This window comes from Mytilus edulis, chromosome 6 (assembly GCF_963676685.1).
Source record: "Mytilus edulis chromosome 6, xbMytEdul2.2, whole genome shotgun sequence".
NCBI classification, from domain to species: domain Eukaryota; kingdom Metazoa; phylum Mollusca; class Bivalvia; order Mytilida; family Mytilidae; genus Mytilus; species Mytilus edulis.
Genome location: NC_092349.1, coordinates 61,963,940 through 62,036,028, shown reverse-complemented (window position 1 = coordinate 62,036,028; position 72,089 = coordinate 61,963,940). Strand labels below are relative to the sequence as shown.

The 72,089-nt window shown below is 33.0% G+C and overlaps 1 long non-coding RNA gene across 1 annotated transcript; it reads right to left on the bottom strand.

Annotated features, from left to right (window-relative positions):
* Positions 1-36,518: 36,518 nt before the first annotated feature.
* On the bottom strand, positions 36,519-52,759 carry LOC139526167 (uncharacterized). Its single transcript, XR_011665155.1, has 3 exons — positions 52,704-52,759; positions 37,250-37,368; positions 36,519-36,761 (listed from the first exon to the last, which is right to left on the bottom strand). It is a non-coding gene; the product is annotated as an uncharacterized lncRNA (long non-coding RNA).
* Positions 52,760-72,089: the final 19,330 nt, after the last annotated feature.

Here is a 72,089-nt window from a genome sequence, read left to right as displayed (position 1 = left end):
TGACAACACCTCGGCTACGCCCATGTCTGTTGTAAAGTTTTTGATTTTAATGAACGAAATCTATGTATTACTGGTAAATTTTTAAGTCAGGGATTTCGTTACCACAAATCACTTAAAATCTTTACTAAATTCTAGATTTGGTTTTGAAGTTTGGTTCTACGTGTAGAAAACTTATTTCAAACGGGATAGCACATCCTCATTTTTACGGAGATGTTGTTTACCGTGCCATTGGATGCTGGATGTGTAATGATTGATAATTTAGTTTCAGATGCATTACTTTTTATTAGTTATGGCACCCTCAACGGAGTTGGGGTGACATCTTGTTATTGTACGTTTCTTTTTTTTCTTTTTATTATGTCACCCGATCGACAATGTCGGGTGACATATTGCTTTTCCTCTGTTTCTTTTTCCCTATTATTATTATTTTTCTTCCACCTAATTTTGTCCAGCAGTTTTTTTGGAGCCAAAGGAACCAATCTGAATGATGGTTCACTATAACAAGGAACCCTGACTTTCGAGTTGCAGTGCAACTTTGGAACCAAAAAATGGCTGCCGTTACCATGGAAACGGAGCAAATGTGAAAAAATCCACTTTTTGTTTTTGGTAAATTATTCGGAGATGCTTTAACTTAGAATCATTATTTTTTAATACAATGTAGGTGCCCACTATATACTGCTTTGGGATGATTTTGGCAATCATTGGAACTGCTATGTTGCCATGGATACTACACCAAAAATTTCAAAAATATGGAAATGCTCCAAATTTTATAAAACTTCACAGTAACGATGAGCAACATTGGTAGATGTGGAATTGTGCGTTGGAATTTCGAAAATGTCTGCCGTTACCATGGAAACAATGCAAAACAGGTCAAAATGGTCCAAAAACACCTAAAAGTGGCATTTACTTTCTTAAAATGGTAGGTCAAATTGATTGAAACTTTGATGGTATGGTCCCTTTCATGTACCAATGTGGTATATGCAATTAAATTTTGGGAATGGTCTCTGTTTCCATAGGAACCATCACAAATGTAAAAAATTTCAAAAATTTCCAAAATTTCAAAATGCTCCAAAATTGATGAAACTTAATATGATTGTAGACTGGCAATTCAGGATGAGACTTTTGACGATGGAATTTCCAAAATGGCCACTGTTGCCATGGAAACTGCAAAAAAAGTCAAACATTTATAAAATGCTTTGAACTTTATGAAACTTGATATTATTGTTAACTAGCAAGTAAAGATGAGACTTTTCACTTTGAAATTTTCAAAATGGCTGTCGTTGCCATGGAAACAGCAAAAATGTGAAAATTTCTAAAATGCTCTGAATGTACTGAAAATTTACAGAAAAATGTATTGCCATACATATATGTGCATTCACTGTTAAACAATTTTGAAATTTCTGCCGCTTAGTGGCAATAGGGGGAAGGGTGACATCCGCTATTGCTTGCAATAGCAATTCTAGTTATTTTTATTCTTCCACACATTTTGTCCATACTATTTCTCGGAATTGGTCAGACCAATGTTGATGGAACTATACCATAATATGAACCGCCATGTGAAGTTGTGCAAGAGACATTGGAATGGTAAAAAATGGCCGCCGTTACCATGGAAATTGCAAAAATGTAAAAAAAAATCAAAATTCTAAATCTTTCGTTATAAGAGGCAACCTCTTGAAACTTAATGTAAATGTTGGCAGTGGTGCCTTGAGGCACCAGCAGTACTTGGAATTTTCAAAATGGCTGCCATTGCCATGGAAACGTGGGAAATGTTTAACATTGGTCCTATGGGAAAAAACATCAAAGCAGCATTTTCTTAAGGAATGTAAGATCAAACTGAAATAAATTTCACGAATATATAACATAGCATATTAGTCAATGTTGAAACTGCTGTTGGAATTTTCGAAATGAACACCGTTACCATGGAAACAGCACAAATGTTCAAAAATCTCAAAATGCACCAAATTAAACGAAATTCATTATGAATGGTAAACGGTAAGTAAAGATAAGACTTTGGAGTTTGGAATTTCCAAAATGGCCGCCGTTGCCATGGAAACTGCAAAAATGTGAAAAACTAAAAAAATGCTCAAAACTGTCTAAAAAATTTACAAACAATTATGTTGTAATGTATTTATGTGAAAATACTGTTTTAAATTTTCAAAATGGCAGCAGTTTAGTGGCAATGTGGGAAGGGTGCCATCCGCTATTGCTTGCAATGGCAAATCTAGTTGTAATTGGCTTTGAACTAGCTGTCAGTAATTGCGAGTACTCTCAGATCTATACTTAGTGTCTTTTTGTTGATGTGATGTACAAGTACTCGGTCACGTCCACTCTATGTTTTTGTTAGATGTATTTCTATTTGTATCCATCTCATGAGTTAAGCCTTTTTCAACTGATTTGTATAGTTCGTTCTTATGTTGTACTGTTACACCACTGTCCCAGGTTAAGGGGAGGGTTGGGGTCCCGCTAACATGTTTAACCTCGCCACATTCTGTATGTATGTGCCTGTCCAAAGCCAGAAGTCTTTAATTCAGTGGTTGTCGTTTGTTGCTGTGTTACATATTTGTTTTTTGTTATTTTTTTATACATAAATTAGGCCGTTAGTTTTCTCCTTTGAATTATTCTACATTTGTCATTTCAGGACCTTTTATAGCTAACTATGCGGTATGAGCTTTGCTCATTGTTGAAGGTCGTACAGTGACCTATAGTTGTTAATTTGTGTGTCACATGGTCTCTTGTGAAGAGTTGTCTCATTTGCAATCATACCACATCTTTTTTTTTTTTTATATCATATGCTCATATGTATTGATAATTTTCTTGAAATAATTATAGTTTTTTGTTTAATAGATGTATCCATCTGATGAGTTAAGCCTTATTGTTGTCAATGTTTTTATTTATTTTGATGCTTTATATGATTACAGGATATTTTCTAGTGTTTTACCTCTTGTGTTTTACGTGGCGAGGATCTTCAGAGGTCTCCACGTTTCACAGATTGTTCTGATGTGCAACGACTGTTTTGCCAGACAAGCTGGGGCCGAGGGACGGCAGAGCACGTCCCATATCAAAAAGTAGATATTTCGCCGTATAAACTATGTTAACAACGAAATGCGCATCTGGTGCAGAAAAATTGGTACCGTTAATGTTATTACTACCACTGGGTCGATGCCTCTGCTGGTGGACTGTTAGTCCCCGAGGGTATCACCAGCCCAGTAACCAGTACTTCGGTACTGGCATGAAAATACAGATTTTTTTGTGTTATTAAAATTTGCTGTTACAAAATGTTATAAACTATTATAAATTAAGGAATGTATCTCCCTCATGCAAAGCTCTGATTCCTTTCACGGATTTGCCTATACTTTTTGGACCTTTTGGATTATAGCTCTTCATCTTTTATATAAGCTTTGGATTTCAAATATTTTGGCCACGAGCATCACTGAAGAGACACGTATTGTCGAAATGCGCATCTGGTGCAGGAAAATTGGTACCGTTAATGTTATAATTACTAAATAATCAATGTAAATTAAGATATTTTCTTTCTATTACTGGTGTTGTGAGGAAGGAAATTAAAAAAAAAGTAACAAAAATATTGGGATCTATGTAATTCAAGATCACAGAGTCAAATGTTGTGTTATTTCTTTGCAAAACAAGGACTATGCAAATTTTGCCTGCTGTAAAAATATTGCAACAGTTAAGTGTAATGTAGGTACACTAGCAGAAAGCTTTCTTGTGTTAAATTTTGAGTTATTGAACTTGCATGCTAAATATCCACTTTTTGAAATGGACGTGCTATGACGTCCCACAGTCTCAGCTTGTCTGGCAAAATAGCCGTTGGATGTCAGAGCAATCTCGGACAAGAAACATGGTTGAGTCCTTCTGTTCTTTCCAACATAGGTTAACGTGTAGGATGAAGTTTCTTATCAATGAAAGAAGAATGCTATCAAAGTGAAATTTTACAGTCATATGCATCACGGTTTGAACAATTAAAAAAAAGTCTGAAATTAGACCCCTTACACTAACTTTATCGTTTAAGATCACATAAAAAGAGATTGTTATACAAGGCTCTAAGATGGAACACTTCATCTTTTGGACATAAATATTCTTATTTAACACTGGAAGTATGCACTGTTAATTTCCATTAACACAGTTTGTTTTCCCAGTCAAAATTGTTAACGTTGTGATGATGAGGGGGGGGGGGGGGGGGGGGGGGGGGAATGGGCTTGGGAATGAATTTATAATGATTTTTTGGGATATTTCAAAATAGTTTTAGGGATATGGGATATTTGTAAAAAATATTTATTGGGATATTAGGGGTAAACATTATAGGGATACGGGATATTGGGATAAAAACTTAATGGGATATGGGATATTGATACCCCCCTAAACAAGCCTCAGTGGGCAAGAGCGAGCTTGAAGAAAAACGAGAGAAAATCAATTCACGCAATTATACACAGAAAGGTAATTATATTTCAATTATTTGATTTAGAGTAACCTCTTTAAACCGTTTGTGGCATATTTGTCTATAATATTAACGTAGCAAAATCAGGAATATTTAATCTGACACAATATTAAAATAATTTTTCAGGCCGCGTCCCCCGCAGCCATTTTGAAAATTGCCAGCAGATTGGGTAGAAGTTACAAGAACCTGCAAGGCCCTTAAAGATAAGGTTACTTTCTTTGTATTCTGTATTGCAACAATTTGTTTTTTTTTTAAATATCTCAACAATTTTTGAATTTAAATTTCTTTTCTTCGTAAACAACAAGTAGATTGATCACCTGGACACGCACGTGGAACTATTTTCTGTTTTTTGAGGTACTGTTTCGGATTTTCGCTCCTTCTCCGACTTAGTTAGTTGCATTAGTATATATTTGAATAATTATGTCCCTTGACTGGAAAAAACGCGGATTTTGTTAATGATGAAATTTGTAAGTAATTCTAATATATAATTATTGGTTGGAATTATTGTATTTTATGTAATATTTAGAGAATCTTCGACTTCTTATTCTTCCAATAGAGTTGGACTCTTTTTGAGTGTGTATAATTATAATGAAGGTAAAATGAGGTAAAATATTTAAAGAAATAAATTTTAATATTTCATATAAAACTAAGTGAATCTTCTTTGTAATTGTAGAAAATAACTAATTCTTGTATAAATCTTTTTTTATAAAAAGATATAATTAGAAAGACTATAATGTTATGTAACTTTTGATATATAAGTATTAGATGTGAAAATCTTCTTATTTGACACTTAGCGATATAAATAAGGTTTGACAGCTTAAACTCTTAGAAGTATTTCCTTTAGCAAATATATCTAATTCTTCTCTATTGTTCACTTAGAATTCTATCTAACCAAATAATCGGATTTCCCTAATGGCCGTAAAAACAAGGTATTAAGTAATTAAAAATAGTAACCCCAAATTATGTAAAAATGTAAATTAGATAAAAAGAGATCTAACCAATAGAAACTGTCCTTATAAAAATATGTATTCTAAAAGTCATTTTGATTGGGGAATAAAACAAGTCCAACCACGTGTTCTAGGGGTTTAAAACAGGAAACCCTAAGGAATCAAACATAAATTTACTGGTATGGTTGGACTCGAAATAAACATATATAGACATCTTTGTTTTATTCACCAGGTTCGTAAACTAATAATATTTGTTAAATGGAAAATTAAACGTAACCTTAATAATCTTTTAATGTAACAGTTTATAACAGAAATCTTTCTTAATTAAAGTTACCATTAATATCATGATAAACTATTTTAATTAATTAATAAAGTATTTTAATAAATGTTAATTCAAGTACATTTTAAGAACCAAACTCCTTTATTTCATATTGATGTATTTGATAAATTTACTGGTATGGTTGGACTCGAAATAAACATATATAGACATCTTTGTTTTATTCACCAGGAGGCCTCGAAAGAACGCGAACGACAGTCTCCCAAACTGTTGTAGTTAAAATACGGAGAAGAAACATGTAAACCAGCAAACAACACAATCATCCTTCAACGGGAAAGGGGAGGCAACTGCCTTAGTCTGCGCTTTCCCCCTCTTTCCCGCATAACAGAATGACTCTTGCTCGTAAAAGAAAGAGTCTTATTTTACACTGAAATGACAGAATTTGGGTAAGGGAGCTACCATTTGATTTTTATGGGGGGGGGGAGGGGGGGGGGGCTAGGACGAAATTTGGAAAAAAATAGGCAGGACAGGAGTTTTAAGAAAAAAAAAGGCAGCATGAGACACTTGCAAAAAAAAAAGTCAGGATAAACTAAAAAAAAAGGCAGGACCGAACAGAGTGAAAAATAAAAAGGCAGGACAGAGATTACAGCTAAAAAAAATGCAGAACAAAAATTTTCATCCTCCCCCCCCCCCCCCCCAAAAAAAAAAAATCAAATGGTAGCTCCCTAAATCACATTTACTGAATTACAATTAGTGGTGTTGTCCGTACCATTTACTAGCCTATAGATATATTTGGAGAATCCTTACAGTTTTGGAGATATAAATATAGAGTAACTGTCCTGTTTTTTAAGTCTTCCTTGTAGTATTGTATAATTTTGACCATACATGACATGTACAATATACATGTATTGCCAAAATTATATGATAATTTGATGACATGTGCTAATCATACTCTACAGCATTATTTAAATTGTGTAACCATATCCATGTACAATTTTAGTAATTTGAATTAGACATTTGTTCACGCATACATGAGTAGATCTACTTGAATTGAGCAAATACAATCAGTTAACTTTCACTACGAGCACCCATGAGATCTTAAATTGAGCAAATATGATCACTTACAAAAATTTATGAGTAAAATTTGAGCTAGATCTACTCAATTGAGTTAGATATATCAATATTGAGACTAATCTAAATGGTTATTTGAGCACACATGAGGCTATTTATACTAATGAGAGCGATATTGGGATTCTGCATTCTGAGCAAACTTATCAAATCTTTATTGAGACAAACCTATGAGCGCTATGCCGTGCATATGACTGCAAGAGATATTTTAAAAGTTGAACTGCAACATTGCAAAGGGTTAGTGTATTATTTTATTTTATCAAAATGTTAAATGTTTAAAATGTTTAATGTTTTTGTTTATTTATTATTCTGTGGAAATTTAAATCTCAAGAATCTTTCTGTGAGTTTGCATAAATAATTCCATGTTTTAATTTGTACCAGAAGCCCAAGTCACGCATACATTTGTAAGTTAACAGGGATTTAAAATGTCCACGATTAAAACCACATGTACATGTATATTCTAGATAATTCAAGCAAAATGTTCAGCAACATTTAAAGGAACCTATCTATTTTTAATTCCCAAACATAATTGTTATTACTTGACACTTTCTTTACCGGATTAAACTGGATTGAGCGTCTCTATGACATTGTCAAAATTGCACGCGACCGTCACCCGCCCGAATTGATTTCAATAAAAGTGCGTGTTTTTTGTTGTCATTTCGGAAATTTCGTAAACCGACGTGTTGGTGCTTTTCCTGGAGCTGTCGTGCAATTATTGATTAAACATCGATAAAGGAATAATATATTAACTGTTCTGTATTGTTTTTTCCGTGAATACGTGTAGAATAAATATTTAATTTGAGTAAAGCTATGGAAGAATTAAGTCCATTCGTCAAAAACGGAACTTTTTAGAGGAGAAGTCTCTTTAAAAAGAATTATATTCGCGTATTTTCCGCTAAAATACCTTCATAAAAAAAATCGGCGACGACTCATTTTAATTATTCAAACAGTTGTGTAAAGGAAAGTGTATGCCGTATGGCCCACGTCTCACGATGATCATAATATATTTTGTCAGCGTCCAACATTCATCTGCAGCCATTGTTGACCTTGACTCGATTCGGAATCGGCTTTTCCCAGTTATTTATATAAATAGGTCACGTTTCTAGACACAACGATATGAGTAGCGTAGTAGCAGATCTTTTCAATATTTCAGCATCAAAATCATCTGATTTTTTAGGAGGAAATTACAGAGAAACGGTCTCTTGTCAGTCTTGATTATCTAGAAGTCAGAGCATAAAATCTTTACTTAAACTTTCTTATCATTGGAATTTTGATGATCTATTTATAGTTGCATATGTAATGTTTTACACCAGATACTTTTAAAAATTATTATCTTAACTTTCTAAAACACTTGGACTTTAACATTTGGAATTGAAATTTCCTAGGTTTTTCAAATTATATTTCTTGAAAATAAAATTTGGAATTTAACTCTTTTAAAAGGAATACCAATTTTGTCAGAGTACATTAATGTCTCAGATTTTGTTACCCCCCCTTAAAAATCATTGAAATTAAAACACACACACCTGAAAAGAGACAGTGAGATACAATATATTTAGTTTCTACCCATGACTTGTCACTTTGAGCCTTAAATATAGAATCTTATATTCTCCTTATGCATTATGCCAAACTGATTATTTCTTACAACCTCGCTTACAACATTAAAGCTATATCTGACACCAGTGACCTAATATGTATACCAGAGCCTAAATGACATAGAGTTTGGAATATTTTTGTCTAACAATTGTTATGTGTACCCAACATTTACCCTCATGTATATTTTCACAAGATATTATTTACATAGTAATATGTATGACTGGCATTTCACATACCTTCAGCTAGTTTATATCTCATGTGAAAACAGTTAATTTGTTTTCCAAGTAATTGGAAATATAAGAATTTTGTATTATCTGTGGTGTCTCAAATTTGAATTGAAAGTCTTCCTTTATACATTTTATTTGTTTAATTTGTTTCATTATGAAACATCATATCATATAAAATGTCACTTGAAGTATTATTTTCTATGGTTTGAATATGAAAAGACTCAATTTTTCAGTCTCTCAGATCACTCCTCTTCTGTAGTTACTTCCTAGGGTATATTGGGTTGGTGTTTAAGTCAATAAATTTAAAAAAAATGTAATTACTCCCCCCAAAGCCCTCCATAAATAAGACATCAATAAGATAATTCCCTTTAATTTCTGAGGTATTGATTAAAAAAAAATATATATATATATATATAAATGTCTAAGAATATAACTAAAACACACTAATTGATACATTAAAAAGTTCTATTAGATGTTAAATAGAAATACGCAATATTTCGCTAAACAAATTAGCTTCATCAGGCGTGTGCATCTCTCAAGGTGAAATCGGATGCATGACAGAAAAATATTTTTGTAGCTTAATCTATACAAGATTTGAGGGATGGGTGTAACATATTAATTCGGTCATAAAATATGTTTGTAGCTACAACTACATGAAGTTGGAATAAAAGTTTAACACATTTATAGATGTTCGATTAATTGTATGAATTTTTATAAATTAATTTGTATGATTTCAAGATAACTATGGTTTTGATTTGCTTTGAAATCTTTTTTCGTCTCTCTCATTGAGTCCATCAGGTTCAAGAGTTCGTAACTGGTGCATCCAAAATCTCTCTCTTTTTTGTCTTCCTTGTGTATCCCAATTTTGATTTTTCTCAATGATTTGAAATGTGATGTTTTCAAAAACATGTCCTGCTCTTAAAAGGTGTCTTGTAATTGGGCAGTTCCTTTCTTTTGTATAAAATGACCGATGGTTATTTAGTCGGATGTTAAATGGGGTTTCTGTTTCACCAACATATTGTAATTTGCAAGTTCCACACGTTAGAACATAAATGCAATTTTGCGTTTTGCAATTTGATGTTATAAATATGTTGTAATTTTTCTTTGTGACTGTGCTGATGAACTGGGTTTCTATATTGGCGACTTTGCAGCACTTACAATTGCCCCTTCCGCATTGTTTATAACCTCCGATTGTTGATATCTCCCGTTTAGATACTTTGGATGAGCACAGCCGGTCGATTTTACTTGCTCCCAAAACTCCATAAAGAAGGGATTCCGGGAAGACCGATAGTATCTGCAAATGGCCATCCAACCGAAAAAATATCTGAATTCGTGGATTACCATCTCAGACCACATGTTAGAACAATGCCATCTTACATTCAAGATACTACAGATTATTTGAAGAAAATGGATTCATTAAACCCCTTACCAAACAACACAATTTTGGTATCGATGGATGTGTCTTCTTTGTACACAAATATTCCCAAAAATGAAGGAATAGTCGCTTGTGAACAGGTATGGAACAATCGTAAGGATAAACATCCCCCAACAGACTGTCTGGTTCAGTTGCTGAGACTAGTGCTTGAAAACAACAATTTTGTATTCAACGACCAGCACTACTTGCAGGTTGACGGTACCAGTATGGGAACCAAAATGGCACCTTCTTTTGCCAACATTTTCATGGGGAGTCTCGAAGAACGCATCCTTTCGAATGTACCATACAAACCCTTGTCTTGGCTCCGTTATATTGATGACATCGACATCAAATGGAACGAAACTGCAGAACGCCTGCAAGAATTTCTCGATTTCTGTAACAACTTTCATCAATCGATCAAGTTCACATCTGAAGTTTCAAATGAGAAAATTGCGTTTCTCGACACCACCATAACTTTAGAAAACGGAGTCATGACAACAGACCTTCACACAAAAAAAACTGATAAACACCAATTTCTCTCTCCGAAGAGTTGTCACCCGAAACACTGCTCCCGGAGCATTCCGTACAGCCAAGCCATCAGGTTAAAACGGATTTGTTCATCGGAATCAAAGTTAAACCATCGTTTAGGGCAACTCAGACAGCAACTCAAATCAAGAGGTTATAAGAACAAAAGTATTTCAGAAGCTTTCGGAAAAGCAAACGAAAAAGAACGAACAAACCTACTTGAATACAAAGAAAAGACGGACCAGACAAATAAAATCCCGTTTGTTGTTAGCTTTCATCCTCATCTGACAAATATTTCATCAATTGTCCACAAACACTGGCGTCTTATTGAAAATGATCCTTCCTTAAGCGAGATTTTTCCATCACCTCCCGTTATGGCTTACCGCAGACCAAAAAACCTCAAAGATATTCTAGTATCATCCAAAGTATCTAAACGGGAGATATCAACAATCGGAGGTTATAAACAATGCGGAAGGGGCAATTGTAAGTGCTGCAAAGTCGCCAATATAGAAACCCAGTTCATCAGCACAGTCACAAAGAAAAATTACAACATATTTATAACATCAAATTGCAAAACGCAAAATTGCATTTATGTTCTAACGTGTGGAACTTGCAAATTACAATATGTTGGTGAAACAGAAACCCCATTTAACATCCGACTAAATAACCATCGGTCATTTTATACAAAAGAAAGGAACTGCCCAATTACAAGACACCTTTTAAGAGCAGGACATGATTTTGAAAACATCACATTTCAAATCATTGAGAAAAATCAAAATTGGGATACACAAGGAAGACAAAAAAGAGAGAGATTTTGGATGCACCAGTTACGAACTCTTGAACCTGATGGACTCAATGAGAGAGACGAAAAAAGATTTCAAAGCAAATCAAAACCATAGTTATCTTGAAATCATACAAATTAATTTATAAAAATTCATACAATTAATCGAACATCTATAAATGTGTTAAACTTTTATTCCAACTTCATGTAGTTGTAGCTACAAACATATTTTATGACCGAATTAATATGTTACACCCATCCCTCAAATCTTGTATAGATTAAGCTACAAAAATATTTTTCTGTCATGCATCCGATTTCACCTTGAGAGATGCACACGCCTGATGAAGCTAATTTGTTTAGCGAAATATTGCGTATTTCTATTTAACATCTAATAGAACTTTTTAATGTATCAATTAGTGTGTTTTAGTTATATTCTTAGACATTTATATAATTTTAATTCAGTAACTGTATCAGTTTATTTTCACAAACTGATCCACGCTTAATTAGATTGAATGTTGATTGTTGCTATTTTTAGACATTATATATATATATATATATATATATATATATATATATATATATATATATATATATATATATATATATATATATGTCATTAATCTAGAGGTAAACATGTTCTTTTCCATTCACATTAAACATGATTAAAGATCATTAAAATATTGTTCTTCTCTATTGCTACATGTCAACGTTGATGTACTTTGCAATACCAGCTAACTACAATCTTTATAATTTAATCTGTTAAAATATCAACTCTTTTTCCATTATATCTTATTTATATCAAAGTAAAAAGACTGGAAATATACGTGTATTATTAGCTTGTATATTTTGTAATTTATTTTTATCCAGTCTGCTGCAGTGTGACTGGACTTTTAAAAATTGTGCTCTGCATACTTGGGAGTGTAAGTTCAAAGACTTGCATGTTATTAAATGTCTGAAGAGATACAATTAGAAAAAAATAATACCTTGTTCCATTCACAAGAAACTGTTCTCTTAGTCTGGTGTATATTTTGTGTTCATAACTTCGAAAAATGCACATTATTTTTACTGCAAGCACATGACATCTCACATGACATTACGACGTAAGAAACGGAATCCCCGTTTTTATTGGTCAACTGAAGGCCGTTTTTAAAGGTCAATATATTTATAAAATAGAATCGAAAAACAAAACACAAATGGAGACTTGCATGCGGTCTCATTTTTGGACTAAATAAATGTTTGTCGTGGCCATTTACAGGCACAAATGAAGAAATAACAAAGGAACAATAAGGTTAGCGCATCCGAATCTGAAAACGGCAACTTTCAATGAAATATTGTATTAAATGCCCCCAGGAATATCCGCATGGATATGCAAATGATCGCAAATGAGGTCACGGAATAAACATTTCCAATTTTTCACCGGAGAAGGCCTTTTTCAACACGTATAACATGGAAAAAAACAGCCGTTGAACTAATGTTTCTCCACGGAGGACGCCATTAATTTCATCCATTGTGAATGACGTTTCAACTGTATTTTTTCTTATTTTAAACCATACGATTACACTAAACGGAGCATAAAAACAAATTTCAAAATACGCTCAATGACTTCGTCCATTTTCCCGTTCATACGCCCCGTCATTTTGTCATAAAACTGATTTAAAAAATACCGAAAAACTATGACTCAAAGCATCGTTGGGCCAACGTCAGGCGATGCGTTAAAGCAACGTCGGGCCAACGTCAGGCGATGCCTCAAAGCAACGTCGGGGGATGAAAGGGTTAATTAAGCAACCTTGTTTTAAAACAGTTTAGATTTATATCAAATTGGATGAGAATCCAGGAGTTTTAAAGGGGGAGGGGTCTAGCAAGTCAACATTTTGGCTAAAACTATATAAAAAAAAGGACTACGCATTTACCATACATGGAGCTCCTTGAAAAGGGCGTGCCTTCAGCTCCTTCCTCCCCCCAAAAGTCTGCCTCAGCAATTTTAAACCCTCTTACGCTGTATATTTATGTAGCTGTACAGTGGAGCCTATGGGACTACAATCTAAGTAGACATCTGAATCACAGAAAATCAACCTATATTTTCATGTATAATTTGATAATTAAATTTTAACACATTTATACATTTTTTTAAATTTGTTTTTAACAATTTTTTTGTTCGTTTAAAAATATAGGGACAACAGAGTTGGTGTATGTGGGTTCGATTCCCACCCTAGGCATTCATTTATTTTGGCTGGTGCAAAGTGGGCAGTTTAGCTTAGTGGCCCCACACTGACTGACTGTTGTTCATATGTGACTTAAAAAAATCAGGCGGCCTCCTTCAGGTCTTGCCATCTCTATTTTTCTTTTTGTAAATCATACACAACAAAACCATTGAATAATTGTGAAAACAGATAACTATGGTAAAACTTTAATTGTTTTTGGCATAATTAACCTTGGCTGCCATCCAAGATCCATAAAGTTTTTATATTGATGAATTATATATATCAGATTTGGATTCTTTTGGTCACAAAACATTTTGGCTGGTAGGTGGCGGCCAAATCTTTTTTCTTAAAGGCTTAAAGCTTTCGGGTCTGAAAATTGCCCAAAATCATCATATTTTGACAAAATTTGGAACATAAAATGTACTATTATGAAAAGAACTGATTTATTGAGCGTTTAGACTTATGAAATAGACCCATTTAACAATGTTTAAGAAACCAAATAGTGAACTTTTTGGAGCTTTCTGTTAAAGTTTATATTTACGGCCATTTTAGGCAATAAGTTAAACTTGTCCTTTGAATCAGTGGTTTCACAATAACCATACTAAATATTAAGTATCTGTTAGAAGACAGCTCTTTCACAGTACATTGTTAAACTTAAAGATAAATATATACCAACAATGACCAATATTAATGATGGAATGAGATTCTACATGTATATATTATACTGTTTTATATTGTTACATGTACAGTACATACATAAATGAAAATTAACACCAAACTGTTGTCATTATACGACCGCAAAAATTGAAAATTTTTTGGTCGTATATTGGTATCACGTTGGCGTCGTCGTCTGCGTCGTAGTCGTCGTCGTTGTCGTTGTCGTCCGAATACTTTTAGTTTTCGCACTCTAACTTTAGTTAAAGTCAATAGAAATCTATGAAATTTTTACACAAGGTTTATGACCACAAAAGGAAGGTTGGGATTGATTTTGGGAGTTTTGGTCCCAATATTTTAGGAATTAGGGGCCAAAAAGGGCCCAAATAAGCATTGTCTTGGTTTTCGCACTATAACTTTAGTTTAAGTAAATAGAAATCTATGAAATTTTGACACAAGGTTTATGACCACAAAAGGAAGGTTGGGATATCGATTGATATTGGGAGTTTTGGTTCCAACAGTTTAGGAATTAGGGGCCAAAAAAGGGCCCAAATAAGCATTATTCTTGGTTTTCGCACAATAACTTTAGTATAAGTAAATAGAACTCAATGAAATTTAAACACAAGATTTATGACCACAAATGGAAGGTTTGGATTGATTTTGGGAGTTGAGGTCCCAACAGTTTAGGAATTAAGGGCCAAAAAGGGGCCCAAATAAGCATTATTCTTGGTTTTTGCACCATAACTTTAGTATAAGTAAATAGAAATCTATGAAATTTAAACACAAGGTTTATGACCATAAAAGAAAGGTTGGGTTTGATTTTGGGAGTTTTGGTCTTAACAGTTTAGGAATAAGGGGCCCAAAGGGTCCAAAATTGAACTTTGTTTGATTTCATCAAAAATTGAATAATTGGGGTTCTTTGATATGCCAAATCTAACTGTGTATGTAGATTCTTAATTTTTGATCCCGTTTTCAAATTGGTCTACATTAAAGTCCAAAGGGTTCAAAATTAAACTAAGTTTGATTTTAACAAAAAATGAATTCTTGGGCTTTTTTGATATGCTGAATCTAAACATGTACTTAGATTTTTTATTATGGGCCCAGTTTTCAAGTTGGTCAAATCAGGATCCAAAATTACTGTATTAAGTATTGTGCAATAGCAAGAAATTTTCAATTGCACAGTATTGTGCAATAGCAAGAAATTTTCAATTGCACAGTATTGCACAATAGCAAGAAATCTTCAATAAATTATTGCACAGTATTGTGCAATAGCAAATATTTTCAATTGTACAGTATTGCGCAATAGCAAGAAATATCTAATTGCACAATATTGTGCAATAGCAAGAAATTTTCAATTGGAGTTATCTTTCTTTGTCCAGAATAGTAGTTGAATCAACTTAAATCATTGTTTTATACAATATACAATGTATATTCACTTTTACTACCAACTGATAAATTAAAACAATCTTTACCATTCAGTGATAACAAGCACTTTATTTTACATTTTAATATTTTATGATGTATTTAAATGAGTAGTTGTTGTTGCAAACTCCATTAGAAATTTGAATTGAGATCAGTTTTGGAAAAAGGGAAAGGAGGATGTGAAAAAAAAATGGGGGGGGGGGGTTAATTTTTTCTCATTTCAGATTTCATAAATAAAAAGAAAATTTCTTCAAACATTTATTTGAGAGGATTAATATTCAACAGCATAGTGAATTGCTCAAAGGCAAACAAAATATTTTAAGTTCATTAGACCATATTCATTCTGTGTCAGAAACCTATGCTGTGTCAACTATTTAATCACAATCCAAATTTAGAGCTGAATCCAGCTTGAATGTTGTGTCCATACTTGCCCCAACCGTTCAGGGTTCAACCTCTGCGGTAGTATAAAGCTGCGCCCTGCGGAGCATCTGGTTATTCATAAAAAAAAGAAATGAAAAGGGAGGTATGATTGATAATCAGACACCAGCCCTATACAAAATGACGAAAAAGAAATAAAGCTTACCATACAACACTTTTACAATAAAAAAAACTATACATACATCAGTAAGAAATAGCCATGAAATGACAAATGTTAAACAATACATACAAGAAAACTAATGGCCACATCAATGTACAAACGGAAAATCAAGATATACACCAAAAAATTACAAGCCCTGTTTTACATGCTTCTTACTAAGGACCGACACATTCATATGGTAGTTGTGTTCTATATGTATGATGCAAAATTTTCTCATTGCTTAAACCAGTGGTATCCAAAGTATTAAATCCAGAACAAAGCAAAAAAAGACGACAGTTGAAAAACTATCCAGATGTTAACAAAAATACCATCATTAGCGAAAGGCTATCTACATATAATACATTGTAATATTTACAATGAACCATTTAATAATTAGAAAACAGAACAATGTACATGTTTAGCTGCTGATTTTTTTTTTGTTTTTTTTTGTTTTTTTTTTTTTTAAATATAATGGATAAATGATTGACTGTGTTGCAATAAAACCAAGATAACCCAGTGAAACTTTTTATGAACATTTAAAAAGTTTTTGTTGACTGCAACAAAAATCTAGAATAAGGATAGTAATATTGCTGTGTTAACATCTACTTGATTAGTGATTGATCCAAAAGCTAAATGTTTCAGAAAGTAGAAGACCTGGCCATGGATACTACAAGAACAAACATTGTTAATAAATGTCATTTGTAGAGCAGGATCTGCTTACCCATCCAGAGCACCTGAGATCACCCCTAAGTTTTGGTGGGGTTCGTGTTGCTCAGTCTTTAGTTTTCTATGTTGTTTCTAGTGTACTTTTATTTGTCTGCATGTCTTTTTTAGTTTTAGTCATGAAATTGTAAGTTTATTTTCGATTTATGAGTTTGCTGTTCATCTGGTATGTTTAGCTCCAATATTACAATTTATCTGTTTTAATATGATTGTCTTGAACCTCTTTATCATAGTTCAGTGAGCATTGGTGAGTGACTATATAGCTACTAGAAGAATTGTTTGCTATGTTGATTCTCTATTATAAGTTATATGCTAACTATTTTTGTATGTGTGCAACTATATGGTCATAATGCCAATCTATCAGTTCTCATTTGACCACATAATCATTGATAATTCACAAAGTTAAGTTTTCTAGTACAAGTCAGTATCTCAGATATGATATATATATTTATATAGACGTACTTATTTATATATATATATATATATATATATATATATATATATATATATAGCAAATTACATTATTTGTACTGTATTGTAAGGTGAACATATCAGTCCGGCAGGTATAATATAAAGACCTGTCATTTATCAATAATTCAACATAACTTGAGGTCCTCTGATGTTCAGTACTTCAGTACTTTTATTTTAATTTTTAGATAACTTACAGTCCTGCTATATGCTATAGGCTCTGACGGTACAGAGATGGAGGATTGTTTAAGACGAGCTAAAAGTGTAAGCGTAGGAAAAATGCTCTTGTTCATATATCCTACATGTACCTCTGTTTTGAGGAATTTCAAATGACAGTTTAACGCAAACATTCGATTATATTCAATGTTTTATTAATTTTGATAAATATATAAAGTCCCAGGAGGTGCTCAATACAAATGTTTTGTTTGAACTTAAGAAATTAACAACATTCTAACAGGAAACCGATCGAGTATCATTTAAGTACTCAATACTCGGTACTACGGAGTAATACTCGAGTACTCGTTGACATCCCTTGTAATTTTACATATCAAATTTTAAAGTCTGCGTGTTCCTGATGAATGTAAATCAAGCATAGCGCTTCGAACAAAATAAACTCTTACGGTACTGACATGCTTTATAACATACATTTTTAAAATTCCCGGTTGACTTACTTTATTAAGATATTATTTAGAAAAGTAAAGTTTCAACACCCTCAGTACAGGGAACGTTTACGTAGATTGATTTTGCTAATTTTTTTTGTCGCTGTTGTTTGTTCATATATCATATGTCATAGCGTTTCTACGTTTTTCTAAATCTTGGACTTTTAATTGTGAAGGTTTGAGCGTTCCTGATAAAAGTAAGTCACAAATCAAAAGTCTTTATACTGCAACTAGTTGTTTGTGTTTTTTTAAAATATAGTAACATAGCTATATTTTGTGCAATGTTCATTTCATTATGGAACACGTTTTTGACAAACAGGGGTTCACGAAGGGAGATAAATAAGTTATATACACAAGTAATTTGGGTTATACTTTAAATAAATATCAATGTTGCAATAAGTTGCAGTATGAAACAATATTAGGTCAATGTCATAAATATATATATATATATACAAGTCTAAATTGAAAAACTACGTTCAAACCTATGATTGCGTTGGATAAAAACCGCAATTTTTATACGTGTGCATGTAAAACAAATTTCGTTGTAGAAGGGTCTAAATACAGATAGATTGCATAACAATGTAAATTTATCACACTATTTAGTATGTAAATATAAGAATGTTTAAAATATTTACAAAGTGATGAAAATAAACGCAATATATCGCTAGACCAATTAGCTTTATCAAGCGTCCATATATCCAGGGGAAATCGGATCTAGATGATAAGAAACTTTTTACTTAGGTTAAGTAATAGAACGTAGCTGCGTATAACTAGGGAATGGACCTAATCGTTCTTTGGATGCGCTCTTAGCAAAGTGTGTGTCAATCTAATGTCGTCGCTGGCAAATGTGTCGACCGTATTATCTGCCATTTAAGTAGCGTTGAGCTTTTCAGAATGAGGTAGTTTTTAATCCCTCATTTGCTGCATTTATATCAAACTCTGTTGTTCACTAGTAAATTTGTTTATGCAATCAGATATAATTTGATCGTGTTGTAGACCATCTAGATAAATTTTTCCACATTGTAAAGATTCTAATCCCTATCTTTCCTCATTAATAACCAAGTTTACTGTCGATTTCACGCCTTCGCTTTCAAAATTTTATGTTTTATCAGCTATAATTTCGGTGTTGATTTTACGACGTTCCTTGCAAATTTGTCGTTGCAATGATGTAATTATGATAGTGGCTTGAATCATATACAGTTGGGTTTTCCAGATTGTGCAGCTTCAAATACATCTGTGGCTTCATGTTTGCAAATTTGATTGTCGATATCAGGTCGTCGTTTGCAAAATTGTCGATTCCATCAGCTACAGTTCTTTCGGTTGGTTTGACTATATCGTTTAGGTTTCCAGATTGTATAGCTTCTAAACCCTCTTTGGTTGCATTTAAAACCAGGTTTGCTGTCGATATATCGTTTACAAATATATCGGTGCCAGTAGCTGCATTTTTGATATTTGCTTGAACACATTCTATTGGTTTTCCAGATTGTGCTGCTTCAATAACATCTGTAGCCGCATTTCGGGCATTGTTCACTGTCGATTTCACATCGTCGCTTGCAAATGTATCGATAACGTTAGCTGCCATTTTGATATTAGCTTGAACAATTTCGTTGGGTTTTCCTGATTGTGCAGCTTGATAGACATCAAAGGATGCATTTCGAGCACTGTTAACTGTCAATTTCAAGTCGTCGCTTTCAAATGTGTCGATAACGTTATTTGCAGTTCTAATTGTGGCTTGAACAATTTTCGTGGGGTTTCCAGATTGTGCAGCTTCAATAAGATCTTTAGCCGCTTTTCGAGCAATGTTCAATGTCGATTTCACATCGTCGCTTGCACAGGTCCCGATAACGTTAGTTAAAAAATTTTGGTGGGATTTTCAGATTGTGCAGCTTCTAAAACATCTGTGGCAACATTCCGAGCTATGTTCATTGTAGATTTCACATCTTCACTTGCACATGTGCCGATAACGTTGGTCGCAGTTTTGATTGTGGCTTGAACAATTTTAGTGGGATTTTCAGATTGTGCAGCTTCTAAAACATCTGTGGCCACATTCCGAGCTATGTTCATTGTAGATTTCACATCTTCGCTTGCACATGTGCCGACAACGTTAGTTGCAGTTTTGATTGTGGCTTGAACAATTTTGGTGGGGTTTCCAGATTGTGCAGCTTCAATAACATCTGTAGCCGAATTTCGAGCAATGTTTACTGTCGATTTCACATCTTCGCTTGCACATGTACCGATAAAGTTTGTTGCAGTTTTGATAGTGGCTTGACACATTTTGGTGGGATTTCCGGATTTTGCAGCTTCCAAAACATCTGTGGCCACATTCCGAGCTATGTGTATTGTAGATTTCACATCTTCACTTGCACATGTGCCGATAACGTTAGTTGCAGTTTTGATTGTGGCTTGAACATTTTTGGTGGGGTTTCCAGATTGTGCAACTTCAATAACATCTGTTGCCGCATTTCGAGCAATGTTCACTGTCGATTTCACATCTTCGCTTGCACATGTGCCGATAACGTTATTTGCAGTTTTGATTGTGGCTTGAAAATTTTTAGTAGGGTTTCCAGATTGTGCAGCTTCTAAAACATCTGTGGCCACATTTCGGGCTATGTTCACTGTCGATTTCACATCTTCGCTTGCACATCTGCTGATAACGTTAGTTGCAGTTTTGATTGTGGCTTGAACAATTTTGGTGGGGTTTCCAGATTGTGCAGCTTCAATAACATCTGTGGCCACATTCCGAGCAGTGTCTACTGTCGATTTCAGATCGTCGCTTGCACAGGTGCCGATAACGTTAGTTGCAGTTTTGATTGTGGCTTGAACAATTTTAGTGGAGTTTCCAGATTGTGCAGCTTCAATAACATCTGTGGCCACATTCCGAGCAGCGTTCACTGTCGATTTCAGATCGTCGCTTGCACATCTGCTGATAACGTTAGTTGCAGTTTTGATTGTGGCTTGAACAATTTTAGTGGAGTTTCCAGATTGTGCAGCTTCAATAACATCTGTGGCCACATTCCGAGCAGCGTTCACTGTCGATTTCAGATCGTCGCTTGCACAGGTGCCGATAACGTTAGTTGCAGTTTTGATTGTGGCTTGAACAATTTTGGTGGGGTTTCCAGATTGTGCAGCTTCAATAACATCTGTGGCCACATTCCGAGCAGTGTCTACTGTCGATTTCAGATCGTCGCTTGCACAGGTGCCGATAACGTTAGTTGCAGTTTTGATTGTGGCTTGAACAATTTTAGTGGAGTTTCCAGATTGTGCAGCTTCAATAACATCTGTGGCCACATTCCGAGCAGCGTTCACTGTCGATTTCAGATCGTCGCTTGCACATCTGCTGATAACGTTAGTTGCAGTTTTGATTGTGGCTTGAACAATTTTAGTGGAGTTTCCAGATTGTGCAGCTTCAATAACATCTGTGGCCACATTCCGAGCAGCGTTCACTGTCGATTTCAGATCGTCGCTTGCACAGGTGCCGATAACGTTATTTGCAGTTTTGATTGTGGCTTGACAAATTTTGGTGGAGTTTCCGGATTTTGCAGCTTCAAAAACATCTGTGGCCACATTTCGGGCTATGTTCACTGTCGATTTCACATCGTCGCTTGCACATGTGCTGATAACGTTAGTTGCAGTTTTGATTGTGGCTTGAACAATTTTCATGGGGTTTCCATATTGTGCAGCTTCAATAACATCTGTAGCCGCATTTCGAGCAATGTTTACTGTCGATTTCATATCTTTGCTTGCACATGTACCGATAACGTTAGTTGCAGTTTTGATTGTGGCTTGAAAAATTTTGCTGCGGTTTCCAGATTGTGCAGCTTCAAAAACATCTGTGGCCACATTCTGAGCTATGTTCATTGTAGATTTCACATCTTCGCTTGCACATGTGCTGATAACGTTAGTTGCAGTTTTGATTGTGGCTTGAACAATTTTAGTGGAGTTTCCAGATTGTGCAGCTTCAATAACATCTGTGGCCACATTCCGAGCAGTGTCTACTGTCGATTTCAGATCGTCGCTTGCACAGGTGCCGATAACGTTATTTGCAGTTTTGATTGTGGCTTGAACAATTTTGGTTGGGTTTCCAGATTGTACATCTTCAAAAACATCTGTGAATGCATTTCCAGCACATTTTATAATGTTTTTAGTATTTTGATCTGCTGCTACATCGACAACAATTTCTCCGGTATGTAATCCTGTTTGTACAATAGTTTTTACATCAATTGATTCTTTTGTTGATAGATCCATAGCAATCTGTCCTGCTTTTGTGGATATAGAGATAATTTTCCCTATAATCAAATTGTCCCCATTTATTTTGCCACAGTATTTATTTACAAATTGTCCAACTGCAGTTTGCAATTTGTCTGCTAATATTCCACTACCCGTAAACTCAAACGAGTCTTTTAAAAGTCGAAACAATATCTGCGCTGTTTGGTCCATGATTTGTTGTGTAATCGTACACAAGTCTTCTTCATAACCCGTAACATTGCATAATTCCTCATTTGTTATTGAATGGACATATATATCATGTAGTGCATCATGAACTTGTTCGCAATAGATAGATACTAACTGTTTAACGTCAAAAGATGCACATGATATTCCATTTATTATACTAAAAATCGGTTTACATTGATCAAAAACGTCCCCATGGTTTGCTTGTAGTCGTTTTGAAGTTGTTTCTATTACACTCTTTACGCAACCTACCAAAACGTGTCTAAATTGAGAAATGTTTTCAGAAGAAATCAATTTCTTTGTTATTTCCGTATATTTGGCACATATTTCATGTCTTGGTGTGTTGTTTTTAAAATGGAAGGAGATAAAGTTTTTGATTACCGGATACATTACACCTTTAGTAAAAACCAACTTTACTTCATTCTTAATACTATTTTCAGCTGTTTCTTCAAAATAAATTTTCAGTTTCTCTTGGACCGCATCTAGTAAATATTTGCCACTTCGTTCAGCTAGTTGCATTCCTACGTCTTTTCCCACTTCTCTGCATGTATTGTTAAAAACAGTTACAATTGATTTTGATTTTAGCATTGATCCCATTTCTTTAAATTCAGAAAATAACTTTTCTGTGCCTTGATTTAGTTGTTGTTCTATAGCTGTATAGCTTGTTTTTACTCCTTCAATACCGTCGGTAGCATTTCTCACATGGTTAAAGCCAAACGACAAAACGGATATACCAATGCGGATAGCTTTTCCAATTATCCATGCCTTCATAAAATCTTGGTCCATTTTCCAAACGGCATATGATGCGGTACAAATGTCTTTAACACCCTCCGAAATAAGTCCCCACCCTAACTGTGTCAAAAGCCCAGAAGTAGATGCTAAAATAACTGTTCCAACAGCAATTTGAAGGACACCAAGGGCAACTACCAACATTCCTTTCCAACAAAATGGCCTCTTCTCCTTTATAGAAATTAACTCTGTAAGCCCCATTTCCCAAAAAAGATAAATTTCAGTTTCAATTTTTTTATTGTTTTTATCATCTCCGAGGGCTATTGTAAATATACTACTTCCTTCTGCTGTGGCATCTTTGTTTTCTTCTTGAAATTTGCGTAGTTGTTTTAGTGAAACCGTAATATTCTCATCAAAGAAATTGATAATTTGACAACGAGTGTTGAACTGTGACACCGTACCATTAACTTCGTGATCACAGTTTTGACCTTTCATGTTCGATGAAAGGGTGAGACACAAAACAGCTTCTTCTTTAAATAAACCAAAACATTCTTGGGACTTTGACAGGTCTCCAATAGCCTTTTCCATATAACCGGTTTCCTTTTCCAACAGAAAAGTATATGCTCGATTATAATATGCTATCGCTGCCCATTGTTTGTCTATTTTGATTGCTCTTGTAAAAAGTTCCTCTGCCAAAACAAATTCTTTATCAAATAATTGTTCGTTTGCAAATTTTATAACATGGGAACCATTAGAACAAGGTGAAATTCTCTTGAAGAGTTTGTTTTTAGCAGATTTTAAGGAATCATCAAGTGAGCGTTCTAAGTCTTCTAGTTGTTTGTGGTATGTCCTTGTTTCACAGTTCATTTTCAACCACATTCCCCAGTTTTCATGTAGCGAGTCAAGCATAATTTTCTCATCAACACCTTTAAAGTGAAGCTGCTGTTTAATCTCAAGCAGAAAAGAACAGTAGCGTGCAAAAAGTTTTTCCTTCATTCGTACCTCTTCGAAGGCATTTTTCTCAATATCTATAATACGTTGCTCTTCTATTGCGTCTCGTAAATGTTTTAAAGTTTCTATATCTGTAAAATCATATAGGGAATAATATAAAGGCAAAACAGAACTATTAAGAACTATTTGTGCATTTCCTGGTTGACCTTTTCTTGCACTTCTTCCAAACACCTGATTTTCTATTCGAGCATTTTGTGGTAAAAATGTCACAAGGACAAATAAGCCTCCAGCTTTTTCAACTGATTCGTCTATATCAATATCTGTTCCACGACCGGCAATATTGGTTGCTACAATTACGTCACCTTGTTTTAATTTACCACATATTTTGTTGTTATTTTCATCGTTTCTTGTATATAGAGATACGCATTCACAAACCTTTTCGATCAACATAATTTTCAATTCATTTGCAGTATTTATATCTTCACATATGACTAGAATTGCCCTCTGATTTTCATTTGACCTTTGAGTTACTTGATGACGTACAATATTTTCTATTGCAATTATCCATTCAAGTCTTGTGTTGCATATCATTCCGAGTTCTTCTTTAAATAATTTCGATCGAAAAGTTGGTATTTTCTGGCAACAGACGCTAAATTGCCTCGTGATAAATGATTTCTCTCTTTCTGTACCAAGTGTACCAGATACCCCAAATATTTTACCCTTGTAACGACTAAAATATTCCTGATTTGACATAAAATTTGTTATAAGAGTAATCTGGCTTATTTTTTTCCCATGTTTTATTTCTAAAAATTGGTGCAAAGAATCTCCCCACTTTGTATCAAGTTGAACTACGCCAGTAGACTCAAAATCCACAGGAACCACATCATTGTCTTTTACCAGATATTCTCGCCCATTGACCATTTGCTTTGCTGTAGTTGCATTTTCGATCCAAGGTATAAGACGATCTTCAACGTATACTTTCAAATAGTCTGGTATATGATGTTTGTTTGGTTCCCATCCTTCGAATGAGATAACATTTTTAATTTCTTTTTTTACGAAATTATGTATTTCGATTTCGTCTGCATAGGGATGAAGCACACACAACAAGCCTTCTCCAACAACAAGCAAATGGATGATTTTTTCTTTTTCAGTTTCTGATGAAGATTTCCAGTTAACTGCCTTAACAGTGGTGTCATTCAATATGATATATGGTTGAAATCTTATTGTCGTAAAAGTTTCAAAAAATTCCAAACACTTCAAAAGTTTCTCAATTGTAAAGATACGTTTAAATTCTTCGTAATTTCCGTTTATCACCTCATCGATTAAGCCGGTATTCACAAAGTTGTTTTTCTCAAGTAGATACAGTAACTGAACTTCAGGCGCCATGTTTGTTTCCTTACACACCTCATTTGAATCAATACATGACGACAAAACTACTTGAAAAGAGTCCAAAACACCAAGAAAAAATTGCTCGGAATCTTCAGAGACAATTTTCTGATGTTTTGTAATGTGTTTCCATATCATGAATAGAATGGGTTCTATATGGTGCATTCCAGGCACTGCATGTGATAAATATGTGAAATGAACACCTTGATCAAGTAGCATACAATCTACCTCATCAACAATGACAGCCTCACACTTTCGTTCACCACGGACGTTTTCCAATAGAAAAGTTTGTCTGAGTAAATCAGATGCAAATGACCCTACAATACCATAAACAACTTCATTTGAGTAACATTTAAATCGTTCTTCGATGTTTTTTGGTATTAAATTACAGCTAACTGAAATGTTTAATAATTGGTAAAATTCTTTCCATTCTACAAAATCCCTTTGAGCCAAAATAGGTGAGCTTGAAACGACATCAACGGTAATTTGACATACAGCAAGAAATGCACAAAACATTGCGATAATACACGTTTTTCCTTCCCCAGTATTAATTTGTAAAAGAATCCCGTTCTGTATGGATTTAACCAACAAACATAATGATATTATTTGGGTATTTCTTGGCCAATATCTTTTAGAAAAGTTCACAGCTAAACATATTTCAAATATACAGTCTGAAAATTCTGTTTCGTACTCAGTAAAACTATACCTATTTAAACAAAACCTCCGAACTAGCTGATGATCAGGTGATTGTGCCAATCGTCTAATTTTTTTTTTATTTTCATAGCGTTTAATTTTTTCATGAATAGCCTGAAGTACATTTCTAATAATGTCACCCTCTACCTCATTGATATCACCTTCGTCCGTCATCTCTTGTAAGAGAGAATTATCATCTTTTTGCCCTTTATCACTTGTAGGAATTTCTTTTTCATGCTCAGAAATGTAATGCATAGGATTTGAATGTGTTTTTAACAAACTGAAAAGACGTTTCGGTGAAGATCCTTTAATGATTGTTGAATGTTCTATTACCTTTTTTGTTCCTTTGTCTCTTCTTTTCCAATGTTCCAGGTTTTTTTCAGAAAGTAAGAATTGCTGTTTTATTTCACTCGTTTTATAATCTGCGTGTTCATTTTTTGCTTCCTCTTTTATTTTATTCTTCTCTTGGCTTTCTTTTTCCATTAATTTTCGTCCGTGCTCTTGACTTCTATGATTGTTTTGTCTCGAATGGTCCATTTTCTTACTTTTCTCATTTATTTGCGCACTTTCCTGTTTCTGTTTCTCTTTCTCGTACTCTATTTCTAGACTACTTTCGTCTTGTTTTCTTTTCTCTTCCTGCGTTCTTTTTACTTCCAGTTGCCTCCTTATTTCTTCTTGACTTTCTTTTTCATTTTCTTTATTTCTTTCTATCTCTCTTCTTTGTCGCCACTCTTCCTGTTGTATTTCTATCTGTTGTCTCTCTTCTGATTTTCGCATTTTTTCCCTCCTATTTTTTTCTTTTTGCTCTATATTTCTTTTTATTTGTGTTTTCTCCTGTATTTTTTTTCGTTCATTTCTGAGCATGTCTTGCAATTGCATTTTTATCTCTATTATTGTTCTTTTTTCGTTTTCTTTTTGTTTCTCTTCTTGTCTACTTATGTCTTCTTCACGTTTCCTTCTCTCTTTTTCTTCTGTATGTATCCTTTCTTCTGCTTTTCGCATGTTTTCCCTTCGTTTTTGTTCTGCTTGCATTTTTTCATTTTTTGTTTTGTTCAAGTCTTTCACTCTTCCCATTTCCTGTCTCAGCATATCTTGCAACTGGTGCTTTATCTCTATTATTATTCGTTTTTCGTCTTCTATTTGTTTTTGTTCGGCTTCTTCCTCTGCTCTTATTTCTTGCCTTTTTATTTCTTCTTCTATCCTCGTTCTTTCTATTTCTTTCTTTTTTCTTATTTTAGCATGTCTTAGCATTTCTTCTTCCCTTATGAGTTCCTGTCTCTTCCTTTCATTTTCTCGAATTATGATATTCCTTTGCATTTGTAACTGATTTTGTAGTATTAACATGTCTTCTTTTTGTTTTCTCAGTGTCTGCATATCTATTTCCCTTTGTCTCTGTTCTTCCTCATTATTCTTCATGTCTCTTTCTTCCCTTCGTCTCCTTTCTTCTTTTTGAAAGTCTTCCAATTGTCTCTGCTTTTCTTTTTCACGTCTTTGTCCTTCTTTTCGTTTTATATCTTCTTGGATTTTTTCGAGTTCTTTTCTTCTTTCCGTCTCCTGCTGCTTTTGTTTTTCTTTATTTTGTCGTTTAACCAAGCAAGGGGAACAAAGGTATTTGTTATGGTCAAGTTTAATCCATATTTCATTGTTTGCCCATGCACAGAATCTTCGTCCCCAATCTCCACCTATGCTGTCAAGCCATTTAACTTTTCTTGGAACTTTTGTGTTGCAATCTGCACAGGTTTGACTATTGCCCATTTCAACCGTTTCACGATTTTGATTTATCAAAATTCTTCTACCAGAATTTTATTGATTTTGCCTGAAAAAAAGATTAGTTTAAATTAAGATCTAAAGGTTGAAATAATAATACTAGGAATTCAATTATCCTTAATTTTTCAAAATGAAATTGTGGTATCTTATTTGCTCACGTTCACATGTTTTTAATCTTGATTGAAAGAAACAATTAATACCTAACGAGTAGATATTAAAATAAGCTATGTGAATTCAATATCTTTTGTTTTATGTGTAATATGGTTGCTGTCTCATTGACATTTACAGTTCATTTTTATTTTATTTTTTATAATATCAGATTACCAAAGCTATTGGTATGAAACCTTGCTTGCCGATATTGGAACTTGGCATTACGGTTGATATAATATTTTAACATTATCATCATACAAATACAGCAAGACAAATCTTTGACAGTTGTTGACCATTCGTCTGATGTGTTTTATCATTTGATTTTGCCATTTGACTAGGGAATTTCCGTTTAGAATTTTCCTCGGAGTTCAGTAATTTTGTTATTTCACTTTTTACAAATCATGTACACGAATATTAAGCCAAAAAAAAAGAGAAAAGAATAGCGCGGATAATGAATAAGCAGATTTTACGACTGCAATTTTTAACACTTGAATATAGAACCATACCATCGGTATTTGTGTTTTTTTGAGTCGATAAAACCCCTCAAACCCTTTTTGGAATCTTCCAATGACGTTTTAAAAGAAACAGTGTTCTTCCCTGTAGAAATATTAACGTCCTTTATCAACATACTAACTTACTACACCTATTTACTAAGTTGAACCTTGATGGATGTGGCTATTATTTATATGGCATTTTGGTCTTATAGCTATTCACATGTTTTGATCTTATACCTCCAAGGCTTTCATTTTTTTCTGATGAAGGTTGACACAGAAAATCGCTTCGATCCCTTTAGAAATATGAACGTCCTTTATCAACATACTAACTTACTACACCTATTTACTAAGTTGACCCTTCAATGGATGTTACTATTATTTATATGGCATTTTGGTCTTATAGCTATTCACATGTTTTGATCTTATACCTCCTAGACTTTTATTTTACTCTGATCAAGGTTGACACAGAAAATCGCTTCGATCCCTGTAGAAATATTAACGACCTTTATCAACATACTAACTAACTACACCTATTTACTAAGTTGACCCTTCGATGGATGTTACTATTATTTATATGGCATTTTGGTATTATAGCTGTTCACATGTTTTGATCTTATACCTCCAAGGCTTTCATTTTTTTCTGATTAAGGTTGACACAGAAAATCGCTTCGAAGGACGACATTGGTAAAGTGCTTTTTTCATTTTCTTTCATGTCATATTCGTTAGTATTTATCGTATTCTACTACAAAATGAAATGGTATTTGGACAAATCTCGATATATTTTCTTTCGTATTATTCAATTTTACTTATGAAATATAATATTTAAGATTGTCTTATAAATATCCTTCTTCTCGTAGAATTTAAGTTTGCCCAATTTATGTAATGGTATGACAGACCTGATAAATGACATGTTAGCCTAGTTTTATTTATTAATCCACGTTTTCAGTACATTTAACTGAGTTGACACATTTCCGCCAAACCGTAGTCCCATGTTTTGTTCAAAAGTTGTTGTTCTTATCACAACAAAATAGTTATTTCTTAACCACGGGATTTAATTCCGGGTGTGCTAATTGAAATGTTGGAAGTATGGAATCAAAATAGTTATTGCATATAATATATGGTCATGCATATGCTGTCAGTGGAATGAACGCGTATACGAGATCCACGAACTGTAAGTAATACCGGTTATGGTCCGTGAGAATTACACCTAGGTTTCGAACGTTAACAACTTGTTAAGTTGAAATTCAACTGTTTCAGAGAACGACTGCTTTTCGTTCTCCCGACCTCTTCATTTCACGTTTGGCTTGGTGAATTTAGTAAGAAGTGAATTATAAGAAGTTTTAGTATTTTTTTACCCATCTTCTGGTTTCATTAGTCATGTTAGTGTAAAAAGACGATGAATTTCGTTTCACATTTTACTTGCTGGTTGTGTTTTTACCTTGAAACATTTTGGATTTGTTCTATTGTTAGTGAAACATATTTTTATTGATGCTTGTTTTTTGTCTGAACAGTGACATTATGCAGGTTCTCTATGACTTGATTTAAATCATGTGAATTAGTTTACTTTGAATCGCTCTTCAATACATTGTAAAGTCCGTTACGGGAATACGGGAAAATCTTACGACTTTCGCTCGAGATCCCTGACCCGTTCACAAGATTTAAAAGGAGGGAGGGATGGTAAATTTGGTTTGAATGAAAGTTGGGGTACTTATGACACAGGAACGGAGATTGATGTAGCTAATTATACAATTGCTAGAAATTCATCTCTTGACAAGTTGGAGGCTATTGAAGTACACGGAGAAAAAAAGTAGATGCTGATAGGTGATAGTATTAATAGCATATCAAACCCGGTCTGATATATCTTATTTTGATAATTAGGCCACAAAAATAGAAATATGCCAGACACATGTGAAAGTGTAGTTTTTACAAAACAAAGATCCAGCAATGATACGGTTTAACCAGACGCGAGCTTTGAGCATTCATTACATTAGTTAATCAGTTTCGCTATTTCGTAGCTAAATTGAGCTAAGGTCCGACCCTGCATCTTTGAGTTGGTTGTTTAATCTTGTAGTCCACAGGGGTAGTTGGCTCGTTGGCTTGAGACCCTTTTACAGTACAATTTGAAATTCAACACAGACCAGGGGTTTAACACCAAAATGCTTACTCACGACGCGAATATGACATATTAAACAGGTAGTTAAAAACCCTCAGGTAAAAATTGCAAATTTATAGAGATTGTAAAGCTGATGTAGATCTATATAATGTCACCAGTTTAAGTGATAACCTTTTTGTTTCGAAAATACGTGCTGTCACAAGAAGTCAAATTGCAAAGTAAATCTACTCAAATTGGCTTAGTGGGTACACTACAAAAGAATTAGAACATTTTCAAAGAGGATGGCGATTGATGACTGTCCTTAAAAAATACGCCTCAGGACAATAGTTGCTCCTCGGGACAATAAACTTACTATTACACTCATACATAGTCAATAAGTATACATTAGAGACCATTGAACCAAATGGATGCAGGCGTTCCCACTTCCATACCAGCAAGCGGAAAAGGTTGATGAAAAGCGTGTCCATGAATTTATTTCCCGTTTTGGAATTCCTATCTCAAGGGAGAAATTTTAAAAGTATAATTTTCTCAAAAGTGTGTAAATTGTTAAAATGCACAAGACAAGATCTATATCGTTTTAACCTTGCTCTAATGGCACCATGGAGAGATCTGATTCCTATCTTGAGGAAATAATAGTTTGGTAAATAAAAATGCAAATGATTAGGATTTACATATTGGTATATTAATGGCAGCCTATAAAAGGACTGCACATCCAACTACAGGTTATTCCGCTAACATGTTAATGCTGGGTAGGGAGATAACTTTGCTTCCTCAGATTATATTCCCTTTTCCAAACTGTAATAAGTCTATGGAAGTCGAGACTTATGTGTCATAGTTGAAGTCGAAGTTCGAGGAAATTTACCTACACTACCAACAATTTGACTAGCGTTTACATGTACATTAAATGCCGCTATAAAAACAGTACTTTTAGGAAACATTACTAATCAGTATATTAAATGCCGCTATAAAAACAGTACTTTTAGGAAACATTACTAATCAGTACATTAAATGCCGCTATATAAACAGTACTTTTAGGAAACATCACTATTCAGTACATTAAATGCCGCTATATAAACAGTACTTTTAGGAAACATCACTATTCAGTACATTAATTTTTATATCATTTTCAGTAATGTTGGGAAAAAGTTGATTACAGTACTGAAAATTTCAGCCATTTTTCAGTACTGAAAATTTCAGCCATTTTTCAGTACTGAAAATTTCAGTCATTTTTCAGTACTGAAAATTTCAGTCATTTTTCAGTACTGAAAATTTCAGTCATTTTTCAGTACTGAAAATTTAAGTAATTTTACAGTACTGAAAATTCAATCATTTTTAAGTACAGAAAGTTGTAGTCAAATTCAAGACCTAATAAAAAAGCTCGGTTATGCTATCACAAATATCATAATCCCCAAGGGTGAGTTGGGAACAGACCGGCCGGCCGACCGACCGGCAGTAAAAAGCTTGTTAAAGTGGGGTGTCCGTCTGGCTGTGAAAGATGTATCAAGTTTGCAGCTTCGTCCTGTCAGAATGCATATATCGAGGTTTAATTCAACGCCTCGAGTAAAGAGAGTGACAAGATCTCTGCACGTTAAGAACCCTTGCAACAACTCTTCTTGTTGCATGGCAAAATTTCTGTCCCTTACTTATATACCTTTATTTTCCAGTGGAAGTCGAAATTCCCCCTGATCATCATCGGGATGGGCCTCTATTATTACAAGACCTACTAGTACCTGTTGTATTTATTGTTAACTTGTTCTCGTCCAGAACCATCGTGAAATATTTGCCACTGGACATAAAGCAATCAACAATCAATAAAAATTAATCATCAACAAATATCATAAGTTGGTTTGGGATAAATACAAGAATTTTATTTTAAAACTCCATGGCTATATGTATATTTTCATTTCAACACATTAATACATTAAAGAGGATTCTTTTGATGAACTTTATGACCACATTCTTTATGTGCCTGTTTCAAGCCACGACTTCTCATTTTTGATTGTCGTTATTTGATTTATGTCATAATTGGTGTTATTCAATGTTTTTGGCGTAAACCAGTGCGGGTTTTTTTTTCCTGACGATTAGTTTCGCTAGTTATCAAGATGACTTTTACAGCTTTCCATGCGCAATGATGTTTTCATTGTTGATTTATGTGAAAGGCGGAAAAGGAGCTGTCATAAAAACAGTCAAATGCAATCACATTAGCAACAAATACAAAACTATCAGACAGGGGTCACCAATACAGTTTTTCAATATTAAGCAGTCAGCATCATACAAGAAGTTCTGAATAGCTCCGAGAAAAAAAATAGATGTCATCTAGATGTAAAGCACAATGTCAGATTATCGTTCACCAAACTAAATGTATAACTACACAAAGACATATCTATATTAAGACTTTGTCCGACTTAGGACAGAGGTGCATATAAATGTGGCGGGTTAAGGAGGCTCGAGGGTATAAAAATTTCAGAAAAAAATTAAACATTTGTTTTTCATTACAAATTTTATTTATTACCTTTTGTAGTTGTTATTTTATCATATGGTACAAAAATCATTCAAAACAATTAATTCGTGTTGGCCCAAGATGACTTTTAAAATGTATACATCATTGGAAAAGTTTCAAATTATCTCCCTTTGGTGGAAACATGCCATTTTTTGGCTTTAAAATTGAAATATCTTTTTTAACTCATCGGTGACCTATATTTTTTAATATAATTTCCATATAAGCTGTACTTTAACTAAATTATTGTAAAATTTGAGCGAGTTCTGTAATAAATTTCCTTTTTTTATTTCGATATTAACTTTATTTCTCCTATTACTTCAACAGAAAAAAACCACCTTTACAAAAATGTATGCTTCTTTCGAAGGCAGATTGTGAACGAAAATGAACGGTGACCCCACTTTTTTATTTAATTTTTCTATTAACTATAAGATAAAGTTCATTTATAGAAAAATATAGAGAAATCCTATATAAATGATTTAGACCCGCGAACCCCCTTAAACCGATTTTGTCGACGTCTGACGTTGAACATTATGGTTATTTATATAGTATCCTTGTTCTGTTGTTGTTAGTTGGGAGGCATACCACATCTCCTTGTTTTATTAATAGAACTAAATATGTAGATTATATATATGCAGGCGTCTATATTAAAACTGTTGCTCTTTCATACTTTCTTGTAGCACTTGAAATGCAATGACGTCTTTAATATAGTTCACGTTTCTCCTATAGATAGAAAAGATTCTTTTGATACCATGACAGTTTGTTATCAGTAATAATTTCAAAGTAATTTAAAAGAATAAGCACACGTTTCAAGATATTTTTATAACATTAACCTTGGATCAAGTCAGGAACCTGTAGTCTAGTGGTTGTGGTTGGTTCATTTCGGTCATATTTATTGTTTGTAAATTGATTTGTTATACATGTACATTAGGCAGTTAATATTCTGATATGAATTGTTTCATATTCATATTTCACATGTTTAAACCTTTTATAGCGACTTTTACTCACTCTATGAAGGTCGTACAGTCGACTACAATTGCGTATATCTACCTAAAACTTTGGTGAATTATTATAGTTGTATCATTGAAAATTATAACAACATTCCTTATTTTTACCAACACTGATATTTTCTATTCAACGGCAAGAAAATAGAACTTTGCTTCGTATTGTTCTTGTGTGGTTTTAATATAGCATAAGAATTTTGACAGCAGTAGATTGTGAATGAAAAATCTGGACTAAATTTTAGGGTAGTAAGGCAGAATCCAATTAAAATACATAATTCTAAATATGAAAAGAAATTTTATTTAAATCTCCACAAAACAGTAACACTTCTACCAAAGATATTTCAGTCTATTACTATTTGGAGTCTTATTCGGTTTTCTTCATCTTTTACGTTACAAGTAAAAGAGAAAAGAGTGTTCAATTGCAAAAAAAAAATGATTTTTTTTGTCCTTGACCTAAAGCACTTTCAAAATCACGGTTAGTGTAAAAGATCTAAACTACAGACAAATTTTCTACCTATGAACCCAAAGTGAATCGATCTATCACATGATTTTTTTTAATTGGAAATGGACACGAATCGAGTCTTCACAAGAATTTAACAGTAACTGAACATATTGTAGATAATATTATAGAAAGTAAATATGACTTTTTTTTTGGTCGTGACCATGTTTTATACAATCTTTCTTTATTTCTTTCTTGTTGTTCAAATTTCTTGGTCCTCAACAATTAAAGTCAGTCCTGTAAGCTCTAACCAATTATGTCTCAGACAAATACAACTTATAAGATGCAACGAGAATGCTCAAGCTGAAACGTTTCGCCTGCTTTCATATTCACGAATTATTTTATGCTGATAGACCAAGGAAAGAGTTTTAGTACAGGTGTCACATACATCACACATTGTCAAAGATCCATGAAAATGAAGTCAATGTGAGATAAACCAATTTAAGTCAGAAAGACATGTATAGCTGACTATCATTATACACACGTAATATAGTTTTTCTATTGCTTATCTCATACAAGAAACAGCCAAAACAATGAAAATTACATATTGACCAATGAACCATGAAAAAATAAAGTCAAGGTGACTCGTCAGATGACCCCTGCCAGACAAGACATTTAAATCATAAAATCATTTCATACACTATATCTAGTTTTATCTACTAGATTTGCTAAAAGAAATAGACAAAAAAACTAAATTTAACATTGACTAATGACCTGTGCAAATTAGACAAATAATAGTTCACAAGACACATAGAAAACTAATGACTAAGCGACACGAATCCCACCATGGGTTTGATCTCGGGTGCTCCTGAAGGGTAGGGTGCTCCTGAAGGGTATGCTGATCCTGTTCCACATATAAATGTAGCACCCATCCTGTTGCTCATGTTATTACAAACCCGGTAAATAGTCCAATTCGGTAGTTCACTAATAGGTAAGTGAGAAATTAACATAATAAAAATAGAAAATTGCTTTCAAGCAGTTGCTTGACAATGAAAATGAGGTCAAGGCCAACAGACATAATACAGACTTTCGTTATACATGTATAAGCCACAAGGTATGAAGCCTCCAGTTAAAGTCAATTACCATATAAAATATCAAGCTCAATACAAATAGCTAACGCCGTAGGATTGTTATCTGTATCTTTCGCATGTCACAGGCACGACAATAAAGAAAGAAGACAAGCAAAGTCATGTACATCGATGCCTCGCATCCTGGATTTTAGTTGTATTTGTTGATCAACTTTGAAACAAATTACTCAGGGAAAAGGGTCTTACTTGCAAAAGACAGAACGGAAGATTTTTTTCTAATCCATTTATCAACTTAATATTCTAAAAATAATTTATTCAAACGCCTGTACCAAGGTAGGAACCTTCTCATTGCTTGTCTCATGTCAAAAAAACATTAAAAAAAATCTTTGTTGATTTGGTTTTCATTCACAATGCAGAGCATGCTACATGTATCAAGTGTCGATGGTATGTTTCCCTTTTGATTTTTGTTTGGTGTTTTTTTATCGATTGATTGCTGTCGGATACGAATGCGTTTTTTTTTGGGGGGGGGGAGGGGACAGGGACCCATTCCTCTATATGGAGCTACATGAATGGTGAAAGCATCAACTTTCTACATGTCCCACAACATGGAAAGGACTATTTCAATATTTTGTACTTAAATGTTTCATTTAAAACTAAATTTTCTCTTTTGAGACTTAATCTGTAATGTTCATACAATAATTTTAATTTAAATTGTATATCATTATGAACGAGCTTCTGGTTTGGAAAATATACACTCATGGCAAGTTATTACATGTTCTTTCGGTCTCTTTAAAAATACACCACTGTATGTCTCTTACAGTTTTGTTTAAATGTTCTTCCCTGCACATAATTACTTATTTGTATGTTATATTCTTGTAGGATGTTGATTCAATGATAAAATCCTGTTTAATAAACCGTATTAGACTCTTGGAATTCTTCATTCTGTTGCTGAAATCTAAAAATAAAATTCAGGGTACAATTTTCTTAAATAATCATCAAACACTGCGGTAACCTTACCAATCAGGGTTATTCTTAAGGAATTTAAAGATGAGTCCATATATTTAGCATTTCTGACATGTGCAATGGTGAGATTAAGGATTTTTTGTGATTTATAATTTATCATTGCAGTCTCCATGATAAACTAGAACAAGATAAAAAAAAATTAACTAATAACATTAACGGTACCAATTTTTCTGCACCAGATGCGCATTTCGACAACACTTGTCTCTTCAGTGATGCTCGTGGCTAAAATATCTAAAATCCAAATCGTATATAAAAGATGAAGAGCTATAAGAAGTTAACCCTTAAAATTAGATCTATGAATATTTTTTAGTTATTGCTATAACATTGTTTTAATTATCCATAGTTCATGGATGGAGTATGATGATACATGCACATATATTATTTTTTTAAATTCTGTATTTTACTGATAAATATACTCACTTTTATAGTCAACATCACACTTTTTCACTAACAGCAGCAACTGCAGGTGAGACACAGAGTTCTGTGGATCCATTTAGAAAATGTTCAATCTATGTATCCCTATGAAGATTTCTTGTTCCCTAGTTTGGTAAAATATATAAGCTCATTAGTATGCAGAGAAAAACAGTTTTTACAATTTTAGATAAGTTAACGGACAATGATAGCGGATAAAAATTTATGAATATAGCAAAGTGGGCTAAAACAAATATGACAACCAATTCTTTTAAATGGATTTTTTAAAACTTTACTATAGGCAGATAAGACTTGAAAGAAATTATTTTGCACAACATGCCCAGAGCATGAGGAAAATTAACTCTCTGCAACTTAAAATGCAGGAACTAAATTGTGTACAAATTAAAATAAACAGCTGCGCCATGAGCGCATGATACGCCTGTCGTCTTGTGTGATAGTTTAATGCAATAATCATAAATAATTTTTGAGAAAGTTTTAAGCAATAACCATATATTGTTTTTGAGATACAGAGGGACATATGAACCCGAAAAAACTAAATATCACTAAAATAAAATTTTGAATCAAAACCAAAAAGTATACAGATCTTAAGATTAATGTTACAAAGAATATGTAAAGTTTTAAGCAATAATCATAAATTGATTTTGAGATACGGCGTGACATGCATGTAAAAATACCCTCCCCCTTTTTGTACAAAATACTAAATAACTGAAAAATGAAATTTTAAATCATCACCAAAAAGTATACAGATCTTAAGATTAATGTTACAAAGAATATGTAAAGTTTTAAGCAATAATCATAAATTGTTTTTGAGATACGGCGTGACATGCATGTAAAAATACCCTCCCCCTTTTTTACAAAATACTAAATAACTGAAAAATGAAATTTTAAATCATCACCAAAAAGTATACAGATCTTAAGATTAATGTTACAAAGAATATGTAAAGTTTTAAGCAATAATCATAAATTGATTTTGAGATATTGCGTGACATGTAAAAATACCCTCCCCCTTTTTTACAAAATACTAAATAACTGAAAAACGAAATTTTAAATCATCACCAAAAAGTATACAGATCTTAAGATTAATATAACAAAAAAGTGTGTAAAGTTTTAAGCAATAATCATAAATCGTTTTTGAGATACAGCGCGACATGTAAAAATCCCCTCCCCCTTTTTTACAAAATACTCAATAACTCAAAAATGAAATTTTGAATCATCACCAAAAAGTATACAGATTTTAAAATTAATATAACTAAGAAGTGTGTAAAGTTTTAAGCAATAATCAAAAAATGTTTTTGATAAACAGTGCGACATGTGAAAAAAAACACACCCCTATTTTAGTTACAAAGTGCCGTAACTCAAAAAGTTTTAATCTTATTTTGACCGAAAAGTATACAGATAATTTGACTATCATAAGAAACAACTACAATAAGTTTCGTGAAATTTGGATAAGTCGTTCTCAAGTTACGACCCGACATGTTTACCCGGACAAACGGACAGACGGACGGACACCGGACATTTGTATAACATAATACGTCCCGTCAAAATTTTGACGAGCGTATAAAAAAAGTAATCAAAGCGCTGTAAGCACTGTAGGCAGTTAACCAAAAACCAAGGCAAACATAATTATGAAAACTGTGGCAATATTAATCATGTTGCTTCAATTTTTTTTTAAAGATTTAAAAGAACAAACATTAAACATTCATATATAATTGTACATGTATGTTCATTTAATGAATTAAATTAAATCATTAAGGCAAATAATTCATATTTTACCAAGGTTTTTAATAGCAACATATATATCAAGTATACTTTTTTTCATGGTCATGAGTCTTGAGTCAGCAGTGGTACAAATTCGCAATGATTGCAGTTCTTCTAGTTGATCGTAATTGTTCCAAGTCCATTATGTCGAAGTTTGGAATAAAATTACAGGTGTTAGCTCTAGCAAAGTGATATGCATATGTGACGCCTATGATATTGACCGTGTATGTCATTCAATCTTTTTAAAATGACAAACAGGAATGAATATGGTTTAGGAGTTGGTATCTGAATCTTTTACAGTTTCTCAAAACACACACAAGAGGGTGTGGGGTGACCCTATGGACTACTCCTATTTTTCATCTGATTTTTTATATTGTCCCATACATGAATATATATGGTTTATGGGTCTGGATCTCGACCGTTATCAAGTTTTCAAACAGGAGGGATAGGGGACCCAAGTGACTTCCCCTATATTTCATATGATTTGTTATATAGTCCAATACATGAATATACTATGGTTGGGGGTGGAGATCTCATCTGTTTCCAAGTTATCAAACAGGATTGGTAGGGTGACCCTTAGGACTCTCCCTATATTTCATTTGATTAGTTCTATTGTCCCATACATGTACATGAAAATATTTGGTTTAATTTAAAGGTGGGGATCTCGACTGTTTCCAAGTTCTCAAACAACAGGAGGGATAAGGTGACTGCAGGGACTCCCCCTATATTTCATTTGATCAGTTATATAGTCCCATATGAGGTGGGGATCTCATCAGTTTCAAAGTTATCAAACGGGAGGGGTAGAGTGCCCTAAAGGACTCCACATACATATCATATGATTTGCTTACATTCAGATATCATATAATCTAGTTGCACTCTATATGTATACACCTGGAAAAAAGTATTGCAACACCAAATTAAAATTGAATTAAAAAAAAACACTCATTATTTTTTTGTGATATAATTTGGTAAAATAGAACTAATTAAACATTATTTAAGTATCACCTAAGTTTAATCAATAAATATCGACTCGATAAGTTTTTATCTGCACATGCAGCTACTGTACCCGTAAACAGCAAAAAAGATGTTTTGATCCTCATTGTTTTCAGCACTTTAAATAACCAAGTTTTTTAAATTATGTGATTGACACCTTATAATGGGTCCTTGACAACTCTTAACTGCAGCAAGATGGCAGATTATCAGCATAAGAGAAGCAAGGATGTCGCTGTAACAACTGCACGCATTGTCATCACCATTCCACTGAAGTCGTTTTGAGAATAAAAATCAGGCAATAAACGCTGTAAAAGACCTTCCGAGATAATGAAGACCCCCTATACCATTTGCTAGAGAAAATCAAGCATAATGAAGGTTGGTCAGAAGGAAACCCATTGCATACAAGACAATCTTAAAATGAGAGTGGTGGCCATACAAGAGCCTTTTAACAAGAACTGTTCGAGATCAACTCATCGCTACTGGTTACCGTGCGATAATACCATTTCGGAGACCTTTGCTAACGAGCAGACTTACAGTTTTCCGTATCCAATGTAGTGCAGAGCTCGCCAAAGTTGGAAATTAGCATCGTGGAGGAAGATCCAATGTTCAAATGGAATTTGGTTCATCTTCCTTGGCCCGATCGTAGCCCGGCTTTGAACCATATTGAGCTTATATGGGACACTATTGGGCGGAAAGTGAGCGAAAGGACACCCCAGTTCAAACACAACATGAAATAAACAATTCCCTTCATCAGAAATGGTTGCTGCTACCTTAGCAACAAATTAGTCGATTTATGACAGGAATCAGAAGACGTTAAGATGCGGTTATCCGTTTGAATGGAGGCTGCGCACAAAGTACTAATTCTTTGGCGTATAACGATCAACCATGATGTAGACAGTCATCTGAAGATTAATTTTGAAATGTCTGACATTGTAAAGTTCGACTACAGTGAAACTTGTCAAATGCGTTTTTTTGTACAAAAAACACTTCATTTTGTTATTGAAATTGTGGTTATATAAATCTTTTTTTTTTTAAACATTTTTTGTTCGTTTCAATGCCAATGTTATCGTGAACTATGTTTCAATAATATTATACACATATTTTATTATATTCCATCAAAAAAAGAGGCTGATTTTTCAAATTTTAAAAAATCAAGGTGTTGCAATACTTTTTTCCATGTGTATATAATAAGAAACTTACTGCTATTTTAACTGACCCATCAAAATTGAGAAAAAAAAATACCCATTGAAATTGCAGTAATATTTTTACACTTTAAAAGCATCTAACTTGCTTTACCAACATTCATTACTGATAAAGAAAATGTATACTGTCACCAGGACCATATACATTGTTAGATGTACTGTTCCCAGCTGTCACAAAGACTCACATTGTATTGGATTTTGACATTAATATTTGTCAAAAAGTAATTTTGAGTTTTAGTACAAAATATTTTCTGTTTTTTCGTTCTTTTAAATTTATCTTTTGGTTTTCAATTCTAGTGTTTATATTTATTTACCATGCAAAGATGTATTTTGTCATCTGTCTGATTTTTTTTAAAATTTCAAAGATCGCCAAAACCCGGAATTACCCATATCCGCTTCCGGAATCGAATCCGGTATTATAATTTTCGTCTCAGGTAGCACTCCATAGTTAAAAAATAAAATTAAAAATTAGCCACAAAATGATTATCATCTCCTATTCCTGGATTTCTAATACATTAACCTAACTTTTTGTGTTGTACATGTGCATACGTATGTAATCAGTATATTTTATAGATTTGATGTTCAAAACTTACAAGAGTGAAAATTAATTCCTTTTATGTGTATCAATGGCAACAATCTGCATTTATTAACCATAAAATATTGCAAAAAGGGGGGGGGGGTGAACATGTCACATATCCCCCTAAATTTGGATCAAACTAGAATTTCAATGCCGTTGAGTGATACCTTTTTAGAAACTGTTTTCATAAATCTTCCTAATGATCAAATAAAAAATGGGTGACTTTCGCCTCATTTTTTCGTAAAATCCAATCACAAAAAGTTCGTGCGATAAAAAGTTGAAAAAAAAACATTGCTATAATTGCCGGACCAATGTATGGTAGGGCCCTGCAAATACGGACTGTCATACAGAAAATAGCCTATATTACATAATCTTGATGTTCATATAAACCCACATCTTCGCTAGCCAAGGGTTACGATCCACTCCCGCTCTCTTCACCCTTGGCGGATTGAGATAAAATTTTGGAGACACAAGGTAAGGATTTTTATTGGTTGCAGTCAAAACTCGCTGCATCCAATCAAAATGCGCCTATAACATGATCACATGTAAATGTAGAAAGTGTTTGTAAACAATTGCCACGTGTTTTTTGTGCAACAAGTCTTTACATCCCTAAACATACGACTATATTTAGTGAAAACTTGAATGTTTTTAATCAACAAATAGAAGTTCCTGTGTATGTTGCATGCACAAATGCATGAATGTTGACGTATGTTTTCATTTCCGGCTTTACCAAGTGTGTAGAATCTAGACGCTACCGTGTTTTTACCTCCAAAGTGAAGAGTTCAAGTGCTACCATTGGTCAAGAATAATGTATTCGGAATTGGCGTGATTTTTATCTGCCGATAGATGGCGCAACATATTGGCAGCCCGCTCAATCCGCCAAGGGTGAAGAGAGCGGGAGTGGATCGTTACCCTTGGCTAGCGAAGATGATAAACCCAATACAAATATAAAAAAGAAGATGTGGTATGATAGCCAATGAGACAACTATCCACAAAAGAGCAAAATGACACAAACATTAACAATTATAGGTCACCGTACGGCCTTCAACAATGAGCAAAGCCCATACCGCATATTGTCAGCTATAAAAGGCCCAGATAAGACAATGTAAATACAAAGGCTATTTTAATACTCAGCTATCCAAAAATGAATTTTATTGCACACTAGCTCTCATATTTGAAAAATCCACGGGCCAAAATGCAAAACTACACACATAACTGTGGAGTGCTACATTTGTACCTCAAATCAGCCATTTTGTTTTCAATGTTGTTTTTGTCAGATACGATTTAACTCGAATTTACACATTATTTGTCGGCGATTTTCTGTATAAAGCTAGAGGTTGAACAAAATGAACATCGCTGTCATGCATAGTAATGCTAACCAGATGCTCCGCAGGGCGCAGCTTTATACGACCGCAGAGGTTGAACCCTGAACGGTTGGGGCAAGTATGGACACAACATTCAAGCTGGATATAGCTCTAAATTTGGATTGTGATTAAATAGTTGACACAGCATAGGTTTCTGACACAGAATGAATGTGGTCTGAGGAACTTAAAATTTTTGTTTTGCCTTTGAGCAATTCACTATGCTGTTGAATATTAATCCTCTCCAAAAAATGTTTGAAAAATTTTCTTTTTATTTATGAAATTTCAAATGAGAAAAATTGAACCCCCCTTCCCCAATTTTTTTTTCACATCCCCCTATCCTTTATTCCAAATCTGATCTCAATTCAAATTTCTAATGGAGTTTGCAACAATAATCACTCATTTAAATACATCATAAAATATCAAAATGTAAAAAAAGTGCTTGTTATCACTGAATGGTAAAGATTGTTTTAATTTATCAGTTGGTAGTAAAAGTGAATATACATTGTATATTGTATAAAACATTGATTTAAGTTGATTCAACTACTATTCTGGACAAAGAAAGATAACTCCAATTGAAATTTCTTGCTATTGCACAATATTGTGCAATTAGATATTTCTTGCTATTGCGCAATACTGTGCAATTGAAAATTTCTTGCTATTGCACAATACTGTGCAATTGAAGATTTCTTGTTATTGCTGAGTACTGTGCAATTGAAAATTTCTTGCTATTGCACAATACTTAATATAATAATTTTAGATCCTGATTTGGACCAACTTGAAAACTGGGCCCATAATCGAAAATCTAAGTACATGTTTGGATTCAGCATATCAAAGAACCCCAAGAATTCAATTTTTGTTAAAATCAAACTAATTTTTGGACCCTTTGGACTTTAATGTAGACCAATTTGAAAACAGAACCAAAAATTAAGAATCTACATACACAGTTAGATTTGGCATATCAAAGAACCCCATTTATTAAATTTTTGATGAAATCAAACAAAGTTTAATTTTGGACCCCGATTTGGACCAACTTGAAAACTGGGCCAATAATCAAAAATCTAAGTACATTTTTAGATTCAGCATATCAAAGAACCCAACCGATTCAATTTTTGTCAAAATCAAACTAAGTTTAATTTTGGACCCTTTGGACCTTAATGTAGACCAATTTGAAAACGGGACCAAAAATTAAAAATCTACATACACAGTTAGATTCGGCATTTCAAAGAACCCAATTTATTAAATATTTGATGAAATCAAACAAAGTTTAATTTTGGACCCCGATTTGGACCAACTTGAAAACTGGGCCAATAATAAAAAATCTAAGTACATTTTTAGATTCAGCATATCAAAGAACCCAACCGATTCAATTTTTGTCAAAATCAAACTAAGTTTAATTTTGGACCCTTTGGACCTTAATGTAGACCAATTTGAAAACGGGACCAAACATTAAGAATCTACATACACAGTTAGATTCGGCATATCAAAGAACCCCAATTATTCAATTTTTGAAGAAATCAAACAAAGTTTAATTTTGGACCATTTGGGCCCCTTATTCCTAAACTATTGGGACCAAAACTCCCAAAATCAATACCAACCTTCCTTTTGTCGTTATAAACCTTGTGTGAAAATTTCATAGATTTCTATTTTCTTATACTAAAGATATTGTGCAAAAACTAAGAAAAATGCTTGTTTTGGACCGTTTTTGGCCCCTAATTCCTAAATTGTTGGGACCAAAACTCTCAAAATCAATCCCAACCTTCTTTTTTGTGGTCATAAACCTTATGTTAAAATTTAATAGAATTCTGTTTACTGAAAGTTCTTGTGCGAAAACCAAGTAAAATGCTATTTTGGGACCTTTTTGTCCCTAATTCCTAAACTGTTGGGACCAGAACTCCCAAAATCAATCCCAACCTTCTTTTTATGGTCATAAACCTTGTGTTTAAATTTCACAGGTTTCTATTTACTTATACTTAAGTTAAAGTGCGAAAACACCAAATGTTTTCGGACGACGACGACGCCAACGTCATACCAATATACGACCGAGACCACAATTGTCTGTTCTTCTTCGCTTCGTTGTTCAATATAGTCCCTAGTGTTTACTCGTTTAAACTAATATGATATGTTACTTGTAACTTTTCTTTTCATTTAAAGTACCTAATACAATACCAAAGAGCTTACAAAACTTAAAATTACTGGAATTTATTACAGCTTTGTGTTTATTAACTTAATTCTCTGGTTGATGAGCTCTTTTGCGACCTAATTTCGCCACGACCGCACCACGATTGTTTTGAACATGTTCAAAGTTGGCCATGCTCTTCACGATCTTGAAGATCTCACCACAACCGTGGTACGACCTTACTGCGACCTACACGATCATCAAAATTTGCATTTTTTCCACAGATCGTAGTGCGATCGTGGCTTAGTGGGACTGGGGTATAAGAGACAACTTAATTAGGAACATCCATAATCACATAACAAAACGCATCAAAAAAAGGGATAGACAAGAATTATCAATTTCCTAATTTGGTCTCTGTATGATCTATAAAATATATAAGTTTCTCACTGAATGTATACAAAGAGGGTAACCAAAGATTTTGCGACGATACAAATATTTAACATAACAATATAAATAAATATCTTTAACCAACGAATTCAAATAGCAAAAGCTATGCAATTAACAAACATATACTTATATAAGCTTCATGTAAATTATTTAACAATGAAATACATTAATTATGAAATTTGAAGTTTTACCAAGGGCGCTAATAATTAATTAATAACACTGTCTACCACACAGCATTTCGGGGACACTCCCTCTGGTATCTTTCCTCCCTCTTTTATAGCTGACTATGCGGGGGCTTGATCAAGTCTTGATCAGTAAGGTGCTGAAAAGTGTAATCTTCTATCCTAACATCTTTAAACTTTTTAATTTGAAAGATTTGCAGATTAAGTTCTGCAAGAGCACGTTGTACAGCAGACGACATGTTGACAGTATGAAAATAAACCCGAAAAAATTATACATGGTTTCGGTTATTTTCGGAAGTCTACCACCACCACATAATGAAAAAACGCACTGAAAGTAATTGATTAACCACCTAGTATAATATTATGCTGCCCATCAAGGGCCCTTGATTGTAATAATAAAATATTCTTATTCTTATTCTTATTCTATAATATTTTTTGAACCAAACATAAAACATTTTGACCACTGATCATAAAGTTGTTTGAACTGAACATAATATTTATTTTACTGAACATAATGATCAGTCTACAGAACATAATATTTATTTATTTATTTCACTCAACATAATGATAACAGTACTGATAATAAAGTGCTGCGCTTTAGCGCATGATACGCCCGTTGCTCTTTTAACTTGTTTTTGAAAGTGTTAGTTATTGTCCCAAAATTGGAAAATCCCCCCTTTTTTAAGCATAGTTTATATAACAAACCAAAACTACTTGACAAATATTTCTCTAAATGAGTGAGAAAATTCAAATAAGGGATAACAGAAAAAAAAACTCATACATGTAGATAATAATTAACAATTATAGAACATACAGACTTATTTATGGGATTAAAGCGTGGCTTGTCAAATACGAATAATCTGAGACTACTATAACATGAAATTATATTATTAGCTTAATCTTCTAAACTTGACTTAAATCTTGCACAATATAAATATCAAAATCCCGAGTGAAATATTGCAAATATAACAAAATCACTGGTTTTACAAAATCTTTAACAAAATGTCCAAAAAGTATCAAAATCAATTTTTGTCCATTTTTCCACTGTGACACAGCTATGGCGTTCCATATTCATTGTCTATATCAGAGACAAAACAAAATGTTTACAATAGATATAAAAAATGAAGATGTGGTATGATTGCCAAATAGACAACTCTCCAAAAGAGACCAAAATGACAGAAATTACCAACAATAGGTCATCGCACGCCCGTTAATAATGAGCAAAGTCCATACCGCATAGTCAGCTATAAAACTTAAAAGGCCCCGAAATAACAATGTAAAACGAGAAAACTAACGGCTTATTCATGTACAAAAAATGAACGAAAAACAAATAGAACACATAAACAAACAACAACTGAATAAGTATACAAGACAAAAAGAAAAGGACAGTACAAAATATGTTAAGAATCTAATCTAAAATAAAAATGAAAATAATCCTCGTACAAAATAAATATTTATGTATGACTAGATGCTCTGCAAGGGTAATTAGCATATTTCGAATTTTACTTAATATGTTTTTGACCAGCAATTTAAAAAAAATAATAAATACATATTTGAACAATAAAACAAAAAAATTTTCATCATAGGATCGGGATATTGTAACTTGATTAAGGAATTCGAATGTGAAATGGTGGTAGCTAACCATGGATCCAAGAAAAGACACGTATTATATAGGTGAATAAACACGATATTAAAATAAGAAGATGTGGTATAATTTCCAATGAGATTTCTGTTTACTACAAGCTATAACTACTGGAAGAAAAACCTCCAGTAAAATTAAATTTTATCAAGGATTGGAGAGGCCTTGTTATCTGAAAGACAAAGAAAACAACATGATTTTTTTTATATCGGGAACTTTTCAATATTCCCAACTATAAAATCCGACAAATTAACGAAAAAGTTTTATTTTAGTGAGAACAACATTTTATCAAACCATATTTATATCTTCAAAATAAAAATAAGAAGATGTGATAGGATTTTCAAAGTTAAAAAAATAAATGGATTTAAGCAATTATAGTCGGCAATAACAGGTTCCGACATGAAAAATAAGAATTAATACACAAACTGACGGCCTAATTCACAATAAAACAATTTACGAAAAACATATATGACATACACGAGCCAACGACAAACACTGAACTACGGGCTTTTGACTTAAAACAGGTTCATACAGAATTTGGTGGGGTTAAAAATGTCTGTGTGCGCTCATTTCTAAAAAAAACAACCTATCACAAAACAAGACCAAACTATAAAAAAAATCAGTTGAATGATCGGATCATCATTTAATACTATCAATGACGATATCAGATCGATGTGCGGGATCCAAACCACGGAACACCCTGAAATTCCACAAAAAAAATCGAAAAACTTGAATGGGGTTTCAATCACCAACACTCCCTCTCCCCTCATGCCGGATCCGCTCAGGCAGACTCAACTTTTAAGTGTGTAATTTAGGTATAAAAAATTGATAACAATACAATATAACTAACTGATATTAAATTGTAACAGAAAAAGAAGAGAAAATCATTCCAGACATGTGTTGCAGCATTGGATTACAGTAGTTTTAATAAATATTTATATGACAGAAGTATCATGGAAAACATAAACTAATCATGAATGTTGCAGAAGAGATAGTACACTTTTTATGTTCTTCTCATATATATTGTTCAGGAATGCTCAGAGTGATTGTACAGTAAACTTGCAAGCGATTGTACAGTCAATAAAAATATCCGACATGGAGAAAATGAATATATTTGGATTTCTACTGGAACAATGACTTCAAAACTTTCAGACAGGTACGAATATATATCAGAAAAGGTACATGTGGAAATTCAGGTAGCAAACATTGATTTTTCGATGGTTTTTTTAGACATTTTTCGATGTTTTTTTATACATTTTTGATCGCTGTTGTGTGACAAATTTGATCGTTTCACATGGAGCTCCATCATTCTAAGGAAAACGTTTGGATGCACATAGCTTTCTTATTATTTTATTGGTTCTTTATAAGAATATTTTAGCTACCAAAACTTGAAGCAGAAACGTTACATAGCTATATATAGTAACATAAGAGTTCATCAAATTTTCATCAAGCAACTTGTTATTTTGCAAATGTCGGGGCCCCTTTTGACAGTCTCCCGAATGACCAAATTATTAGAAAACCGTACAGTTCCGTTTCCACACTATGGTACTGGTCTCTCCGAATAGAATCACGCTTTCACTACGCTCTCGCTATAATGATACAGCGACCTTTGCGATCTTACCACGACCTTAGTGCGAACTCACTAATACCTGATTCCACCACGATTGCTTTGAACATGTTCAAAGTTGTATACGCTCATCACGAACTTGAAGACCTCACCACGACCGTGATACGACCTTACTGTGATCTTCAAGATCGCAAGTACGATCGTCAACACTTGCATTTTTTCACAGATCGTAGTGCGATCGTTGCCTAGTGTGACCGCGGAATTAAACTTTATTAGTTCAATAGAGCCACATGAGCTTAACAAAAAAATATTACTTCCCTTAGCCCCATATGTTTACCATTTCCTGGTAACAGGACTCAATTTGGCAAAAAAGAGGGAAAGTGCAGAGTTTATAAATTAGCCAAATTATGTTTAATAAAAAGAAATAATATAGATATTCAGACATTTAAAACTTTTTTCAGTTAAAAAAGACAAATAAAAATAGTGTTCAAAAGTAAACTTTCGTTAAAAAAATATGGATTATTTGAAGAAAAAAAACAACAAATTGCACACATTTAAAGAACATTTTATATATAAAACAGAATAATTTAACATAAAACAGATTATGTTTATCTGTTTATCTTTTAATACAAAAAAGTTGTGTATTCCTGTCGACAGGAAAAATATGTTCACAAATCCGAATTTTGAGCGTCCGTCGTCGTTAACTTATAAACAAATTTTCTCCTCTGAAACTTAGCCACAACCAATCATTGGGGTATCTAGTTTAAAAATTGAGTCCGGTGACCCGCCAAACTAACCAAACTAACCAAGATGGCCTCCATCGCTAAAAAAAGAACATAGGGGTTAAATGTATATTTTGGCTTATCACTCTGAAACCAAAGCATGATGAATCGGACAATGGGTTGTTGGGTTACTGTCCCTGAATTGGTAATTTTAAGGAAATTTTGTCCGTTTTCTGTTATTATCTTGAAAATTATTATAGATAGAGATATGTTGTGATGTTATGCTATTGTTTCAGAAAAAGGGAGAAGGTTTGGATCCATTAAAACGTTTAATCCCGCTGCAAATGTTTGCACCTGTCCTAAGTCAGGAATCTGATGTACAGTAGTTGTCGTTTGTTTATGTAATATATACGTGTTTCTCGTTTTGTTTATATAGATTAGACCGTTGGTTTTCCCGTTTGAATGGTTTTACACTAGTAATGTTGGGGCCCTTTATAGCTTGTTGTTCGGTGTGAGCCAAGGCTCCGTGTTGAAGGCCGTACTTTAACCTATAATGGTTTACTTTTTAAATTGTTACTTGGATGGAGAGTTGTCTCATTGGCACTCACACCACATCTTCCTATATCTATCAACTGTAAACAGCCATTATATTCACCAAAGTAAGATCTACAAAAAATCAACATGACCGAAATGGTCAGTTGATCCCTTAAGGAGTTATTGCACTTTATAGTCATTTTCTTACCAATTTTTCGTAATTTGTTTTCAAAAATCTTCTCCTCTGAAACTACTGGACCAAATTCAACCAAACTGAGCCAAAATCATTATTAAAGTATATTTTTATATATCTGCTCTAAAATTTTCATATGAATTGTACAACTGGTTGGTTGGTTGCTGTCTCCCAATTGGTAATTTTTAAAGAAATTTAGCCGTTTTTGGTTATTATCTTGAATGCTATCATATATAGAGATAAACTGCAAATAGCATTAATGTTCAGCAAATTAAGATCTACATATAAGTCAACATGACCGAAATGGTCAATTGACCCCTTTAGGAGTTATTGCCCTTTATAGTCAATTTTAAATTAACAATTTTCATTAATTTGGTAAATTTGGGTAAGTTTTTACAAAATGTGTTCCTCTGTAACTAAAGAGCCAAGTTCATTACAGATAGAGAAAATTGTAAGTAGCAAGAATGATGAGTAAAGTATGATCTACGAACAGATCACAATCACCAAAAAACAATTTTGTCATGAATCCATCGTTTTCCCTTGTTTAATACACTCATAAACCAAGGTGCGCAACACAGGCTCTTAAGAGCCTCTAGTTATCCTTCATTGAACTTTTGATGTCGTCCCTTAGGCCGTTAGTTTATTTCGTCTTAATTGTTTCACATTTTTTTTTGTCGTGGCCTTTTATAACTGATATACAGTATGGGTATTTGTCATTTTTTGTCAAAGGCCGCACGGTTGGTTATAATTGATAATACTACTTCATTGATCTCCTGTTGATAGTTGCCAAATTGGCTGTCATACCACATCTCCTTACTTGTTATGATATTGTATACATTTTTCGTGCATGACTTTAAATTTCGCGTCCTGTCTAAACTATATATGAAATATTAGTCGCTTGACGTTAAAAGCAAACAACTAACAATCAATCAATTTAAACTCGTGTTTAATAAGTAGAAAATCAATTAATTTTTGAGGTTAAAAGGGCGAGGTGGCAGGAGGTCTTTGAATATAAATATGGTGGCCTGGTAAGAGCTGGAATCAATAGGCATGCTTAGCGACAAGTTAAGACTTTAAAAATAATTAAAAAAATCCGCAAAAAATCGTGCTGCCCCATTCCCATCCTTAGAATAACAAAAGGTCGTACCCTTACTGTTATTGTCCGTGTGTTTTATTATTTATCTAGCTAGTTGTCCATATAGTGTCCTTCTAAGGAGGCAACTGTTTAATATTCTGGGGGGGGGGGGGGGGGGGGGCTTGATAATCACAAAAATAAATGGTTTGTTCTGTGGTAGTTTCAAAATACATAACCTGACTTACAATGCATTGAAAATAAACTCTGCAGGTCTATTCGAAAGTATTAGATGGCAACAGATTCTTCATAAAATTCATTTTTTCCCAAAAGTCGTGAAACACTTCTGAAAAGTTCATATAATAAAATTATTAATATTATTTAAAATATACTTGAAATGTCTGAAAAGGGGTTTCATTTAACTTGAGCTATATTGTGTCAGATACACATACCTCACTTTTATTACAGGGCAGTAACTACATTGAGGCAAATTTAATGCTCACGTTATAATTTTATATATACTCAAAATTGGAATAAAAAAGAAGTATCAATTTAGATATTTCTCATCAGACTCGTTATTTTTCCTGAAATCTTTTATTTATTTATTTATTTATTTCAAAGTCTAATTTTCTGTCAACCAATGTATTCGCTGATACCGTTTTTCTCTTTAGCCCTTTCTAGCCTATTTTGCTGCAATATACTTGATACATAATTTTCTTAAGTTGTTATTTTACATTTTTTTATGCCTCAATTATGGGCATTATGTTTTCTGGTCTGTGCGTGCACTCCTCCATCTGTCTGTCCCACTTCAGGTAAACGTTTGTGGTCGAGGTAGTTTTTAATGAAGTTGAAGTCCAATCAACTTGAAACTTAGTAAACATGTTCCTTTTGTCTTTGTCTGAGTTGTCATTATAGATGGTCCTAGCTGTCTTTTTAGACGGTCCGAGTTGTCCCAGGACGGACATGTTCTGTAACCAACTAAAATGCCCCAAGTTTGAACACGTTATTTGATTTCGTGATCACCATACTAACCAAATGAAATGTGAACTACTTTGATATATTTCGTAACTTTTTACCTTAAAAAATCCTGGTCCTAAGTAGATTTGGAAGTTGTCGTCAGCAAAAGATTAAATAGACAATAACTGTTTAGTGTCTTTAAATATCAGCTGTATTTGTACGAGGCTAGGAAACAAGGTGTATGCGAGCTTTTAGCGAGCTACTACACCTGTTTCGAGCCGAGTACAAATACAGCTGATATTTAAAGACACTAAACAGTTATTGTCTTTATCCTGCAATTAATTCTGTATATTGTTTGTGTTTTGAAAGACACAAAAACTAACATATTTAGCATTTATTTTCGATTTGTAATCCCTTGAGGCCCGCGTAGTAATATCAAAATCACACATTACGCTGAAGGCGGGTTCGCAAAAAAGAATCCAGAATGGTCAACAATAATACATCGCTCAAGGTGAATAATAAAAAAAAATCTATTTTAGCATAACAACTTATTTCAACAGTAAAAACAAATAACAAAACATTGTCAAATTTAAAACAGAAGTGTACGAATTGTCCTACGCTTCAGACTTGACATTCACTAAACATGCATGCTGAAATTGACATGGTTGATTTTGTAACACAATCATACACATTCAAATTTTGAAATCGACAAATGTCATCGTCATTGGAATGCAACTGGAATACACATTTTGAGGTCACACAGGTTCAAACAATACTCAGTCCGGCAGTGGGCGGAGCTTTAAAGCGATATCTGTATAGTATACAGATACAGCATAGAGATATCTGTAGGGCTGTATCTGTATAGTAGGACACCCAATTGCAGGATAAAACACCGTTCATTGCGGTCTTCCGTTGTCGTTGATTTCTATATTTTATGCAATGTCAATTTCATCATGCAATACTTTCTCCGCAATCAGGGGTTCATTAAGGGATACAAACAGTTTGATATTCATGCTAATAATATATAACAGTTACGATTTAAAAATCAATTTTAATTTAGGTTACAGTAAGAAAAAAACAATATTAGGTCAATGTCATAAAGATATAAACTTTTTAGTATTCTGAATAAAACTGGGGAAAGGAAGGGCGCAGTAAAATCTTGCCCTATCCCAGTTTCGCAGTCTCATACATATTTTTTGTATGAGGCTAAGAAACTGGGGAAGGACGAGGTTCTACCGAGCCCTTCCCCAGTTTTGCGCCAAGCACAAAAAAAGTTTATATTTTTCTGACATTGACCTAATTTTGCTTTTATACTGCAACATAAATTAATAAATTGATAGCTATTCAAATCGTAACACAAACGAAAGACTTATTTTCATCCCTTCATGGACCCCTGATTGTGGAGAAAGTGTGCCATGATGAAATTGACATCGTACACAATAGAGCTTTGTTACAATATTTTATATAAAATAAACACAACTAGTTGCAGTATAAAAACATTTTATATTTTTCTGACATTGACCTTATATTGTATGTGTAGAAGTACTTAAAGATGACAAAAAGTTTAAGTACTGAAAATGATTTAAATTTTCAGTACTGAAAAATGACTGAAATTTTCAGTACTGAAAAATGACTGAAATTTTCAGTACTGAAAAATGGCTGAAATTTTCAGTACTGAAAAATGGCTGAAATTTTCAGTACTGAAAAATGGCTGAAATTTTCAGTCCTGATAAATGACTGAAATTTTCAGTACTGTAAACAACTTTTTCTCAACATTACTGAAAATGATATAAAAATTTATGTACTGAATAGTGATGTTTCCTAAAAGTACTGTTTATATAGCGGCACTTAATGTACTGTTTAGTGATGTTTCCTAAAAGTACTGTTTATATAGCGGCATTTAATGTACTGTTTAGTAATGTTTCCTAAAAGTACTGTTTATATAGCGGCATTTAATGTACTGATTAGTAATGATTCCTAAAAGTACTGTTTTTATAGCGGCATTTAATGTACATGTAAACGCTAGTCAAATTGTTGGTAGTGTATGAGCACATGAAAATCTCCGGTTATCTGTTGTAAGAGAGAAAAGAGATTTCGACATCTCAAAATTTGTAAAGGCTCATTTATTTTAAAATCTAATAATATTTTTAAAAAAACTAAACGATAGAAGTGCTTGAATGTCCAATTGTAGTAGTAGACGATTTGACACCTGTTCTTCATAAAATGAAAACAAGATACAAAGACTGTTCATCATGATAGATTTAAAGAAATATTAATGTATCAATCGGATGATGTTCCTGGCTGGGCTGTTTCTGTTCAGATGTAAGATATTCAAGTCTAGGTACCTGCTGTCAGTTTTTTTCACAATTTACAATTCTTTGTTAATATGTAATGCAATATACAAGGATCCCTCTTGTACCTTATTTGAAGAAGTAGAAAAGCACATGTTAGAAAACGGAAGACAGGGGCGAGTTTAATACTCTTGTGAACTCCTGTCAGATAGAAGAGCAGTCCCAATCCTATAGAGATCATAAAGCAGAGATAAATGTTCTAAAAGGGAGTCACCAAGATGAGTGTTCTAAACGGGAGTCACCAGGCTGAACTAAATAGATTTGGAAGTTACATTTCCCGTTAAGAGCAGAAACTTAAGGTTAAAGAAGAGGAAAACAAGTCAACAGAAAGGAAATTTCGGAGGAGATAAGCGGAAAGTATCGAACAACTGCAAGAGAAAGGCCTCATTAAATGAAAACTCGAGAGGAAACTCAGAAATAAGGACGGTGAGGTCGAAGAAAGGAGAAAATTGAGATGGTGTAAGGGAGGGGATAATAAAAGTCACCACCAAGAAGATAACATAAGTGAACAGAAGGAAAATGAGATGCCAAGGAGTAAGTTAAAAGGCCATGTTGTTAAAAAAAAAACGGTTTTAGACATTGTGTTAATCTTCATTGTTTACATATGAAATTGTCATATACTTGTATTAACTGTAGACAAAATATTTCCTGTAACTTTTATATGAAATAAGAAAATGAATTTCAAATGAAAAGTGTGATTATGAAATGCAATTAGTTTACATTTGAAGCTATAAATTTTACCTGTTTAAATGATTTCTAATCTCGAATACCAATTTTACTAATTTTGTTTTTACTTTACATGAATGAGATATTTTAGTGTGTTATTTGAAGCAGTTAAAGTCCTCAAACATTTTTCGTTAATTTTATATGTAGATTTAATTTGATGCTTAAAGGAGAAAACGTTTTCGACGTCAGACATATTTAGTTAATTCTTGTTATATTCAAATAAGCATACTTCTCTTATTTTGGTCAATGGAATTATGAAATTTCGGGAAAAAATGTATTCTTCAAGCGTGATAGTGTTGTGGAATTGAAATATTTTTTGGACAGATCTCGGTCTATAATGAAGAAATATCATTCCTTTCGTATTAGTCTGCCAAATTTGTTAAGTAGGATGACAGACCTGATGAATCCAACTTTAGCCTCGTGTCTTCATTAATCAACTTTTCAAGTAGTATTAATTGTGTTGACAAATTTTCCGCCAAACAGTAGTTCCATGTTTTGTTTAAAAATGGTTTACGTAATGGTAATCGTTATGGTTTACTTTTACAAATGGATTGCGGGATTTTTAACGTAATAGTTTACTTTGATAAATGGTTTACGGAAGAATTAATGTAATGGTTAACTTTTACAAATGGTTTACGGATGGTAGTCGTAATGGTTAACTATTATGGAATGATAAAAAAAATGGTTAACGTAATGGTTTACTTACAAAAGGTTTACGTAATGGTTTACGATTTACACATGGCTTACGGAATAGTATTCGTAACTATTACGGAATGGTAATCAAAATGGTTATCGTCATTGTTTAATTTTATGAATGGATTATGAAATGGTTTACGTAATGGTTTACTTTTAAAAATGGTTAACGGCAGGTTTAACGTAATAAGTTTACTTTTACAAATGGTTTACGGAATGGTTAACGTAATGGTTTACTTTTCCAAATTATTAATGGCATGGTTACCGTAATTGTTTACTTTTATAAATAGATTACCGAAGGGTCAATGGAATGATTAACGTAATGGTTAATTTTTACAAATGAATTACTTTTTCGAATGGTTTACATAATGATTTACTTTAACAAATAGTTTACGCAATGGTTAACGTTATAGTTTACGGAATGCTTAACGTTACATGGTTAACTTTCACAAATTGTAAGATTTATTTACGTTATAGTTAGATTTACACCTAACTGCGGCGAAGCTTAGCGAAAGGTCGTGCGACATAATCAGTCAAACAAACTTTATTAGATTAAATCTCTAAGGAACGATCGTTTTCATAAGTCAATTCAAACCTTCGACTTCACACCTGCGAAAATAGAACACACGTACTATAACGTTAAATGGACTAATAAATATTCACGTAGCTGGTCAAGGTCGTTCAAAACTTCCATCGTCGTATTCGCATTCATGATTCCAATCACAATTCTAGCTTTTATAAATGTGCATGTGAAATTCATTGGTTTTATAAATTTCTGCAGTTGGTAGTAAAGTTTAAACTTTAAAATCTTAACAGTTTTAACATCTTAATATTCAATTTAAATGTCTCCTCAAGATCAAGGGACGACATCAAAAGTTCAATGTAGAACAAAAAAAACTCAATTCACTTTTTTTTTCATTGACTCTCCCCAAATTGCTTATCCTGCCTTTTCTTTTACTCAGTGGACTCGATGAATTAACGTTGTACTTGAAAAATGAAACCGTACTTTCTACAAACACTTTTCATATTCTTTGCCAAGTTTTAGGTATTCCACATAGGATAGTGACTTTTTTCTGATTCCGTTTACTTGAAGAAAAATAAATCCCGAAATTTTAAGTAAATTCATCACGTGTAACCAACCATGCTTTGTTGAGAAAAAACGGAGATGGCCAGTCATGGCACAGGGGATGATTAATTGTAGTTTATAAACTCCAACGATAATATACTTCATGAATTTTTATTCTCGGTTAAAAAACGAACGTAAATTATATATTGTAAATATTAGACCGTTGGTTTTCCCGTTTGAATGGTTTTACACTAGTTATTTTGGGGCCCTTTATAGCTTGTTGTTCAGTGTGAGCCTAAGCCCCGTGTTTAAGGCCGTACATTGACCTATAATTGTTTACTTTTATAAATTGTTATTTGGATGGAGAGTTGTCTCATTGGCACTCACACCACTTCTTCCTATATCTATGTAAAAAGAAACAAACAGTTTAAAAAAAGTGTTTATTCATTAAATCATTTAAATGTATTGATAAAAAAGGTGAGTTTCTTCTTGTACATGCATTTAGTCATACTTAATTTCTTGATATTTTGTTTATCAGTTTATCATACACGTTTCGTTTTGTATTTCATTTTAAATACGAACACATACTACATATACTTTAGCGGATAGTTCAACAATGTTATACAGCTCTATTCTTACAGTATACAATTGAAAGATAAATGTTCATCCATTTAAAATCGAAAACAGTACATTAATATTTAAAAAAGAAGTGGTATAATTACCAATGAGACAACTCTTCACAAGAGATTAAAATGACACAGAAATTAACAACTATAGGTCACCGTACGGCTTTCAATAATGAGCAAAGCCCATACCGCATAGTCAGCTATAAAAGGCCCCGAAATGACAATGTAAAACAATTCAAACGAGAATTGTTCCTTATAAACTACGACATTTCTCACAAGTATTAATTTATTATTTAGTTTCACACATGCAAAAGAAATAATCTTCGCCGATGTAACATTTCAATTGATTACAACAACATGCCTTCACTGAATTCATTCAGGTGCACAAATGATACGATTACATTTATTTTGTTTCTATCTTTGGGGGACAATTTCCTCCGTTTATGGTACGCTTATAGGTGTCAGACCACCAATTACTCCCTCCAATTTAGAACGTATGTAAAAGTAGCCCTACTCTGACACAAAATAGTGCTTTTGATGTCCTTGTTTACTTAAACTAACCAACAAATTTGCAGAAATGAAACTTTTGGTGAAAGAGAAATATATCTAGATCATTTTGAGCCAAAATTTACTTCTCTATGAGTTTGCATTAAAAATTGAGGATTAATGCGCTCCATAGTATACTAATTTTAGATTTCCAGAAAACCAGGTTTTTTTTTTGGAGTACCTCTGTTTTAAGGTCAGTTGTTTTGTTAGAAGGCTTTAAAGGTATGGTGAAAATTGGCATGTAGAAAGCTGATACATGTACAATGAAGGATATACCTGGTTTCTATGAAGTTAAACTTAAGGTAAAATATTTAGAAAGCTGTGAAAATTGCAAAATTTGGTTGAACAGAAAGGGATTTTTAATTGGTGGTCTGACACCTTTAAGAGAAATGCGGTGAAACCCAAAATTCAGAAAACAATTGATTTTTTTGGTCTTAACTGATCACTTGAAATAATAGTAGCCATATTGCAAATTTAGAGCCTTAAACCTGAATGTGTGCTATTTTTAGCTTTTCCCACCCTGACAATATGCTTTCATATAAAAAAAATGTTATAAATTGTTATAAATGCACAGTAAGTTGTTTCTGTGGTGTTAAACATTTAAACATAGGTTGATTGCTACCCCAAAAAAATTGTCGTCATGAAGATTTGATGAAATTATTTGATTTTTACCCCTTATATCATTGCGGCATACCATGTATATGGCAGTTAACATAGCCTGATATAAACACTGCATAAACTCACAAAAATCTCATTTATTATCCCAAATGACCATGACTGCACTTTTGATCAGTTAATAGTCCCATTACTGACACCAGGTGTAAAAAAGGGGGGTCAATATTCCTTGACTCTTCAATACCTTGGATTTTTTATTAAACTCATTGTAAAAATTGTGGAAAGCCTTTAAAGCAGTAGAACAAACAAGGAAAAATCAACAAAAGCTGATCTTGATATTGAAAGTTTATGTTTCTCTAGTCCGAAATGAGATTTTCAAGTATTTTCTATCAAAGGCTTACATTACAGTCAGTTTAAATTGAGCTGTGAAATTTGTAATATGAGTCGCATTATGCTCAGAAAGGATGTTTTTAACTTCAAATTGACTAAGGATTAAGAATAAACAAAACAAAAGATTTCTGATCAACTTTTTTTGCTCTTTAGGTGTCAGACCACCAATTACTCCCTCAAATTTAGAACGTATGTAAAAGTAGCCCTACTCTGACACAAAATAGTGCTTTTGATGTCCTTGTTTACTTAAACTAACCAACAAATTTGCAGAAATGAAACTTTTGGTGGAAGAGAAATATATCTAGATAATTTTGAGCCAAAATTTACTTGTCTATGAGTTTGCATTAAAAATTGAGGATTAATGCGCTCCATAGTATACTAATTTTAGATTTCCAGAAAACCAGGTTTTTTTTTGGAGTACCTCTGTTTGAAGGTCAGTTATTTTGTTAGAAGGCTTTAAAGGTATGGTGAAAATTGGCATGTAGAAAGCTGATACATGTACAATGAAGGATATACCTGGTTTCTATGAAGTTAAACTTAAGGTAAAATATTTAGAAAGCTGTGAAAATTGCAAAATTTGGTTGAACAGATAGGAATTTTTAATTGGTGGTCTGACACCTTTAAGAGAAATGCGGTGAAACCCAAAATTCAGAAAACAATTGATTTTTTTGGTCTTAACTGATCACTTGAAATAATAGTAGCCATATTGCAAATTTAGAGCCTTAAACCTGAATATGTGCTATTTTTAGCTTTTCCCACCCTGACAATATGCTTTCATACAAAAAATGTTATAAATTGTTATAAATGCACAGTAAGTTGTTTCTGTGGCGTTAAACATTTAAACATAGGTTGATTGCTACCCCAAAAAAATTGTCGTCATGAAGATTTGATGAAATTATTTGATTTTTACCCCTTATATCATTGCGGCATACCATGTATATGGCAGTTAACATAGCCTGATATAAACACTGCATAAACTCACAAAAATCTCATTTATTATCCCAAATGACCATGACTGCACTTTTGATCAGTTAATAGTCCCATTACTGACACCAGGTGTAAAAAAGGGGGGTCAATATTCCTTGACTCTTCAATACCTTGGATTTTTTATTAAACTCATTGTAAAAATTGTGGAAAGCCTTTAAAGCAGTAGAACAAACAAGGAAAAATCAACAAAAGCTGATCTTGATATTGAAAGTTTATGTTTCTCTAGTCCGAAATGAGATTTTCAAGTATTTTCTATCAAAGGCTTACATTACAGTCAGTTTAAATTGAGCTGTGAAATTTGTAATATGAGTCGCATTATGCTCAGAAAGGATGTTTTTAACTTCAAATTGACTAAGGATTAAGAATAAACAAAACAAAAGATTTCTGATCAACTTTTTTTGCTCTTTAGGTGTCAGACCACCAATTACTCCCTCAAATTTAGAACGTATGTAAAAGTAGCCCTACTCTGACACAAAATAGTGCTTTTGATGTCCTTGTTTACTTAAACTAACCAACAAATTTGCAGAAATGAAACTTTTGGTGGAAGAGAAATATATCTAGATAATTTTGAGCCAAAATTTACTTGTCTATGAGTTTGCATTAAAAATTGAGGATTAATGCGCTCCATAGTATACTAATTTTAGATTTCCAGAAAACCAGGTTTTTTTTTGGAGTACCTCTGTTTGAAGGTCAGTTATTTTGTTAGAAGGCTTTAAAGGTATGGTGAAAATTGGCATGTAGAAAGCTGATACATGTACAATGAAGGATATACCTGGTTTCTATGAAGTTAAACTTAAGGTAAAATATTTAGAAAGCTGTGAAAATTGCAAAATTTGGTTGAACAGATAGGAATTTTTAATTGGTGGTCTGACACCTTTAAGAGAAATGCGGTGAAACCCAAAATTCAGAAAACAATTGATTTTTTTGGTCTTAACTGATCACTTGAAATAATAGTAGCCATATTGCAAATTTAGAGCCTTAAACCTGAATATGTGCTATTTTTAGCTTTTCCCACCCTGACAATATGCTTTCATATAAAAAATGTTATAAATTGTTATAAATGCACAGTAAGTTGTTTCTGTGGCGTTAAACATTTAAACATAGGTTGATTGCTACCCCAAAAAAATTGTCGTCATGAAGATTTGATGAAATTATTTGATTTTTACCCCTTATATCATTGCGGCATACCATGTATATGGCAGTTAACATAGCCTGATATAAACACTGCATAAACTCACAAAAATCTCATTTATTATCCCAAATGAAAGTTTTATACTTTAAATTTTATTGACTGATAGTAAATAAAACAGTTAAATGACCATGAATGCACTGTTGATCAGTTAATAGTCCCATTACTGACACCAGGTGTAAAAAAGGGGGGTCAATATTCCTTGACTCTTCAATACCTTGGATTTTTTATTAAACTCATTGTAAAAATTGTGGAAAGCCTTAAAAGCAGTAGAACAAACAAGGAAAAATCAACAAAAGCTGATCTTGATATTGAAAGTTTATGTTTCTCTAGTCCGAAATGAGATTTTCAAGTATTTTCTATCAAAGGCTTACATTACAGTCAGTTTAAATTGAGCTGTGAAATTTGTAATATGAGTCGCATTATGCTCAGAAAGGATGTTTTTAACTTCAAATTGACTAAGGATTAAGAATAAACAAAACAAAAGATTTCTGATCAACTTTTTTTGCTCTTTAGGTGTCAGACCACCAATTACTCCCTCAAATTTAGAACGTTTGTAAAAGTAGCCCTACTCTGACACAAAATAGTGCTTTTGATGTCCTTGTTTACTTAAACTAACCAACAAATTTGCAGAAATGAAACTCTTGGTGAAAGAGAAATATATCTAGATCATTTTGAGCCAAAATTTACTTGTCTATGAGTTTGCATTAAAAATTGAGGATTAATGCGCTCCATAGTATACTAATTTTAGATTTCCAGAAAACCAGGTTTTTGTTTTGGAGTACCTCTGTTTGAAGGTCAGTTATTTTGTTCGAAGGCTTTAAAGGTATGGTGAAAATTGGCATGCAGAAAGCTGATACATGTACAATGAAGGATATACCTGGTTTCTATGAAGTAAAACTTAAGGTAAAATATTTAGAAAGCTGATACATGTACAATGAAGGATATACCTGGTTTCTATGAAGTAAAACTTAAGGTAAAATATTTAGAAAGCTGTGAAAATTGCAAAATTTGGTTGAACAGATAGGGATGTTTAATTGGTGGTCTGACACCTTATAGCTACTGTGTGTATGTATTATAGCATGAAAATAATTAAAGAGGAGGAATGTCAGTGCAACCCATCATTAATTATTGTAATGGATCTGTATTATGAGATACTTATTATAAATGACTACGACATTGTTAGGATTATAGCCTATCGTCAGTACGAAAGAAATTAAAAGTGGTTCATAAATTCATCCGTATAAAAGCGGCACATGTATTTTATTTTATCCTTATATTTTTTATCATGCCTGGTACAAGATAAATGAGTTGCTGCATGCATAAAGAACTTAGAATATTAAAATCTTTGTATTGTGCTACCTTAATACAAAATATCAGTATAATATTTCGACCCCACTATTTGAAGTTAACAAAACATTTATTCAATTATTTTGAACAACGGTTTGTAAACTATACAAATCATTGTTTTACGTTCATAGTAACATAGTAAATTCCATTGTCGGTCACCTGTGTCAATTCACGTGCACACTGACTACATTGCTGTTGTATTTGAATCTTTCGGCCAATGAAATGAGACGTTACAAGTTGTTTGTTAATGATACGCCAGAAAATTATCAATGAACTATCAAACGCGAAACTTCACTGCATACCACTGTATAAATAGTTTACGTAATGGTTTACGTAATGGTTTACTTTAACAAATAGTTAACATAATGGTTAATGTAATGGTTTACGGAATGGTTAACGTTATGGTTTACTTTCATAAATTGTTTAAGGAATGGTTTACGTTATGGTTTACTTTCACAAAATGTTTAAGGAATGGTTAACATAATGGTTTACTTTTATAAATTGTTTAAGGAATGGTTTACGTTATGGTTTACTTTCACAAATGGTTTAAGAGTTAAAATCATTCCTCAGTAAAGGATTTAAATATCGTTCCCCGTCAATTATTAATTGGAATGAGTGTCGTAATATCATCCACGACTCACTCCATACTTACTGTATGAAATGGATAAAACGGGAAAAAGCTGACAAAAAATCTTTGGACTCTTTTTTTAATTCAGTAATGTAGATAGTTGATATACGTATTCAACATTTTAAAGAACATTTTACTATTAACAATAAACACAACAAACCTATTTCTCGTATCAAACATAAACTAAAAGAACTAGCCAAGAAATTTGTTTTTGTCCCGGCCGATAAAGCTGCTAATAATATTATTATTGTTTGACGTAAATTTTACATTGAGGTTCTGAAAAAGGAAATCACCAATTCACCAACATTCCAACTGACTCCATTTTCAGAAAACGAAATCTGTAACAAACATAAACTTTTAGCCACCGCTTTACAAGCAGAGCCAAATACAATGAAAGTCCCAACTATGTATTGGCTTCCGAAGCTACACAAAACCCCTTACAAATATAGATTTATTTCGTCTTCAAGCCATTGTTCAACTACTAAATTGTCTATTCTTCTTACCAGCACACTTGGTACAATTAAAAACCTTATAATAAATTGTTCAAATAAGGCCTTCGAAAATAGTGGGATAAATTACTTTTGGAGTGTCAAGAACTCGTTGGAAGTACTTGATAAATTGCATGCTTATATTGGTGATTTTGAATCTGTTCAAAGTTTTGATTTTTCTACCCTGTATACCATATTGCCTCACATTCTCATTAAGAAAAAATTCACACACCTAATTAAATGGGCATTCAAAAAATCAGAATGTGAATATATATGTTCAAACTCTTTTAGGTCATATTTTAGTAGCAATAAACAAAAAAACTATGTTAATTGGACATGCTTTGATACTATATATGCCCTTGAATTTTTACTAGATAACATTTTTGTTCGCTTTGGGGATTCCGTATATCGTCAGATTATCGGAATTCCAATGGGGACTAACTGTGCACCACTTATTGCGGACCTCTTTTTGTATTGTTATGAGTTACAATTTATGACAAAAATAAGCAAAGACCCATCAAAACAACATCTGATAAAAAAATTTAATAATACTTTTAGATATTTGGATGATATTTTGGCTCTCCATAAAGACGACTTCAGTATGTATATTAATGAAATTTATCCTGCTGAACTTACTTGAAATAAAGCTAATACTAACAATGACCACTGCCCTTTCCTCGATCTTGATATCTATATCACTAACGGAAAGCTGAATACTAAAATTAATGATAAAAGGGATGATTTTTCATTTCCTATCGTTAATTATCCGTTTTTAGATGGTGACGTTCCCTTGTCACCATCTTACGGTGTTTATATATCTCAACTTGTACGATTCGCTCGTGTAGGTAACAATGTTTTAGATTTTAACGAGAGAAATTTATGTATTACTGAAAAATTATTACACCAGGGTTTTCGATATCACAAACTAGTCAAAACATTTACTAAATTTTATCATCGGTATAAAGACATCACTCGTAAATATAGCCCAACATGCAGACTTCTTATACGTTCAGGTATTTCACATCCAATTTTTTATGGAAATATTCTTTATAAAGCACAAAGGTGTCAGTATTCACCTCAGAAACTTACAAAACCTTTGAATAGACTTAAGAAGGGATATAATTACGATACTGTTGTCAAGTCATTAAAGATTGCATATTTTGGCGTTAATATTGAGTCACTGATAAGGTCTTTGCGTCGGAACTAAACACATTTATTCTAAAAACAGTTGTTGGCATGACACGGGTTATGTTCTTCTCATATTTTATGATGGTATGATACTAAACCCCTAACGGGAAGGATTGTGCCTGATGTTCATATGATGAAATCATAATCTTTCAGACAGTTTAATTGAAGTCTGGAGCTGGCATGTCAGTTAACTGCTAGTTGTCTGTTGTCTGTTGTTATTTATGTATTATTGTCATTTTGTTTATTTTCTTTGGTTACATCTTCTGACATCAGACTCGGAATTCTCTTGAACTGAATTTTAGTGTGCGTATTGTTATGCGTTTACTTTTCTACATTGGTTAGAGGTATAGGGGGAGGGTTGAGATCTCACAATCATGTTTAACCCCGCCGCATTTTTTTGCGCCTGTCCCAAGTCAGGAGCCTCTGGCCTTTATTAGTCTTGTATTATTTTAATTTTAGTTTCTTGTGTACAATTTGGAAATTAGTATGGCGTTCATTATCACTGAACTAGTATATATTTGTTTAGGGGCCAGCTGAAGGACGCCTCCGGGTGCGGGAATTTCTCGCTACATTGAAGACCTGTTGGTGACCTTCTGCTGTTGTTTTTTTAATTTGGTCGGGTTGTTGTCTCTTTGACACATTCCCCATTTCCATTCTCAATTTTAAGGAATGGTTAACCTTATGGTTTACTTTTACAAATAGTTTACGTAATGGTTAACGTTGACAAATAGTTTACTAATGGTTTACGGAATGATTAACGTAAGGTAGCACTCCACAGTTAGAAAATAAAATTAAAAATGAGCCACAAAATGTTTTATCATCTCCTATTCCTGGATTTCTAATACATTAACCTTACTGTTTGTGTTGTACATGTGAATATGTATGTAATCAGTATCTTCCATAGATTAAATTTTCAAAAGTTAAAAGGGAGAAAAAAAAATTCCTTTTATGTGTATTCATGGCAACATTCTGCATGTATTTACCATCAAATATTGCAAAAAGGAGGGTGAACATGTAACATATCCCCCCAAAATTTGGATCAAACTAGAATTTCAATGCCTTTAAGTGATACCTTTTTAGAAATTGTTTGCATAGATCTTCCAAATGATAAAAAAAATGGGTGTCTCTCGCCTCATTTTTTAGTAAAATCTAATCACAAAGTTCGTGCGACAAAAAGTTGAAAAAAAACATAACAATAATTGCCGGACCAATTTATGGTATTGGCATGCAAATACGGACTGTCATACAGAAAACAGCCTATATTACATGCATTACAAAATCATGATGTTCATATAAACCCAATACGAAGGCTATTTTAGTACTCAGCTATCCAAAAATTAATTTTATTGCACACTAGCTCTCATTTTTTAAAAATCCACAGGGGCCAAAATGCGAAACTACACACCTAACTGTGGAGTGCTACCTTAAGGTAAAATTTTCCCCCTCCTGCCTCAATTTTTAGTATATTTTCTATATTCTACTAGCTGTAACGACTAAAATGGTACCTTAGCTTTTAAAATTGGTTCAGTAACAAAGATTTTATGAAGGTTAGCAGTTGATGTAAAAACGCGACAAAAAGTGATTTAAAAATAAATGCTGGATCATAGTGAAAAACTCCAAGTCTGTCTTATTTTTGGGGTAAATTTCAAAAACGTTTTCCTTTTGTCTGTCTAAAATCATAAAACTACATTAAAAGAGGAAAAATTGTACAATATTTAGGTATTTGAAAGCACTTATATGTCAATTGTGCTGTAAATAGCATACATAACCTTCTTTTAGAAGCTTTCAAGCAGGGTATAAATTTCTAACAGTACTGGCATCATTAAATTTAATTAATGCCAAATTATAATATAAAATCTTGCTAAAAATGTTAATTTGACTTATTCACATTCAAAAATATAAAGCGATACATTCTGAGGATATCATATAAAGCTCAATATTTGGTTACAAGAGCGAAGCTAATAGAGTACAAATTTACGACCGCAACATATCTAAGTGTCAAAATGTGTATATTTGGTTGCTAAGGACAGTAAACAATAAAATAATCATGAATTGCAATCCTAGCAGAGTTTTTACCTTCAGAACTAAAACAAGAACATAAAAGACTTAAGATTTGTGGTGAAATTTATCTTAAAAAGTGCATTTCTGTGCTTTCTGATGTGTCATAAGGTAGCACTCCACAGTTAAAAAATAAAATTAAAAATGAGCCACAAATTGTTTTATCATCTCTTACTCCTCGATTTCTAATACATCAACCTTACTGTTTGTGTTGTACATGTGCATATATATGTAATCAGTATCTACCATAGATTTGATTTTCAAAAGTTAAAAGGGTGAAAAATAATTCCTTTTATGTGTATTCATGGCAACATTCTGCATGTATTTACCATAAAATATTGCAAAAAGGAGGATGAACATGTAACATATCCTCCCAAAATTTGGATCAAACTAGAATTTCAATGCCTTTAAGTGATACCTTTTGAGAAACTGTTTGCATAGATCTTCCTAATGATAAAAAAATGGGTGTCTCTCGCCTCATTTTTTAGTAAAATCTAATCACAAAGTTCGCGCGACAAAAAGTTGGAAAAAACATTACAATAATTGCCGGACCAATGTATGGTATGGGCATGCAAATACGGACTGTCATACAGAAAACAGCCTATATTACATGCATTACAAAATCATGATGTTCATATAAACCCAATATGAAGGCTATTTTAGTACTCAGCTATCCTAAAATTAATTTTATTGCACACTAGCTCTCATATTTTAAAAATCCACAGGGGCCAAAATGCGAAACTACACACCTAACTGTGGAGTACTACCTTAAGGTAAAATTTTTCCCCTCCTGCCTCAATTTTTAGTATATTTTCTATGTTCTACTAGCTGTAACGACTAAAATGGTACCTTAGCTTTTAAAATTGGTTCAGTAACAAAGATTTTATGAAGGTTAGCAGTTGATGTAGAAACGCGACAAAAAGTGATTTAAAAATAAATGCTGGATCATAGTGAAAAACTTCAAGTATGTCTCATTTTTGGGGTAAATTTCAAAAACGTTTTCCTTTTGTCTGTTTAAAATCATAAAACTACATTAAAAGAGGAAAAATTGTACAATTTTTAGGTATTTGAAAGCACTTATATGTCAATTGTGCTGTAAATAGCATACATAACCTTCTTTTAGAAGCTTTCAAGCAGGGTATAAATTTCTAACAGTACTGGCATCATTAAATTTGATTAATGCCAAATTATAATATAAAATCTTGCTAAAAATGTTAATTTGACTTATTCACATTCAAAAATATAAAGCGATACATTCTGAGGATATCATATAAAGCTCAATATTTGGTTACAAGAGCGAAGCTAATAGAGTACAAATTTACGACCGCAACATATCTAAGTGTCAAAATGTGTATATTTGGTTGCTAAGGACAGTAAACAATAAAATAATCATGAATTGCAATCCTAGCAGAGTTTTTACCTTCAGAACTACAACAAGAACATAAAAGACTTAAGATTTGTGGTGAAATTTATCTTAAAAAGTGCATTTCTGTGCTTTCTGATGTGTCATAAGGTAGCACTCCACAGTTAAAAAATAAAGTTGAAAATGAGCCACAAAATGTTTTATCATCTCCTATTCCTGGATTTCTAATACATTAACCTTACTGTTTGTGTTGTACATGTGCATATGTATGTAATCAGTATCTACCATAGATTTGATTTTCAAAAGTTAAAAGGGTGAAAAATAATTCCTTTTATGTGTATTCATGGCAACATTCTGCATGTATTTACCATAAAATATTGCAAAAAGGAGGATGAACATGTAACATATCCCCCCAAAATTTGGATCAAACTAGAATTTCAATGCCTTTAAGTGATACCTTTTGAGAAACTGTTTGCATAGATCTTCCTAATGATAAAAAAAATGGGTGTCTCTCGCCTCATGTTTTAGTAAAATCTAATCACAAAGTTCGCGCGACAAAAAGTTGGAAAAAACATTACAATAATTGCCGGACCAATGTATGGTATGGGCATGCAAATACGGACTGTCATACAGAAAACAGCCTATATTACATGCATTACAAAATCATGATGTTCATATAAACCCAATACGAAGGCTATTTTAGTACTCAGCTATCCAAAAATTAATTTTATTGCACACTAGCTCTCAAATTTTAAAAATCCACAGAGGCCAAAATGCGAAACTACACACCTAACTGTGGAGTGCTACCTTAAGGTAAAATTTTTCCCCTCCTGCCTCAATTTTTAGTATATTTTCTATGTTCTACTAGCTGTTACGACTAAAATGGTACCTTAGTTTTTAAAATTGGTTCAGTAACAAAGATTTTATGAAGGTAAGAAGTTGATGTAGAAACGCGACAAAAAGTGATTTAAAAATAAATGCTGGATCATGGTGAAAAACTTCAAGTCTGTCTCATTTTTGGGGTAAATTTCAAAAACTTTTCCCTTTTTTCTGTTTCAAATCATAAAACTACATATAAAGATGAAAAATTGTACAATTTTTAGGTATTTGAAAGCACTTATATGTCAATTGTGCTGTAAATAGCATGCATAACCTTCTTTCAGAAGCTTTCAAGCAGGGTATAAATTTCTAACAGTACTGGCATCATTAAATTTAATTAATGCCAAATTATAATATAAAATCTTGCTAAAAATGTTAATTTGACTTATTCACATTCAAAAATATAAAGCGATACATTCTGAGGATAGCATATAAAGCTCAATATTTGGTTACAAGAGCGAAGCTAATAGAGTACAAATTTACGACCGCAACATATCTAAGTGTCAAAATGTGTATATTTGGTTGCTAAGGACAGTAAACAATAAAATAATCATGAATTGCAATCCTAGCAGAGTTTTTACCTTCAGAACTAAAACAAGAACATAAAAGACTTAAGATTTGTGGTGAAATTTATCTTAAAAAGTGCATTTCTGTACTTTCTGATGTGTCATAAGGTAGTACTCCACAGTTAAAAAATAAAATTGAAAATGAGCCACAAAATGTTTTATCATCTCCTATTCCTGGATTTCTAATACATTAACCTTACTGTTTGTGTTGTACATGTGCATATGTATGTAATCAGTATCTACCATAGATTTGATTTTCAGAAGTTAAAAGGTGAAAAATAATTCCTTTTATGTGTATTCATGGCAACATTCTGCATGTATTTACCATAAGATATTGCAAAAAGGAGGATGAACATGTAACATATCCCCCCAAAATTTGGATCAAACTAGAATTTCAATGCCTTTAAGTGATACCTTTTGAGAAACTGTTTGCATAGATCTTCCTAATGATAAAAAAAATGGGTGTCTCTCGCCCCATTTTTTAGTAAAATCTAATCACAAAGTTCGTGCTACAAAAAGTTGGAAAAAACATTACAATAATTGCCGGACCAATGTATGGTATGGGCATGCAAATACGGACTGTCATACAGAAAACAATCTATATTACATGCATGACAAAATCATGATGTTCATATAAACCCAATACGAAGGCTATTTTAGTACTCAGCTATCCAAAAATTAATTTTATTGCACACTAGCTCTCATATTTTAAAAATCCACAGGGGCCAAAATGCGAAACTACACACCTAACTGTGGAGTGCTACCTTAAGGTAAAATTTTCCCCCTCCTGCCTCAATTTTTAGTATATTTTCTATGTTCTACTAGCTGTTACGACTAAAATGGTACCTTAGTTTTTAAAATTGGTTCAGTAACAAAGATTTTATGAAGGTTAGCAGTTGATGTAGAAACGCGACAAAAAGTGATTTAAAAATAAATGCTGGATCATAGTGAAAAACGTCAAGTCTGTCTCATTTTTGGGGTAAATTTCAAAAACTTTTCCCTTTTTTCTGTTTCAAATCATAAAACTACATATAAAGAGGAAAAATTGTACAATTTTTAGGTATTTGAAAGCACTTATATGTCAATTGTGCTGTAAATAGCATACATAACCTTCTTTCAGAAGCTTTCAAGCAGGGTATAAATTTCTAACAGTACTGGCATCATCAAATTTAATTAATGCCAAATTATAATATAAAATCTTGCTAAAAATGTTAATTTGCCTTATTCACATTCAAAAATATAAAGCGATACATTCTGAGGATATCATATAAAGCTCAATATTTGGTTACAAGAGCGAAGCTAATAGAGTACAAATTTACGACCGCAACATATCTAAGTGTCAAAATGTGTATATTTGGTTGCTAAGGACAGTAAACAATAAAATAATCATGAATTGCAATCCTAGCAGAGTTTTTACCTTCAGAACTAAAACAAGAACATAAAAGACTTAAGATTTGTGGTGAAATTTATCTTAAAAAGTGCATTTCTGTGCTTTCTGATGTGTCATAAGGTAGCACTCCACAGTTAAAAAATAAAATTGAAAATGAGCCACAAAATGTTTTATCATCTCCTATTCCTGGATTTCTAATACATTAACCTTACTGTTTGTGTTGTACATGTGCATATGTATGTAATCAGTATCTACCATAAATTTGATTTTCAAAAGTTAAAAGGGTGAAAAATAATTCCTTTTATGTGTATTCATGGCAACATTCTGCATGTATTTACCATAAAATATTGCAAAAAGGAGGATGAACATGTAACATATCCCCCCAAAATTTGGATCAAACTAGAAT